The 72,089-nt window shown below is 32.1% G+C and overlaps 4 protein-coding genes and 1 long non-coding RNA gene across 13 annotated transcripts; 1 reads left to right on the forward strand and 4 right to left on the reverse strand.

The window, feature by feature from the left end:
• Positions 1–836: 836 nt before the first annotated feature.
• LOC100776131 (probable nicotinate-nucleotide pyrophosphorylase [carboxylating]-like) lies at positions 837–8,460 on the reverse strand. Of its 5 annotated transcripts, NM_001255737.3 has the most exons (11): positions 7,923–8,165; positions 7,742–7,783; positions 6,795–6,937; positions 6,433–6,566; positions 6,283–6,346; positions 6,112–6,194; positions 4,491–4,574; positions 4,240–4,392; positions 3,092–3,268; positions 2,323–2,390; positions 837–1,175 (listed from the first exon to the last, which is right to left on the reverse strand). In NM_001255737.3, the coding sequence occupies exons 1-11, from the start codon at positions 8,009–8,011 to the stop codon at positions 1,079–1,081; spliced, it is 1,134 nt and encodes a 377-aa protein (NP_001242666.2). In that variant the 5' UTR covers positions 8,012–8,165; the 3' UTR covers positions 837–1,078. The 5 variants fall into 5 exon arrangements, with proteins under 5 accessions (NP_001242666.2, XP_014618761.1, XP_006574383.1 ...); XM_014763275.3 differs by lacking the exon at positions 2,323–2,390 and having other exon boundaries at positions 852–1,175; positions 7,923–8,360; XM_006574320.4 differs by lacking the exon at positions 7,742–7,783 and having other exon boundaries at positions 852–1,175; positions 7,923–8,339.
• Positions 8,461–10,817: 2,357 nt separating this feature from the next.
• Positions 10,818–14,800, reverse strand: LOC100787339 (putative UDP-glucuronate:xylan alpha-glucuronosyltransferase 3). The gene is made up of 4 exons (XM_003518304.5): positions 14,518–14,800; positions 13,429–13,635; positions 12,437–13,074; positions 10,818–12,009 (listed from the first exon to the last, which is right to left on the reverse strand). Exons 1-4 carry the CDS (start codon positions 14,574–14,576, stop codon positions 10,979–10,981), a joined length of 1,935 nt encoding a protein of 644 aa, XP_003518352.1. The 5' UTR covers positions 14,577–14,800; the 3' UTR covers positions 10,818–10,978.
• LOC121173360 (uncharacterized) lies at positions 11,939–13,038 on the forward strand. The gene is made up of 2 exons (XR_005888068.1): positions 11,939–12,145; positions 12,339–13,038. It is a non-coding gene; the product is annotated as an uncharacterized lncRNA (long non-coding RNA).
• A 22,756-nt stretch (positions 14,801–37,556) lies between the features above and the next one.
• On the reverse strand, positions 37,557–54,995 carry LOC100787870 (ABC transporter B family member 25, mitochondrial). Of its 2 annotated transcripts, XM_003518305.5 has the most exons (21): positions 54,459–54,995; positions 53,860–54,099; positions 53,591–53,765; positions 51,628–51,689; positions 51,237–51,280; positions 50,890–50,992; positions 50,568–50,675; positions 49,828–49,911; positions 49,677–49,737; positions 48,365–48,510; positions 47,999–48,115; positions 47,493–47,578; positions 45,678–45,766; positions 43,514–43,569; positions 42,723–42,803; positions 42,566–42,631; positions 42,387–42,479; positions 41,783–41,847; positions 38,503–38,638; positions 38,013–38,189; positions 37,557–37,820 (listed from the first exon to the last, which is right to left on the reverse strand). In XM_003518305.5, the coding sequence occupies exons 1-20, from the start codon at positions 54,747–54,749 to the stop codon at positions 38,046–38,048; spliced, it is 2,247 nt and encodes a 748-aa protein (XP_003518353.1). In that variant the 5' UTR covers positions 54,750–54,995; the 3' UTR covers positions 37,557–37,820; positions 38,013–38,045. The 2 variants fall into 2 exon arrangements, with proteins under 2 accessions (XP_003518353.1, XP_014624919.1); XM_014769433.3 differs by having other exon boundaries at positions 37,557–38,189.
• Positions 54,996–58,029: 3,034 nt separating this feature from the next.
• On the reverse strand, positions 58,030–68,497 carry LOC100777199 (sister chromatid cohesion protein SCC4). 4 transcript variants are annotated; one of them, XM_041008592.1, is made up of 18 exons: positions 67,756–68,496; positions 67,515–67,666; positions 66,104–66,245; positions 65,732–65,848; positions 65,076–65,577; positions 64,309–64,347; positions 64,090–64,211; positions 63,713–63,859; positions 63,396–63,485; positions 63,157–63,281; positions 62,326–62,531; positions 61,638–61,762; positions 60,739–61,550; positions 60,036–60,464; positions 58,951–59,033; positions 58,766–58,857; positions 58,475–58,679; positions 58,094–58,280 (listed from the first exon to the last, which is right to left on the reverse strand). In XM_041008592.1, the coding sequence occupies exons 1-13, from the start codon at positions 67,966–67,968 to the stop codon at positions 61,362–61,364; spliced, it is 2,169 nt and encodes a 722-aa protein (XP_040864526.1). In that variant the 5' UTR covers positions 67,969–68,496; the 3' UTR covers positions 58,094–58,280; positions 58,475–58,679; positions 58,766–58,857; positions 58,951–59,033; positions 60,036–60,464; positions 60,739–61,361. The 4 variants fall into 4 exon arrangements, with proteins under 4 accessions (XP_040864521.1, XP_040864526.1, XP_003519302.1 ...); XM_041008587.1 differs by having other exon boundaries at positions 58,030–58,280; positions 58,766–59,033; positions 61,251–61,550; positions 67,756–68,497; XM_003519254.5 differs by having other exon boundaries at positions 58,766–59,033.
• Between the last annotated feature and the right edge of the window lie 3,592 nt (positions 68,498–72,089).

The following is a 72,089-nucleotide window of genomic DNA, read 5'->3' on the forward strand; positions in this document are numbered from 1 at the left end:
AGCATAAAGTCATCAAATATGTTTTATTTCTTAGTTTGCATATAAAATAAAATTAACATTACACTTTAATCCCTATAAAAAATTGGCATGTCTATGAAATTAAGATACTCTTTAGTTCGTATATAAAATCTTTTTTAAAAAGAATAATTGAATGTATTCTTTTTTAATAATTTTAATAATAGAATTATGATGTATATAATGATATTGATATTTAAAAAGTATAACGTAGAATTTTTTTATTTATATTTATTAAAGGTACATTTTAATATTTTTAATACACATAACTTAAATAAAAAAAAATATATCTCTTTAAAAAAATTAAATGATATGTGAACATTTTTTTAAATTTCAGAGTATTATTGAAAACTAATTACTACTGGAAATATATTCATTTCACATGTCATCAATTAATTTGACTTGATAATGAAAATATAAGATACTTTACCTAACGTTTATCATATACGGATTAATATCAACTTGTTCCATTTAATAACTTCAACATTAAATACTATCAACGTAACAATTAAATATAAATTCGTTTAAGAAAAAAAATATCTTAAAAAAATAACTTAAATCTCTCTTCCACGGCTCCTGATTCAATTACAAAATTAATAAATCTTCTTTGGAAACTTTAAGCACACACAAAATCGATATTCTCTTTCTAACGATTTATTTTATCCCAAAGACCAATCAAGATTCGAATACTTGATAAAGATCCCCAAATTATTATCCTGTTTGCATATTGTCACGCTTTTACGTCACTTACGTGTATAAACAAATGCTAAACTATGTAGTTCATTTCGCCAAATAAAAAAAAAAAGTATGTAGTTCATGTTCGGTAACCACTTATATATTATTTTATATGGTAGCAATATATTATTTCACGAATAACAAGATTCCTGTCTTGATCAGCATAGGGGTAACTCTGTTTGTGTATCATGGCACTTCTTGTGCTCCATAATATATATTTGTTTTATTTGCCTATGAAAAAAAAAAGTCACACAAAAGTGACAAAATAGGGGGAAAAAAACCCGATACAAAATATTGATAGATAATAGTAATATCTTAAGAAGGCCAATCAAGCTCGTCCAGTGCGCCTTCCAACTTTGAGTGCTAATTCGGTATCAATTTTGAGGGAGATGTCTAGTGCTTTCACAGAATGAGTCAACGAACCACTGCCAAAAAAGCCAAGTCAGTATGGTATTATGTCTGCATCCTCAGTTCATATGATAATTATCTTACAATTAATCCATAACGGACTAGGTTCGATCCTGATAAAAGAACATGCAATAAGCAAGAGTATGGTATTATTATCAGGAAATAGCACTATATGTGAGTTTTTTATACAATAACAACCATGCCATGCCAATTACCAAAATAGAAAAAAAAAATCATCGTAATCATTGACTTAGAAGAATCAAGAAAAGGATTCCTACCCTACATGTATGGTACAGAAGATTGTAATTTATAAAAACAGGATATTTGTTGACGCATGCATTGGCCAACATTGTTTAAGAGTTATACACCATGTTGGTTTTAATTATAGGTGAGCATGAGTCGGTGTATGCAAAAAGAATGTTGGTTTTAGTTATAGGTGGATGAGTCAGTCTAGTTCGTTTTGATCTGCATTTAGAAAGACAGCCAACCTAATCTACTTCTAAATGGACCACAATTATGCCTTGTCTGTGTCTATAACCCATTTGGCCCACGGGCTAACGGACTGGTCTTTAGGACCAATAATAAGAAGTCATAAAAAAAACTTTAAAAATTGTAAATATTACATATAAAATACGATTAATGAAAAATATAAGAAAATGTAAATGACTTAATGAAATAATAAATTTTAAAAGAGTTACATTTATGTAACTCAAACATCAGATAAACAATAAAACAACTCAACAACTCACTTTTTATATCAAGAAACTATAAATATTTGAATACTAAGTAATATATCAGAATACACTAAACACCAAGAAGTTTTATCCAAATACTTAATAATCTTATCCTAAATATATCAGAATATACTAAACACGAATAATTTGATTGATTTAATTCAAACTTAAAAATATAATGGACTATCCAAACCGAACCAATCAGACTAAAATCGGATTGATTTGGTTTGGGTCATCAAATTATGATTTATTTTTCAAGTTAATACCTCTAATTATTGTCTATTTTATATAATTTTTTAATTTCATATTAATGCAAGATAAAAATATTTCAAGATCTTCAACGACTAAATATTTATTTAAGTAGAAAAGGAAGCAAAATGTATAATAATACCAGATTCTATGAAGTGGAACAACCAAACTTAAAGTTTACCTAGAAATGTAGGTCACTCCGCTTTGCCCAATTTTATGTACAGTATCTAGTGTGACATTGCCTGATGCCTGACATCACAAAAATTACACTAGAAATTAGTACCTAAAGTCATCCTCGTCCAAATTTATGAGAAGAATGCTACTACCATTCCCTCTAGCACTCTCTGATTGGCTGAAATCTGTAGATAACCACCAGTTTTGATGATCTCATATTTAAATTAAGATAGAACCTTTAATGATAAGTGAGACCCATTAAAATTGTTCATCTTTAACAAATTTTGGTCAATCACAAAGCGTGTTGAAAAAAGTGTTAGAGAACGTCGCTAGCATTTCTCAATTTATGATATCCACATAATATCCGAGATTCTGAAATTAAGTGACCCAAGTTAATCAAGATCACGACAATGCAAGAAAAACCAACTAGTCCAAAGGAAAAAGAGAATATGACTTAGCAAACTGATGACAACCAAAACAATATCTTTCACCGCATGAGCCATGAACCCATAAAAATATGATCTCTAGGCATAAGGGCCAACATTAAAGAGTACCCATAATTTTGGACATCACATATCGCTGAGCGAATTTCCATCTATCTCTTTAGACGATTAAACAACTGAGTAGACATGCTAGTTTCTCAACAAATTGACAGACACAAGAATGATAGAAATAAAAATATAAAACCAGTACCAAAATATTCTGCATCGTTTATTCTAACAAATAATCAAAAATATTTTGTGAAGATTAAACTAAGCAAATTTAGTCGTGAATACCTCAGTCTCATATCTCCCATTTATCAACTGCACAGCTTCTTTTAGCATAGATATGTCCACATCCCCATTTGGTAGAGGTACAACCATATTGTCCAACATTATTCGAGTCAAAGAAGTCTTTGTTTGAGATGAATAATGTAAAACTTCTTCCACTTCCTCAAGAGTCCTGGTCTCCACCTGGAAAAAACACAAAAAAAACCTTGAAACACCAATGGCACCCCACTGAAGTTATGCCACTCAGCAGTTACATGGCATTTACCCAAATATTCATATTGAGGACAGGTGAAGTTTTAGATGAGTATCTGATAGGAAATTAGCTTCTAAATGGATAGGCCCTTTAAGGTATACTCTAGAACGCCCAAACATAGTAAGGCCTGAGAGTTGTAGTGAGCACTGTGGGTTAGTGAGTTAGTTAGAGGAGAGAGAAGGTGAGGAATATTTCTGTTATAATTGGGATTGTGGATTTGGCGGTGGGGTATGATGGATTTAGAATAAAAAGTGGAGCTCAGATAACCTTTCTCTGACTTAGGGGAGCATTGCTCTCATTTCATTCGTGCCTTTCTCTTTTCAACACACTCATTCTGATATTTTGTTGTTTCCATTGATAACTAAAAACATATCAGTATCATTACACCAGATACAGTTACTAGGGCAGTAGGGACGAGAATTTCAGTTGTCACCACTGCAAATGTGGCAGGCAGGAAAGGAAGGAGGGTACGGAGGTGTGAAATCTGGTAAAGGAAATGATAAGAGGGATGCAAGGGGGAGAAGGGCAACCAGTCAATCATTCAATTCAATAAGGAATTAGGACTCTACTGCAGGAAGGAGACCCTCAACAAACCACATGTATTTCTTTCTATCTGCTTTTTTTTGTTTTTCAGTGAAGAGGGATTTTCCCTATTGTAAGGAATTATTACTTGTCAGTAAAATCTATTCCTATCATCTTGTTGCTGCATCAACAAATCATTTGTTACACGAAATAGTTATTAGTTTATTGTGTGGCAAACAGCAGCAACTGCTAATAAGTCACAGTTGGAACCTGGCAAGTGTCACAATTTTCATGAACTTTCGAAGTTGAGAAAAGACCACAAAGACCTCAAAATGGAAAAAAGAAAAGAAATGTGTAGAACAATGAAAGAGAGCACCACCTCAACCTCCATTTGAAGATTGTTTTGCTCCAGATACAGGTCAACAGCTTTAAGAGCATCAGCAACACCTCCAGCTGCTGATATATGATTATCTTTTATCATCACCATATCAAACAAACCCATCCTATGGTTCCGACCTCCACCAATTAATACCTATCAAAGCACATGTACACTAGCTTATTGAGTAAACTTTATGTGCAAAAGTATAAATGGTTATTAATTACTGGAAGGAAGTGACCAAAAGTCCATACCGCCCACTTATCCACTAAACGAAGACCTGGAGCAGTTTTTCTAGTCTCCAACATATATGCAGGGTATGCTGCATTTGCCATTGCCTGTGGAAAAACATGAAATCTATAACACAGTCAAGAATTATACGATAATAAAGGTTTTACTAATTATTGGGTCAAGTGAGATGTAACACATTACCATCTTTTACATTCAATCTGACTACATACGTCAACTTATTTTCATATTTGTGACATTGATATGTTTCATTACATTTACAAACATCATTGTAAGAAGCCATATTATCATCAACAATTTGTGAAATTATCAGCCTTCATGAGCACTATGAGTAATGGGTAGATGGGGAATTTGGATGCAAAGGGCTGTAACAAGGCAAGTGTAGGAAGGAAGGACTGGAATGAGAAGATAAAACGGAAGTATGGGAGTGAAGAGTGGGTAGAAAATTAGTGCAAAGGGAGGTATTGAGTGAGATTGGCCGCCATTCCTAAGGCAGGAATTCTCACTCTAGGAGTCTCTATTCCCAAGGCTGGAACTCCAGAATCCAGCATTCTCTTATAGTGTAAAGAACACTTCATTTCTGTTATTATTAAAACTAGTTCCTATCAGAAAGTAATGGAGACCATATCACATTATAGATTTGCTTCAACTGTAAGCTATGGTTGCAAAGTGTCTATCAAACTCAAAAAGAAAAGTCTACCAAATGGCAAGACTAGCAATGCTAAATGGTAGTGAATATCAGGCAGCAAAGCCAACAAGATCACAAACCAAGCTTAGCATTGATGAGCATGTTGTCGTGATGACATACCAGGAAAACTAAGATTGGGAAGAATATATACAAAACAAAGTTGGGGTGCACACCAAATCTACCTGGTGGCACAATACTTGATTGTTGTTGCAAATTGCAAAGTTTTTCAAAAAAATTGGGTTAAGATATATGAGAAGCCTACACAGTATGGAAACTATCCTAGACCATAGTTCTCTCAAATATAGCACTTGCCATTGCCACAATAGGCAGTTCATAACACTAACTATAATGCATATAATTTAAAATAACATCTTTAAAAAAAAGAAAAGCAAAAGACAAACTGATATTTGTAATACCATTCAAAACTATAACTATGCACCAAAAACAGCTAATAGAATTTTTAAGTAATTATTCATTTGTGTTTATTATCCCAGACTGAAAAGAACTCATCTCCAACAAGTGAAAACCTTGTTTCGTCCCAAGATAGTTCTGGACTATTATGTTTAAAGTCAGCTGCTATACATGTAGCATAGTGCCATGCTATACATTTAGCATAGTGCAGCTGTGCAAGAACCTATGGCAAGCCATTGAACACTATAGCATGATATTAACAACTATGCTCTAGACAAAATAGCTAAAAACCCAAGTAAATCATCTTAAATCTAACCAATTCAGCCATTTTGCAATTGTGATCCAATATTCCCAACTTTGTCAATAATTGACATCAAATATTTTCAATAGCCTTACAGAGACCTTTAAAACAGCATATAATGTTAGCTAACTAAGTTCAATAATCACAAACTGTTAGGTAGTTGTTAGCATAAGCATATTACAAAAAATTCAACAAAAAGAAAATATTTTAGTAAACAACAGATTACCTTAGTTAAAGTTGCAGTGCCACTCATCCTCTGCATAAAGTTTAGCACTACTCTTTCAGCTACAACAATGTTATGAGCCCGTCCTGCACAATCAATAGAAGTCATTCATGAAATTAATTACAAATGAAGCCACTTGCTTTTGTAATTATGTTTTCCTAATAATGACCTTACCATGAACTCTTCCAAACTGTAGCCCTTTATGGACAAAATCTCCATCATTTTTACTCCACTCCACCTGATAGTTGAAAGTAATCCTACAATAATTCAGCCAAGCACCAACCACAAATATAATGATAGACCATCTGCATATTGCTTTCATACCTTCAGAGAAGGATCAACCTCATGAAATATCATCTCTGCAAGAGCTATTCCAGCAATGATGCCATCCTCCTTTGCCAAAAAATAAGCTTCCACTTCCATGTCAAATGGAATGGTGGCCAAGCATGTTACATCACCTACAATCAAAACAACATTGATACCCAATGTCATGATAACTACCAAATAACAGTATGTATCAGTATTAGCAATTTGCCAAAGCCCAATGGCATAAAAGAATTTACACTTGCTTATAATAAACAGTGAAGATAACATTAACAACTCAAGAGTGTGAATTATAAATTTAAAACTCAGGAAGAAACATGGCAGCTAGCGCAAGAAACTTAAGAAAACGTTCAGAAATAAACCTCGATCCCCAGCATCTTCTTCAAGAGCTAGCTTGATAATGCCCTTCAAATCATAAGTTGGGTGCTCAGGAGGCTTTATTGCAAAGGACTCGTATGATATCCTAGAGCTTGTGACTTCAGTTGCAGACATTTTAACAACCCTCCTGCCCTTGTACACAATTTAAAACAAATCAATCTGAAAATACATGAAGTCTATCAGGTGACACATGAAAATATTACCACTATGACCAGCAAAACACTCTTCAGTAAGTTTCTAAGCATATAGGGCCTGTTTGGATAAACAACTTAATTAAAGTATAGAATCACCTGTATTGTAAGTTATTTTTATCATCGAAAGGGGAATAGGATTAAACGACTTTTACATAAGCTGTAAGTTGTTTTCATAAGCTATCCTAAAGAGCTTATCAGAATAAGTAGAAAAAAAAAGTAAACAACTTAGGGACTTATCAAAAATTATTTTCATAAGTTATACCAAACACTTACACAAGTGCTCATGTATAAGATAAGTCCAAATAAGCAGTAAATAAGCTCTTTCAAACAGGGCCTTAATCAATTACATATGTAAATCTAGCAAGGCAATCTAGCTCAGTTGGTTAAAGAGGGTGCGTATGTTGTTGTAAAGTTCCCGGTAACTGTCTTTGATTCCTACGGATCAAAAATAAAATTACATGTTTAACTAATTATTTAATTCCAATTGCCAGGATTCATACACAAACAGTAACAAGAAATTCATATTAACTACGCATACACGTTGCCATTTACAAACAAAAATAGAAGTATTGGCATACATGTTTAATAAACATCACCATATATATCACCGACTAACACTAGCAAGAAAAATGCTTGATTTAATTTGACAATAACACTTGTTTAACCTTATTTTTCACTATACCCTATTCTAGAATTATAATAACAATCACAAGTTCTTTCTCAGAATAATATTTTACCTGACTTTTGAATGTGATTGCGGTGGGAGTTTAAGTGAGAGGCTGTAAGAAATGAACCAAATTACTGAAACGTAAGGCTTTTGGAGAGAGACGTGTTTGTGTTTGCTACGAACACTTAACAAAAGCAATGAAACGAAACGCCGCATTTTATTGCGGGGATAAGATAAAGAAGAACAAAGACCTTAGTGGAGGTAGAAACGCTGTGGTGGATTCTCTAGCGTGAAAAACGGGTCGTAGCAAGAATTCTTGTTTGTTGCAGCTTATAGCCATATTCAAACGCAATTTGAGAATATTTTCTCTTCAGTTTCAAAATTCGTGATTTCGAAGTTGGGGAAATTATTGACTGGTGTTTCTGGCACTATTAATTTGAAGATTTTATCAAGTTTGTTTTGGGACTTCAACCAGAGAGGAGGATAGGCAATGCAGATGGCATGAAAGTTGGGAGTGACCTTTATTCTGATTCTGAAATCAAAATAGTTCATTCCTAGTGTGACTCACTAAGTTATTCTGATTCTGAAATTACTTTTTTATTATTTTTAATATCTATGTAAGAATCTTATTCATTATTTTTAGTAGATTTTTTTCTTTTAATTACATTTTTTTATTAATAAAAAATTCAAACCAAGGTCTTGGTTTAAGAAGTTAAATCTAATATTACAAGCCATTGATGCTAGTAACGATAATAATATCAAACTTTATTTTTTTTATCTTCAATCATACACACGTATGATATCAAGTTATCCGCATTTGAGAAGTTTTTTTCTCCCTTTTTTTTTTAATTTTGTAATTTTTTTTTTCATTTTTTCCTTATCTTATTACTATATGACATGTAAAAATTATTTAATCAGTAAAATACAATTTCAATATTTCATTTACTAATAATTTAATTATATGCAAAAAAAATATTTATAAACTTCTATATTATTATAAAGTTATATTTTTACAAAATAATTTATTTATTTATGATATTCTCTAAACTTATGGCATGCTCTGATATTTCCAAATATAAAAGGTATGGTCAGCAGAAGAGCTGAATGAGCCAAACAGAAATATTATCCAGTGGTCCTAGGTAGTAAAAATTAAAGAAAAAACTAGTGGTATTTATGACGGGAGCTGCACTATCATTTTATAGAAATTATAAATTTGATCCATTCAATAAAAAAATTTAATTTTGAAGGTTGAATCATGATAATTTAATATATACAAAAAGAAAACTATTAAGTAGAGTAGTTTGCATACAATGAAAACAAATTTGTTTTGTGTTATCTTCAATATTAAATTTATATACAATGAAAAAAATTAACATAATATAATATAATTTTATTCATATATTATATCAAGTTTTATTCAATTGTTTTGTGCGTGAACTAGAAATGGAAGAGAACAGCACATACCTGTCCTAATGACTGTTACTAATTGTCCTATTTTTATTTTTGAAAAGGATTATAAATTGTCCAATAAGATACTTAAAACTTTGTCAAATCAAGGCAAATTAACCCAACATGAATCCTTTTATAAACATATTTCCAAAACAGATTTTTTTTGAAACTTTTTACGCAGGGTCTGTTTTTGATACGAGTTTCACCATTCTCTTTGGTGAAACAACGTATATCACCATTTGTGTTGATATAAAATGAGTAAAAAAAATCATGTGGTATGTTTCGCCATCAGCATTGATGAAACACATTGTTATCCCGTACAATGTCAGCACCATGCATTTTGCAAGACTGGCAAAACACCTCATGTGGTTCCGCAATCATTGTTGGCAAAATACGAAGCTCCATTGGGTTTCCCAAACCCCATTAGCTAAACATGTATAAGATGGGTTTTGCGCAGTGCACAGGAAGCTTTCTCAGAGCATTATTTCAAAAATAATTTGACTTAGTAATTGTATTTAAAATAAAATATATATGAATTTAGCATGTAAGTATAAAAATAAACTAATGTTATTTGTTATATATAACCGAATTCATCATATACCAAAATATAACTACAAAAAAATTGTTATAAATAATTAATCATAATAATAATAACTTCTAAAAAATTAATCTAATTATATAAATTACTACTTCAGTTAAATTTGAGATTAAAACTTAATTCTAAAAAAATTATAATTGTAAATGATACGTTAATTTAAAAATGAGAGATACAAGCAAATATTAACATGATAGAGATATGGGAAATAACAAACTTGGAGGAAATCTTGGGAGTGCAATGCACATTGTCTCCCAAGTTTTGCTTTCAGAAAACTAGAAAAATCTTGCACAGGTGTATTTATTTTGCAACTCATAAGGTGTTATATAAAGGGGAGGGAAGAGAGAATGGGGTAGCTGGCTCCCAAAAAAACAAATAATACTTCTGAAAGGCTAGCTTTTTTCGTATTGATAGCAGCAACTTTTTTTTTATAGTTGCAGCTTTTTGTGTGATGAAAAGACCAAACACAAATGGCTCCACGTAACACAAATGGCGACCTGACTGGAGCAACTCGTGCTGGACGTATTTCGCCAGCACCACTTGCAGAATTATGAGGTGTTTTTTTACTCATTTTAGGCCAATACGAATGGCGATATAAATGTTTTGTAAAAATAAAATGGCGTATAAAAAATAGACCCGCTGCGTAAAATGTTTCAAAAGGGACCTGTTTTGAGAATATGTTTGTTAAAGGATCCCTGTCAAATCAATATCTTTGGATTCTAAATGTTGTGATCAAAATTAAACAATTTTTATATTTTGCACGTGCATGCACACACTTACCTCACTATAGTTATAACATTTTAAAAAAATAGAATTGTAGGTCACATAAATGAGGTTGTACTCTCAAGAGAAAATATATTATTTTTTAAATAAAAAAAACTTAATATATTTATTTTATTTAATATTATTTTCATTAAAATATTCTTCAATTAATTGAGTGGTTAATTTTAATGTTTTTTTACTTGATATCAAGTTTTAGTTAATAATAAGTTGAAAAAAATGTTTTTTTAATTAAATGTGATTAATTAATTTTACAGCGAACACGGCATCGTTTTGAACTAAACATAAAAGTAATATGAAAGGTACTAAGATTCGCACATGCTTTGAAGTTATAAGGTCCTTTGAACTAAACAATACTTTTGGACCAAAAATAAACTTTAGCCATCATTTTCCTCCCAAACAATAGTAATATGAGAGAAACAGACTGCAAACATGTAGAACTTACAGTAATATATGGAAGTATAACCATAAAGAGAAGTAAATTCATAAGGAAGAGAGAGATTGGGTTTGGACAATAAGTGGTGAATTGTTAACAGTAGAATTATCTGTCCAATTCTTTTCACCCCAATGCCATAACATGCTCTCCCAGAAACAGAAATCCTCAAAGCAAGTGTTCAATCTTGGGTCTTTTATCTTAATTTTCCAGTGACCATCACTGTAGTTTCCCTTTTCAGCTTGTCGACGATCCCACTCTAATGCAGCCTTCTGCTTGGACCTAAGCAAACAGAACTTCTGCAAGTTTTCTGGCATTGCATCATGCACCTTCCACCATCTTGCATGAGCTACATTGCTTGCAAACTCCTGCAGGATGTCCACGTTCCAGTTGCAGTCATAGTCTCGGAAGCAAAGCCATGGCTTATTACCCAGATAATGGATGACATAAAGGATTGGTGGATCAGCTCTGAAGAGACGAGTTTTCATTGCTTTTTTCTCTTCCTCATCACCTTCCCAGAAGTGCTTCAAGAAGTTCATGTGTTTTGGAATCCGGTGCCACCATGTGAAGAGTTCATTCAGATACCCCTGGTCCCCACCATTGTAGGAGACAATCTCGTTGATGTGATCCATAAGAAGTTGAAATGTACAATTTGATGGTTCAACCACCATTACACCTGAGTTGAACAGCGTAGCATTGTTTCCTATGGCAGATATTTCTGGCATCTCAAAAAGGAAATCGATGTTTCTAAGTATAAGAAGGTCAGCATCAATGAAAATGATTTTATCATAATCTGTTAGCTGCCAGAGACGGAATTTGCTGTAGTTCCACTCGTTATATGCCTCTGGTTCTGCTTTTGGATTCCTGATTCTTTGGATTGTATGGATCTTCCATCCAGCAGCCTTCAAGCCCCCTCTATGATACTCACTAATTGTTTCATCAACAAGAATCACAAGATCTCGTGTTGAACCCGACATGCGAATACTCTGAGCTGCAGTAATGGCTCCACAAACATACATCTGTGCAGAGTGCAGGATGGTTGCATAAGCTTCTCGGTGTGGCCTTTCTGAATAAAAATTTTCTGTTAAAGGAATACAGTTAGTCTCTGATCAACATATCCAGTTAACTTTATAGATCATGAAACTTCAAAGGTGACAAAATTTTTAGAAGCCACATTAAGCAACAGACCAGGTGTGACACCTAGGCTTGTATCTTTGGTATGTATTTTAAGAATGACAAGAGTATTACTTGAATTAAACTAATCTTTAAAACAAAACAGTAAAAGCAAAACTAATTTCAAGTATGGTTAGAGCATTTTCCTTGGCTGACCTTTTATTTTCTTTTTTGTCTTCAATAGAAGAAAATGTGGTGCACTTACATTTTGAAACTAAAACTGAATGTTGCTTACAGAACAAGATGGAAACAAGATTTTGGGGGAAGGAGAAAGAACAAGGAGCAAGGACAAAATGAAAGCATAGCATAGAAACACGAGTTCATTTGAACCAGACCTTTAGCTTTCAAAGGAACTGTCAGTTCACATGAACCAATGGGCAGCTGCAGCTTCTCTCTAAGTGTATTCAGGTTGGGTTCATAAAGCCAGGTATTCCCTTCACGCTGTATAAGTTCCTTGCAAGTAAAGAGATTTGGGGTTGGGAAGCAATCAGTGACCAAAAGCAAACGCACAGGATGATATCCTTTGGATGAGGCAGCAAGTCTCGCAGCTTCAATCTGCAGGTGCAAACGAGCTACATCTCTTGACCAGCACCCTGACTTGTTGCAGGGAAGCTTGACAGCAATAAGATCAAGCCGAGGCTTTCCTGGTACCTGAATCCTAGGTAGTGTTGGACATGTAGGGAACTCGTATTCTTCTTCTTCGTCTATCCATTCTGGATACAGGACATCCCAAGTAATATTACTTGAAGTGTAGTTCAGGTGAAGGACTACATGCTCAGCTTCTGGTATCAGCTCCTTCCACTGGTCATTCTCACTGTCATTGAAGTTTAATAAGCCAACACCCTGGTATGTATCCTTATCCTTCAAATTTTCAAGAACATTAGATACTTGGTCCCACTCAATATTTAATAATGATGCATAACGTGAATCAATGCCATTGAACCCTCCTTTCCAGTTGTTTATAAAAGTTGGCCTGCAAAAAACAAGAAATTAACAAAATAAAGAAAGATGTAATTATATACAAATCACTGTTTATAATCTGCAAAAATAAATTGCCACAGCATTTCAAGAAGACAAGACATAATCTTTGAAGGGATGTATACATATTACATAGACAGATACAAATTAATAATTGTAAATTAATTCTCCATTCTAATAAGGCATTGATGCACATTGCTGTGTTGGGAATCCATGAGAAAACTTCATTTTCTAGAAAAGTACAATTTGTTGTACAATTATAATTTCTCTATATGATAACAGGAAACTACCAAAGCTAAAATACAATGATGCAACATGTGAAAGCATGGAAAAAGAAAAACAGACATACCGTGATAAAGAGTTTGATAGATGATCAGTATTATAAACAGCTGGAGGATGGAAAATTGTAACTAAGGTTCCCAATACAATAATAACCAAAACTAACTTCCAATTCGGCCTGCAAGTTATAATCCTGTCTTGGAATGGAATATGCAACGCCTTCTCAACATCTTTAAAATCTTTAATTCTTTGAGACCTTCTCTTGCCAGTATCCTCACTGCACCAAGAAAAGAACAAAAAAAAAAAAAAACAGTATCAGTATCAGTATTAGTATTTTATAAATATGAGAGAGTCCAAATAGCAAGAGCAAGCAGCAATATAGTTCAACAAGAAGCAACTAAGTATTTTATCACTTCCAATGTATGCATGAATCTCAAATCCAACTCTTAGTACATTGATAATACATTAAGATCCTATCAACATATCACACCGAAGGTTTTAAAAAACGATCTGCAACAGTGATTGTGGCTGCAACATCAAGGTTTTTTGAAAGTCCTCATTAATGTAATATACAGAACCACAGTTATTCAACTGCAGCTGTCTTAGTTAGATTTAACCATAGTGGTTAAATGTCTATTACACGTTAGTTAGACAGTTAGAAGTTAGTTAGAAATCTGAAATCTATCTATAAATACAGATCTGTAATCTCAGAATAACTAGCAAATGAAATCATTATTTATTCCCTTTTATCAGTTTTTCATTTTCTCTCAAATATATCTCTTCAGATTTCTTTTACCGAAACCGCAATGCGACCTCAATTGAGGCCGCATCCCGCAATGTCAAGAAATGCGATGAAACCACGATCGCAACCGCAATGTAAAACCTTAGGTCATACCAATTCGCATTTATGGCATCTGAAAATCGCCTCTCTGATGGGGCAGAAATAGTTTTCCGCTACACAAACTTCGCCGGCAGACCGTAGAAATAAAAGCAACACTCACAACAAAACATCAAATAGATGTGACATCTAATATGAAACTCAAGATCATTAAAACCAAACACGAAAATTGGGAAACGAAGATGAACTAGTTAAGTAGTAAATTACAAAAGTATCCCAGCCACAAGCAAGGAATTTCATTTCCAACTAAGATTAAGTAACCTGAAGGAAGAGGAGGAGCGGTGGCGCGGTTCCACGGAGCTCGGGGAGGGTCCCCTCATTGTCCGATTCAGCTCAAGGGAGCATCAGATTTCGCCAAACGATAGCAGAATGCAGGGACAAAAAGGTCAAAGTAGGAGAAAAAGTAAGTCTCACAATTCAAAAGAAAGAAAGATCAAGCAAAATAGAATTGAAGGAAAGAGCTATAATCAGAGCTGGGAATGGGATGACCGTGGTCGTGGAGGGGTTAAACCGGCATTTTATCAGTTTGTAAGAAGTTTAGAGACCTAGTCAGCTAGTACTACTTCCCTATATTTCATTTATTTTAATATTTTTATTTTTATTTTTCATTTGAACATTGTTTAGAATTTTACTGTTAAAGAAAATGTTAATGTCTGACTGAAGAAATTAAACATAACAGATATTTAATCCATTGCGTTAGAATCCTTGGTTTAAGAAATGTAATTAATAATGTTATTTACTAATAATTTGTGTTAAAATTATTTTCAACTTGCTAAAATGATTTTTAATTTTCCATTATTATTTTTTATGATAAATATATAATAATTAAGAGATAGATAAATATGAATTTATAGTTAAAAATATAATAAATACTTCTGTCTTAAAGTTTTTTAGATAATGAAATAGTTATAATTAAATATTCTTTAATAATGGATAAATATAAAGAAATTAATGCATCAAATAGATTTTTTTTCTTATTTTAATATTCACACACATTTCATTTTTAATATATTTTGATTTAATTATTGATGCTGCCTGCACCTGCCTATTTTTACATTTTTTGGGATTTGGAAGCTGTAACATTTAACAATCTTCTAAGGATTATTTTTCATTAATTGATACAATTTTATACTGTAGTTAGTAGGGTGCAGAAGTTGTAAGTATTGTTCAGCTAGTGTGATATTGTCAACATTTTAAAATTAAATTAATGATCTGAAAGTAGCTCTTTATTTTATTTTATAAGCTATACGACATCTTTTAAATCATTGGGATTTAACAAGTAAACTGATGTCCAATCAAGTAAAAAAAAAAAATTACTATGCTTATACACTTTTCATTTCTCTTTATTTTACTGGAGACTTGCATACTCTCCTCGGTCTCCGCTTTCTCTCTCTCTGATTTTTTCTTTCTTTCACATTCTCTTTTTTTCATTCTTGTTTTTTTTTTAGCTTCTCTCTTTTTTTTTCAAATCATACACACGTATGATATCAAGTTATCCCTTTTTTTTCAATTTTGGAATTTTTTTTCCTTATCTTATTACTATATGACATATAAAAATTATTTAATCAGTAAAATAGAATTTCAATATTTCATTTACTAATAATTTAATTATATGCAAAAAAATGTTTATAAACTTCTATATTGTTATAAAGTTATATTTTTACAAAATAATTTATTTATTTATGGTATTCTCTAAACTTATGGCATGCTCTGATATTTCCAAATATAAAAGGTATGGTTAGCAGAAGAGCTGAATGAGCGAAATAGAAATATTATCCAGTGGTCCTAGGTAGCAAAAATTAAAGAAAAAACTAGTGGTATTTATGACTGGAGTTTCACTATCATTTTATAAAAATTATAAATTTGATCCATTCAATAAAAAAAATTATTTTGAAGGTTGAATAATGATAATTTAATATATAAAAAAAAACTATTAAGTAGAGTAGTTTGCATACAATGAAAAAAAATTTGTTTTGTGTTATCTTCAATATTAAATTTATATACAATGAAAAAAATTAACATTATATAATATAATTTTATTCATATATTATATCAAGTTTTATTCAATTATTTTGTGCATGAACTAGAAATTGAAGGGAACTGCACCAAACTAGTGCATACTTGGGCAAAATAACGTAAGAGGGTGGTTTTATAAACTTTTTGTTTTAGAGGGTCTGTTTGTAAACTTTTTTCGAAGGGAGTCCTTTTTTTTAAGGTATCCCGCCAGCATGAGGGGTGGGTTAACGTATCTCACCAGCACGAGGAGCGGGTTCTTCATGCATGGGGTTCCGCCACTTCCATTGGCGAGATACCCCATGCCATCCCACCTCCATGCATTCATCCATCATTCATGTGTTTATTTTCGCCGTCAAAGTGGCGGTATTGGTGCAGGCTGGTTCCGCCAATGCCATTTGCGGTATTGGTGCAGGCTAAGCTATTCCACCAATGCCATGAGGGTAGGTTTCAGTTCATGCATGACTGTGTCTTTTTGCTAGGGTTCATAAGCTTTTCAGAAATAATGAAGAAAAAATTAAATAGGGTTTCAGAAATAACAAGCTTTAATTTATTTTTTTACGTTGTAAGGAAAGTTTTTCCTTTGCCTTTAAATACGAGTCTTTGCACCTACAATACCAAATACGCATTCTTCTCTTGTCTTGTCTTTTGATTGAGTGTTTTGAGTTTTTGGAGTTTAAGTTTGTGGTGTTTGAAACAAAATTTGACTGGTAGTGGTGTTATTCAAAGCTTCAATTAGGTATGATGTAAATTTTTATATTATTATTATTATTCAATTTTAGTTAGTAATAATTTTAGTTAGTAATTATATTACTTAAATTTTCAATCAGGTAATATAATTAGAATTGATATTTAATTATTTGTAATTATTTTAGTTAGTAATTATATTTAAAATAAAATATAAGTGAATTCAAGAAAATATTATATAGTATTAGATAGATGTATTTAATTTTTTGAAGTATTTTCTAGTATAAAAATAATCTAATCTAATATTAGATAGTATTAGATATATGTTATTTGTTATAGTCAGGAGTAGGTAGATTTGTTTAAAAAAAAGTAGATAATATTATATAGGTGTGTTTAATTTGTCGTAGTTATGGATAGTGTAAAAATAAATTAATTTTATTTGTTATAAAAAAATTGTAAATAATATTAGATAAGTGCGTTTATAAAATACTGTGTTTAAATTTTTATAAATATATCTAGTGTTAAAAAAATATTTCTTGTTTAAATTTCGTAATGTTATTTGTTATAAAATAAATGATAGATAGTATTAGGTAGGTGCGTTAAAAAAATATTTGTGTTTAAACTTTCGTAATTACTTCTAGTGTAAAAATAAATTAATGTAATTTGTTATAAAAAAATTATAGATAATATTAGGTTGTCCGTTTAAAAAATACAATCCATTTTTAATTTTTTTTACTTATTTGTAGTGTAAAAAAAAATTAATGTCATTTGTTATAAAAATAATTTTAGATAATATTAGGTTACTTTCGTTTAAAAAATATTATTTGTTTTTAATTTTTTGTACTTTTTAAAAATAAATTAATGTCATTTGTTTTAAAAAATAAATTATAAATAGCATTAGGTAGGTGCATTTAAAAAATATATGTGTATAATTTTTTTAGTTATTTCTAATATAAAAATAATTCAATGTTATTTGTCGTTTAAAAAAATTATAGATATTATTAGGTTGTGTCCGTTTAAAAAATACTATGTGTTTTTAAAAAATAATTCAATCTTAATTGTAGATTTAGAATATTTAATTTTTAAGTTATTAAAATTGCTCCGAGATGAAGTTTTATTATTTTTTGAATGAACTTTTAATCTGTAATATTTATTAGATATAGATAAATGTTTTTAATTGAAGTTTTGTTATTTTTTGGTATGTCTCCCATTTTAATACCAATTTTAATTGAAGATTATTTGATATGTAGTATTTATTAGATTTATATATATATTTTTTAGAATTAACTTATAATCTATAGTGTGTTATTTTTTAGATTTAGAGTATTTAATTTTGGAGTTAATAAAATTGTTTCGTAGTTGAATTTTTGTTAGTATGATTAATTATTTGATTAATTATTTATAAAAAAAATTTGTAGGTATATTTTGGTATAAGATGAATTTTGTTATAGTAGTCTTGTCTTTCAATGGAAGGGTATATGAAGAGAATACCGGTATAATATTTGAAGGCAGTAAAAAAGCAATTCAAATTAATCATGGAATGAGTTATAATGCGTTGGAAAAAAAAATAGGAAAAAGGTAAGGTTATCAAATAATGAAATTATTTCTTGTATAAGCTGCAGATTTTTAGTTTCAGGAAAATATATTGCATTACAAATTTGTGATGACGAAGATGTTGAAACTATGATCGAAAGTTTTCGATAACAAGAACAAATGTCAGTTTTAGAATTATACATAGAAAATGATGTTGTTGGTGGTTCTGTGTTTCATTCTGCAAATTCTGTTAGATCACGTGGACATAATTTATCTAATAATGAGACGAAATCGCCAAAAAATGTAAGCAATTTACATGAGGATGAAGATGATGATGATTATCTTGTGTCTAATTCATACGTTGAAGACTCTTTAGATGAAGATGATAGTGTTGATGGGTATATTTATTTCAATTTTAAAAAGAGTTGAATACATTAATCATTTTATAACATTTGTATTTAATGATAAATAAAAATTTTGTTGAAATTGACATGAATTTTATTTTGTTACATATTTGGTGTAGATGAGGATGACATTTGCGGTTTGGAGATGCCATCTACTCTTAATGTTGGGCAAGAATTATATGTTGGTATGGATTTTGATAGTAAAGATGCTTTAAAAAATGCACTCAAACAATATGTTATGAAGGTGCATCAAAGTTTTAAAGTTCTTGAAACCAAATCGCACAAATATATCGTTTGTTGTCCAAATAAAAGCACAGAGTGTCCATGCCTATTTCATATGAGGGCAATTTTATCTAAAAAAACCGATTCATGAAAAGTGACACAATGGGGTGGACCACACACATGTCTAAATATGACTATGACACAAGATCATGAGAAACTTGATTCAAATTTCATTGTCATTTGTGTAGTAGGTACATGTTTTATGTTCATATTATCCTACTTTTGCATTTTTTGGTTATTTAAATTTTTTTATTTTATTAATAGGTGTGATTAGAGAATATCCATCAATAAAAGTTTTTTTGATTCAAGAAAGGATAAACAGTGCATTTTCCTATAAGGTTTCATACAAAAAAGCATGGATGACAAAACAAAAAACAATTACAATTGAATATGACGATTGGGAAGAGTCATATGCGAAACTTTCGTCGTGGCTAAAACACATGCAAAATCACTCTCCTGGATCCTATTTTCAAATACTGCATGACGATATTATTGGCAACACGGTGAGTCGTGAACACCGTCAGTTTGATAGAGTATTTTGGATTTTCAGTTAATGTAAAAAGGCTTTTAATTATTGTAAGCCAATCATACAAGTTGACGACACACATTTATACGGGAAATACCGTGGGACCCTGTTGATGGCCACATCACAAGATGGAAATGGTGGTGTTTTTCCTCTAGCATTCGCCATAGTAGAAGGTGAAACGTTAACAACGTGGTCATGGTTTTTGGCACATTTGCGTGAACACGTGACAAATAAAAATGGTATTTGTCTCATATATGATCGTCACGCGAGTATAAAGTCTGTTGTTGCTAACGAACATCTTGGTTGGCAGCCTCCCCACGATTATCATGTTTACTGCATCCGACACATAACAAGTAATTTCAATTGGAAATTCAACAATGCCAAACAAAAATAAATGTTGAAGAAATTGGGTAAAATTTAATTTATAATATGATGTTAATTGATGTTTGACATATACTTCAAACTGTTGGTGCTAACAAAACCTTCTGATGCAGCCTACACTCTTTGTAAACATACATTTGATCATAATTTAGAAAAGTTTTGTCAGTTGAGTCCAGCCATATGTACATGGATTGATCGCATTTCAAAGAAAAAAATGGAGCATGACTTATGATCAAGAAGGACGTAGATATGGTCACATGACGACCAACCTCTCAGAATGTGTTAATAAGGTATTGAAGGATTGTCGCAACCTATCGATAACAGCTTTGGTGAAATCCACATATAGTAGGTGTCGAAAGTACTTTGTTGATCGTGGTCGCCAAATCCAAAGACAGTTAAATGAAGGACAAGTATGTTGTTCTAAGGTTGTTAAAGAACTTCAAAAAAATCAAGAAGAAGTTTGTTCGCACATCGTCCACGTCTATGATATCCACTTGACAAGGTTTGAAGTAGAGGAGACCTTCAATCCTAGAATGCAACGTGGCGGACAAAAGTGGGCAGTTAACTTGAATGACCATTATTGTCAATACGGAAAGTATTCTGCTTTTCACTATCCATGTTCACACATTATTGCTGCTTGTGGTTACGTGAGCATGAATTACTTTCAATATGTAGATGTTGTTCACACAAATGAGCACATCCTAAAAGCTTATTTCGCTCAATGGTGGCCTCTTGGGAATGAAGCAGCTATTCCTCCTTCTGATAAGCCATGGACACTTATCCTTGATCCAACTACAATTCGTGCGAAAGGTCGGCCAAAATCAACAAGGATAAGGAATAAGATGGATTGGCTGGAACCATTTGAGCACCGACAAAAATGTAGTAGATGTGAAAGACAAAGACACAATAGACGCCGATGTCCAATGCAATCTAAATGTGGAAGTTGTTAAATTAATTCATTTATGTATTTTATTTGTCTACTTGAATGAAATGGAACCTATCGATGATAAGTTTGTTTTTTAAATTAGTTACTTTTTTATTTCTGTGCGTGTCATAAACTTGATCAATTGGTTAACATTCATAACATAAATGATAATACAAGTCTAAAATTTAAATTAAAAACATAAAAAAAAATTTAAATGCTAAAAAGAAAATCAATCGTCTTGATGGCGGTGATGTCGTGAGGATGTGCCGCATGGACGATCCTATCTTCATGCCTGTCTGTCAGGATTTCTTCTGCCACGATGCCCCCCCTCTTCATGCTGCTCAGCCTCAAGAGAAAATTGGTGACGCAAATCAACACCTAATAATTAATCCATATTAGGTATTGCTCTAGGTACATTCCATTGAGAACCTAATGAGGCATTAGGTGTTTCAATTGGAACATCATGTTGTTGTGAAGGGGTCATAGTAGGCCATGGAAATATGTCTCCGCAATACCACCTAACGAATGCTCGCTTGTAGACGTATCACTTTGATGAGGATCGAATGGATACTGATACGTCTGTGTCAGATACTGAGAAAATGTTGGTGGTATGTAGTACATTCCATGGCCACGCTCTGCCATTTGTGGGTACAAATATGGTTCGGCTTCGACAGTCTCCCTTTGTCTGGCTATGCCTTTAGTTTCAACACTTGATTGAAGAATATTTAACTGTTGGGCTGGAAATTCACGTTCTGTTGTTGAACCATGTGACAAAGGTTCAATTATTTTGTCCCGCTCTTCAGATAAAATTGTTATTTTCTCCACATATGACACTAGATCGTCAACCGTCCATGTATTTCTCCCTTGTGGCGACATCATGTACTGTAACATCTCTGCAACTTCAGCCTACAATTATTACGTGTTCAAATTCGTGAACTCAAATTTTATAAATTATTTGAGGTTAAATATGACAGAAAAAATAAAAAATACCAGTGTCGCCATGTTTGCATTATTAGGATCAACAAACATCTTTGTTTTACGCCTATACCACACCATATAGTTGGAGTTAAAACTTAGTAGACCTTCTTGTCGTGGATAGGCGTCAACCCTAAAATCAACCCGATTGTTCCATTGATTAATCATTGGGGCTAACAGTTGCCCCTAATTTTCCTTATGTTTTCCTCTCAAAGATATGCCATGAATGTTAAATGGTTGCGAAGGAGAACTTGAAATTGGTTGTTGCATGCCAAACTGTCTCAAAACTCTATCGGGTTGGTGTCACTTAATGACTTGAAAACAAATTAGTGGCACCACCGTGCACCACGCAACACTTCCAACTAAACAAATTGGAGGCAACATCGACATAACATTTGTCGAGTAAGGCTCCCAGACAAACTGCTAATACTTCTAATTTTGATTAATTTCAATGAAATATGAAATGCCAAATTCTTATTTAACCAATAAATTTAAATGTTTTTAGCTCATGTCGTTTCATAATATCTAGTTTGCGACAAAAAACTATCAAATCATCATTACCAATATGTTGATTTCCCCGTCGCAGCCACCTAAAAAAAATCATAAATTAACATAACTTACATTATATTATTTTCAAATGAAATCTAATTTTTTAAGCAATTAACCTATGTCCAAGTGGTTTGTTTTCTATTATGGGAGGAGTCCTTCTTAGAGTCAGAGTTGTACATCGTTCCCATGCCCATATTTATATTAAGATGCACATACCTCTGATTGATTTAGTTTTATAATCGATGGTGTTGCACATCTCTCTATATAAATAACCAAGTACAGCAAATCCCTATGAATGCGTGTAAAGTCCCGTAAAAATTGGAGGTATCTTACCGAAACTTTGTTACTGCTTTTACAAATAAGACACCTCCAATGAATCGAAGGATCCATGCACTGGTAAACCTTTCTACCTGTTCTAAATTACTGCCATGGTTATTTACATCTGGAAAATGGTGAACCAACCAACTTGATTTAATCATACTGCCTTGAAGTTCACCTTCTTCTAGTCTGACTCCTAACAATTCTTCACATAAATCAGCTCAACTAAGGTTTGTTGGACCAATTAACGATGACTCATCCACACAGAGACCTAATAAAACAAAGACATCTTGAAGAGTAATAGTACACTCTCCGCATCATCTCATGTGAAAAGTATGTGTTTCCGGCCTCCATCTTTCTATCAAGACAGTGATTAATGCCCGCATTTATTTCTAAATATCCCATATTCATAATCCAGTAAAAACCAGATTGGCAAAGTAGAGGAATAATCTATTCTGTTATTTCTTCTTGACCTTGATATGTGGGAACAACTCTTCTAATATGTAGTTTTCTATCTTCTTCCTCATTTTAAATATGCTGTGAACTATGTTTATCTTGCATCCACAACAGGTCACCGTCAACGGGACCAGGATTAATTGAAATATTTGACGAACATGATGAAGAAGGCATCTCAATTAAAATTAGTATTAGTATTAATATTAAAAAATCTAAAAAATTATAACATGACAAATAATTTCATTCAAATTTCACACTAAAAATAATTACGAAAGATTACACAGATAATATTTTTTAAACGCACCTACCTAATACTATCAATACTTTTTTTTATAACAAATGACATTAATTTATTTTTACACTACAAATAAGTACAAAAAATTAGAAACACATAGTATTTTTTAAACGCATGTAACCTAATACTATCTATAATTTTTTTATGACAAATAACATTGAATTATTTTTATATTAGAAATAACTACGAAAAATTATACAAATATATTTTTTAAACGTACCTACCTAATACTATCTACAATTTATTTATAACAAATGACATTAATTTATTTTTACACTAAAAATAAGTCAAAAAATTAAAAACAGATAGTATTTTTTAAACGGACGTAACCTAATATTATCTATAATTTTTTTATAACAAATAACATTAATTTATTTTTACACTACAAATAATTACAAAAATTTAAACATAAATATTTTTTTAACGCATAATCCTAATACTATCTATAATTTCTTTTATAATAGATAACATTACGAAAATTTAAACACAAATGTTTTTTTAAAATTAAACATACCTACTTATCTAATATTATCTACTTTTTTTAAACACATCTACCTGCTACTATCTATAACAAATAACATTAGATTATTTTTACACTATAAAATACTTTGAAAAATTAAATACATCTACCTAATACTATCTAATATTTTTTTGAATTCAATTATTTTTTATTTTAAATATAATTACTAACTAAAATAATCACAAAAAATTAAATATAAATTCTAATTATATTAGCTAACTGAAAACTTAACTAAAATCGTTACTAACTAAAATAATTATTAGCTAAAATTCAATAATAATAATATGAAAATTTAAATCTTACCTGATTGAAGCTTTCAATAACACCACCAGCAAAGTTTTTTTTAACCACCAGAAACTAAAACTCAAACAGAATAGAAGAAGAGAATGCGTGTATTTGATGAATATTGTAGGTGCAACAACCCTATTTGAAGGGAAAGGGAAGAGGATGACTTCCCCTCTTACATTAAAAAAAAATTAAAGCCTTCTTCTGAAACCTGAAAATATGTCATGTTTGAATTTTTTCTTCTGCAAACCTATAACTGAACCCTAGCAAAACAGTAGAAAGCATGCATGAAGCCTAAACTGAAGTTACCTCTGCATGCACTGTTTGCAATACACAGTCACAGAATCATAGCAAGCCAAACTCGCCAGCAGTGTTGGTAGAATCAATAGCAAGCCAAACTCGCCAGTAGTGCGGGCGGAATCAATACAAAGCAAAACTCGCCAGAGGGTCTCGCAGAATCAGTACAAAAGCGAAGTCAAATTCGCCAGTCTGACTGGCAGAAAGATGGTGCATGGATGGCGCCATTATGATGGATGATGGATGGTTAATGGCATGGGGTATCTCGCCATTACCAATGGCGGAACCCTTTGGGTGCTTTACGCCATTCTCAATGGCGGAACCATGCATGAAGGAACCCGCCACTTGCAATGGCGGAACCCTTTAAAAAATAAATCCCTTCAAAATTTGTTTAAAAAAAGACCCTCTGGGATCAATAGTTTGTAAATATGACCTCATTAGGTCATTTTGCATGCATACTAGTCCTAATGAATATTACTAATTGTCCTATTTTTATTTTTGAAAATGATTACAAATTGTCCAATCAGATAGTTAAAACTTTGTCAAATTAATATCTTTGGGTTGTAAATGTTGCAGTCAAAATTAAACAATTTTTATATTTTGCACGTGCATGCACACAGTTGCACACACTTGCCTCACTATAGTTATACCATTTAAAAAAAATAGAATTGTTGGTCACATAAATGAGGTTGTGCTCTCAAGAGAAAATATATTATTTCTTAAATAAAAAAACTTAATATATTTATTTTATTTAATATTATTTTCATTAAAATATTCTTCAATTAATTGAGTGGTTAATTTTAATGTTTTTTTTTACTTGATATCAAGTTTTAGTTAATAATAAGTTGAAAAAAATGTTTTTTAATTAGATGTGATTAATTAATTTTTAAATTAATGTGTCATGTAATTATTTTTTTATCTCTTGAGTGTTCATATTGGTTGGCTTGTTGACTCTAAACTCAGAGTTTACCTTAAAAACATGCCACAAGATTGATTGTAGCGTGTAGTGGGAGTTGATCACTTTATCCCCAAATAATAAGAACAAAAACAAATATTGGTCACATAATACAAGAGTGGTTTCACCACATTGGTTTTGTTTTTCCATACTCTCTAGGGGCTGAATGATGTTTCTACATTTGTGTCATATTTTTTCTCATTTTCTTCTTGGGGGTAAAGTTTTTGTAATAGTAATTATTGCATAACTGATCAATCTTCTTGTATCTGACCAGTTTTGCAGTGGCTGGAATTAAAATAAATATTAACAACTCTACCTAGCTAGAGGTTGGAACTTGGAGCTATAAATGTTTAATACGACATTACTCAGATTAAGTTTTTTTACTATTTTTTCTTTCGGATTTCCTCTTAAAATCTCGTGCAGTGTTCAACTGTTACTTCCAACTTATTTTCTTTACCAATGTTATGCAATTGTGATTAAAAAGAAGAAACAAAGTCATTTTAAGCCCCAGCTTGAGAAATTCATGTTACAAAATAATAATTTTTATTTTTTTATAGATTATGGAGAAAGCACTTCTCTTTCCTATATACTTCCAAAAGCACATGATATTATTATATAAGTGTGTATGTGTGTAACCGAACTAAAACTAGGCTAATTACTTGAGGAGATCGAGATGCAAGTACAATTGAACTGTGGATCTATCTTACTTTTTACCTATTATTTAATACTAGATATTGTTTAATACTAAATATTTAATAAATGGGCATATGTTATTTTCTCTAATAGTAAAAGATTTTGTCTATGTCAATGAATCTAACATGGTCCCATGGATTCTCATTTTCCACAAAGAAATTACTTGAGGATGGTGACGGCAAATTTACTGTAGGGGGTTATTTTAAAAACAATTTACCAAATAGGGTCTGTTTTAAAACAAATTGTAAGGGGGGTCTCTTATTTACGTGGGTGTCGCCATTGTTACTGGCGTGAAGCTTGTAACGCCACTGGCAATGGCGGGAACAGCAATGCCGCCATTGGCAGCAGCGGGACGGGGGAGATGAAGAAGCGGAGAGAGACCCGCCATTGGCACTGGCGGGACATGCCAACGTGGGCAGTCCCGCCAATGGATCCTGCGGCACACTAACATGAGAGTTATATATTTTATTAAATTTTATTAAAATAATTGAGTTATTCGAGTTTTTTTTTAAATAAAATCACAGATGTTTATTAAACTAATTGGTCATTCATTTCCATAATCCAATAAAGGTTTTAAAAAATATTTTTATAATTATTGTTTAATTTTAAAAAAATTATATCTATAATTTATTTACATCTAGTAAAATAAAATAATATTAAAAATAAATATATTTCCTATTATATTTTATACTTCCTCAATAAGATGTTTAATTTCAATGTTATTTTATAACACTGAAATTTTTATTTATTTATAATTTTAAAATTTTATTAGTTTAAAAATGTCCGTATAATAAACGAAAGCTTACTAATATTATATAATTTAATTATCTCTTAAAATGTTTTCTAAGCTCAGGAGATCCTTCCTGAGATCTTCCAAACCCAGAGGAACATGCCCCATTTTGTTTAGTATTTCAACTTTATCTCATTTGGAAGGATCCCCCATTTTAAAATATCATAAATGATGTTTTTTTTAATGTAGGTTTGCTCCCTTCAAGTCTGTCTGCTTGGAAGCATAGGACTTGATGTCATGCACAATTATGTGTCTCTTTAAAAGCTTTTTTTAGTATTTTATTCCTTTAATTTACTTATTATTCCCAGTGTTTAGATTAAAAAATCTAGTATTGTGAGGCCAGAGAGGTTGAAAAGATGGCCATTGAGAATTTGGGATGCCAAAATAAAAATATCTGCCCGCATGTTTGTTTTCTCCTATATATAATCCGAATACGAAAATAGGAATTAAAAAATGCTAATAGAGAAAGCTGCTAAGCTAAAGACAAATAAAACTCAAAAACTTCTAGATAGAGAAATTATTTAACTTAAACGTTGTCCAGTTGCATTCCATTCCATGAAATTATTCCACTGAAATGTGCCGCAGGACTCATTGGCGGGACTGACCACGTTGGCATGTCCCGCCAGTGCCAATGGCGGGTCTCTCGCCTTCATCTCTCCTAGTCCCGCTAGTACGAATGGCGGTATGGACTTCTTCATCTCTCCTAGTCAGACTCAGACCCCGTCCCGCTGCTGCCAATGGCGGCATCGTCGTTCCCGCCATTGCCAGTGGCATTACAAGCTTCACGCGGCGGCACCCACATAAATAACAGACCCCCCTTGCAATTTGTTTTAAAATAGACCATATTTGGTAAATTGTTTTTAAAGCAACCCCCTACAGTAAATTTGTCGGATGGTGACACCACTTAGTTCAAGTGACAATACATTAAATACAACAAGTGTGTGGGGTTCACGGATGGAAATGAGACAATGAGCATGTGGTTTGACCTATTTAAGGTTTGGTTCTGATTGACTTATTTATTAGAAATGTCAAATTCAAATTTTTTAAAAGAGTTTTTTTAGATAAAAAAAATCAAATCCAAACAATAAAAAAAGTTTGTTAAACTTGACAAACCAATCGGTAATAATAATAATAATAATAACTATTATTATTATTAAATAAAAAACTTTTAAAATTCTTCATATTCTTATAAAATAATAAATAGAAAATAAAAGTATTTTTAAGTTGTATTAACTCTATATAAAGTGCTTAAAGAGTTCACTTGCATGTGATAATACAACCAGATTAATACTTCCAAGAAAAAGAATATTTTGTAAAGACATTTTTAGATAATTTAAATATTTTTGTTTGACTATATTAGTATAAATCATTTCTAATTCATACTTTTTTAAATATTATGCTCTTTCTTTTATTTTCTTTTGATATACTTTGTGTTTTAACGGTAGTTTAGCAATCAATAATGATGTATAAATATGGTAAAAAGATCTTACATATTAAACATTCAAATAGTGTTTTTTTATAGTAATGAGAACATTTCGGTCTCTAGTGAAATAGAAGTCATTTTTATAAGTTTTAGTATTCTGATTTAACTATGAAACAATTTTTTCTCCAAAATTTAATCATATGTAAATTTTTTTGTTTTTTTTAATGATGTATGATGTGAAAATTAAATTTAAATTTTTTCACAAACTTATCGTATGTTATCAACTAAGATATATTTATTGGATTTTACCGGTGTATTATGTATATGAGCTTCTTTTTTTTTTCATTGATGTTATATATACTATATAGTCTCTAAAATGTTTTATGCAATTAATGTATATAGTTTGCTAATTAAAATTCTACCAATTAAATAGTCCCTAACTAATGTTATTATCATTAATTAGAGAGGGGGTGTAGAATCAACTTCGGAGGGTGCTAGACAACAAAAGTAATTGTGATGGGGATGATGAATGAGACATGGGTTCTGATTTTATTCGAGGTGGAAGTCACTAGGTTTATACTTTCTGCCTTGTGTGCACCTTAACCTCTTAAGCACACTGGCGCCTTACCTTACTCCTAACATGTCATGGACTTTATTTATGGGAACTTGAATAATCAAAGGGGAGAATCTGGGTTTGGGTTGTTTTATTATTAGTAAGGGACAACTTGAATCTTTCAGTGATGATGTGTGTGCTTCCGTAAAATAGGAATTATTTTCTTTGCCACATTGAACATATATTCAAAACCCTGCATTGTTTCTATGTTACTAGCAATGTGTATTTCACCTTCCCCTTTTCAGGTTAAAATATAATACTAGTGTCTCAGATTCTTCTCCTAATTCTTTTGAACATTGTCACTGAATCAATATCATGTGTTTTCATTATATAATTAAATTTACTATGCAAGTTTAGGTCTTATTTGCTATCAAACATGGACATCCTAACCCCTTGTCGTGTCCGGTGTTTGACACGCGTTCGTGTCAATGTCTGATACCGACATGACACCCGTACTAAGTACTATATTTTGGACATTATAGGTATTCACGTGTCCGTGTCCGTGTCGTGTCCGTGTCGGTGCTTCATAACTTATTTGGGAATGTAAAAGTTAATTTTAATTTATTTAAATTTTTTCTTATATTCTATTTTTATAAGTATTTGTGAAAAAGTTTTTCTTACTATAAGGTCTTGATTTTGTTGTTTTAACGAATACTTAAAACTTTAAATTCAAAACTATCTATTAAACAAGAATAACTCTTCACAAGTTGATTTACAGACTAGTTGATAGCCTTGGCCTCTTTTAATAATATAATAACCAGCACATTTTTCCATATATATAATCATCCAAAGAGTTTCAAAATATACCTCCATTGAAACCAAATAAGATGGTGTAGTTCAGCATCAACAAAACACAAAACATTCACTACTTTTTGGCTAACCAAACAAGCAGAGTCCCAACTCAAACCATCTTAAGTCTACCAACAATTTAAGCAAGGCAAATTTGAAGAGTAAAAAAAACAAGTTTTTGGTAAAATCCACAAGTCTAGCTATCTGTTCATCATCATTAATCTCTTAGATAATGATTATCCACTTCATTTTGTGCCTCTTCCAGTTCCTCATCTTGTGGTGGTGGCTGGTTAAGATCGAGATTTCTCATCCACCTCCCCTCCATCCCAGAAGGCACCAACAACTCAGCAGAGAGTAGTAATGGCTGCTGCTTTGGAAATGGACCCATAGGGTTTTGCATTCCAACACCCCTTTGCAAGTCAGAGTAACTAAAAGAGAGTACTGCATTACTATGCTGTGGTTATTGTTGGTTCACATTTGGACTCATATCTGCATTGCCATCTGGGGCAAGGTTCAAATCCAAACCAGACAAAGAGTTGTTTGGTTTAGACCAACTTGAGAAGCTTGCACCTTCTAAGTGCAAAAAAGATGATGGACTTGAACTTAAAGAGAATGGGTTGATGATGCTGCTCTTCATGGCATCTGCTAGCAGTTTTGGTGGATTAGTCTGATGCACTTTGCCTTTTCCCTTTTGATCAATTTCACCATTTTTTTGGTGAAAACCGGTTTCGGCAGCAGCAACAGGAGCATCATCAGCCCAGCCATGTTCAGCATTTTGGCATTCTTCTTCTAAGACTATTATTGTTGGGAATTTTTTATGCACTTCCTTTCCCTTGTCATTGGTCTGATCATGTACATCACTTGCAAGGCATGGCGTTGAACTTTCTCCATTAAAAAGTTCCCTTAAGCTTTGATATTGGTTCCTTGCTTCTGTGGTTTTAGCTGCTGCTGCTGGTTGTTCCTGTTGGCCAAGCAAAGTTGGTTAATTAAAAACTTATGATTGAAATTTTAATAACTCCATATACACATACACATGCATTTTTTTAATTTTTGCATTATTTTAGAGAAGCTAGATGATCAATAGTAATATTCAATGAAAGTGTCATGGAGGTGTAAACTAGACATCTTTACAATACAAGTTTCTTTTATGTGTTTTTCAAATTTTGGGTTGCACAATGAGGATGGTTAATGATGTTCCATAAATTTGTCTCGTTCATATATCAATAAAATTGCAACAAAACTAGAAATGGGTTTACTAGGAGTTCTATTCTATGTAGGAGTATTGATTTTTGAGTAGTCCTATGAAATGCACATATCACAACACATTTAGGGCACTTACTTGAGTAGTGTTTTCTTCCACAAGAGCCGAAGAATGAGTACCAATGTCTTCACCTGTATCAAGGAAAAGGATGGAAAATAAATTTAGTTGCACTTTATTATCATTCAAACAAAAAGATAAAGTCTTAAGCAGGATTTTAGTTTGATGTATGTTCCTAAATACTTTAATAATAATAATAATAATAATAATAATAATAATAAAAACTACCAGAATTTAGCAAACACTTGTTAATAGCAAAATGAGTGCATTAAACATCACAAATCAAAGTGCAACAAACCCTTTTCCATTCAGAATCGAGTCAACGGTGGTGTAAAGTAAATTTAAACAGAATTTGTTTTACTTTAAAAAAAATTATATGTTAGGTCTTTTTGCTAATAAACGTAATCAATAATAAATATTAAAGTAAATTTTAAAAATCAAAAGACATGACACAACTATAATACATTGTATAATATTAATATAAAATTAATGTAAGACACGCACACGATGGTTTAAAAATGAGTATAGACATAATAAGCCCCTCTAATTTATCTAATCTGTGTGATATATTTCCATATCCATTGGAGTAAGAGTCTTAAAAATGAAAGTTATATATATATATATATATATAACACTTGGGAGAGAATTCATAATATCTTTAATGTTCAACATAAGCATATCTGACAGGAATATGAAACAACACAGTTACAATTTTGATATACCTTGCTTCTCAAGGTGAGACACCATAAGACATTTTTTTATTTATTTATTACAAGATAGAGCCTCATAACATAAAGATATAACTACATAAAGCAGAGGTTCCTTACCAACAAATTCAGGAGAAGAAATTGCATGCTCTGCTGTAGTTGTGTTCTGTCCTCATGTCGGAGGAAGGTACCATCTGAAAATGTTAAGGGTCAGCATGCAAGACTACGTATATAACTTCACCATGGAAGAAATTATGTTGAACAAAACTTGATTAAATCTGAAAAACAGTGAACTAATTAATGCTTGCTATTTCATTTGGTCATGCCATTTGGTGATGTTTTGTGTTTGTGTGATTAGCATTCATAGCATTTGTGCACAGTTCACACATCAAAATGTGCATCGTTGAAATGTATGAAAAATCAGCTGGAATAGTTTCACCAAATCAATATCAATTAAATAGGTGAAACAAGTTAAAAGAAATGTCCAAATAAATACTAGTATGAAATATGTATAAGAATGTTCAAATAAAAGAATGTATAAGAAATGTTCAAATAAAATAATTTTTCCATCTGGAAGCTGCATGTGACTTTATTTTAATTTCTTCTTAATTTTCACTATCTTTTCATTATTAACACACACACACATATTGATTAACTTTCTCAAGTTAAAGACTCGGATTATTTGTTATTCAATACAGGATAAAATTTGGAGTTTATTCCTGAGAAATATCAAGTCTCTAGGTGTTTAAAATGAACAATATATTTTTCCTAAAACATTCATACATATGAAGAACGAGGTGAAAAAAAAAATTGGAAGGTAGGAAAGGGAAGGAGATGATATTTGATTGAAACCTTGGTCAATTGTTCCAAGATTGCATAAGAAGCCTCGAGCTTTGAAATAAAAAAAATATCTAACATTAATAGCAACGCTCAATAATCAAATAAAGATAAGAAAGATACTATAGATCTTCAAAAGGCAAAAAGAAATTACTTCAGGATTATCTGGCTCGGCATGTGGCTCATTCGGGTGGTCCCTGCATAATTAAGCAACCACTTATTAATCATTTGGAAAGAAACCTTAGAGGTTTAATGTTGTTAAACCATAATCTAGCCATTAAAGAAAGAAATAATATATTAATATGATTTTCACCTTTGAGGGAGATCAGAGACATTTTGATTGTCATTGCTTTCTGGCACAATGTTCGGAGATAACACTGCACGGTACAATATATATAGTTATAGACATGCACCATATTGTTAATATGTGATACATCATATTCTTAGTGTAAATTCATAGTTGCACCGGTGCACCATATTGTTGATATGGTACCAACAAAAGCAAATGTTCAGTATATAATCTCTTTTCTAGTGATATTTAGTTATATGCATTAATTTATCACTACTCAGGAAAAATCACAAATAATGACATACCAATAAAATATACATGCATGTGTGAAATAATTAACAAGGCTTACCGTTTGCTCTTGAAGTACTGCTACTTCCACCGTTTCGTTTCCTCTGCACGATCAGTAAAATGAAAGAGAAAGTTATTAAATAAATTAATTAATTAATAAAATAAAAACAATGGTTGCTCCTCCTCTGTATGTAGTTTTGTCCACTCGCATTAATATTCTCTGGTAAAACTGCAGCATTGGTTATTCAACTTGAATACTTAAAAGTTCAATATTTTCATTTTTTTGTTTGGAAAATTGGAGAGTGAATAATAATGAACTAACATTTGCTAGGCAGACAACAGTGGATATGATTGATTCCAAAGAATTTAAGTGAGTTCTATATACATAGGGACATATCACCAAGATGACTGTTTTATCCTGAGAGGTGAAAGGATTAAATAGTGGTTCTTAGATCAAAATAGAATGACGAAATTTAATTGCTAATTAAAATCATAAGTATATCTAATTTTGATTCTCTCACACGCACTGCTTTTCTCACTCTTGTCTTATTACCTTTTCTTTCTTTGCTGTCCCGTTATCTTTCTGGTTGTCTACCATTACCAAACACTTCAGCTTTTAGTCAGCACAGGCCTCTTCCCGTCACATCTTCCTATTGGGTTTCTCAACTTAATTCAACTTAATACAAACATAGAAAATATAGAATATCCAATCCAATATTTTTTGTTTATATATTATTTTTTTGATATGTCAGCTTCAAGATATTTTATGGAATGGTTTATTTTTGCAAAATATAACAGTATGATTTATCAATGGTGTGGTGATAATGATAGCACTATTTTATTATTATTATTATTAAAAAATGGTGGAACAACAAATGGTTAAGGTGTCTTCTGCTCACCATATAGATTTTATTACAGTTTTATGTGGTGCAAAAATTCAACTCACTCCATATCCCATGCGCTATTTTATTTAATATGTACTATTCTAAAGGTCGTCCGATTGCCCTAACAATATTTAGTAACTTTTCGAGTTGCAATCTTTTGTGAGATCTTTTTCTTTAGAGGTAAGTTATTTATTCTATGATTTATATTTTTTTACTTAAATATTAATAAATATGAAATATATAATTGATAAGTTATTTTGATAAACTATAATATTTTTAATATATTTTATCTTATAATGATAACCAAACGAAACGGTAGTTGATGATATCACTCTCTTGGGAGTTTTGTGATTATTAGTTCTCTTTCCTCCCCTTGTTGTCGCATATGTCTCCTCATTTTTGTCATCATCGGATTCAGAATGAAATTCGATTAGGAATTTCAACTCATCATCTAAATGTATTCTTTTACTTTTCCCTTGTTTCTCTTTTCAGCAGGGTTGGCTGACTCCTTCTTCTCCTTTATTTTCCCTTCTCCTCTCTGAATTCTCTGATTCATTTACAAACACAATTATTTATTAATTCAGATCATATATAAAAACTAATTAGGGCATGTCGTAATACTATGTACACCATTCTCTTATCATACAATCTATATCTAGCATTAGATTTTAAAAAGACACATTTCTTATAGCTTTATGTGCATGTTTAAATTATATATATATATATATATATATATATCAGAGAGAGGAAACGCTTCAAACATTTATAAAAAATGTCATCATATACAGTTTTCAGACGACCTTATTAAGTAATAATAAATGACATAAAAAAATATTCTAAAAAGTTTTTTTTATAGCATGTTCTAAAAATTAATACAACATAATTAAATATATTTTTTATTTTCTTCCTTGCATCTCTTAATGGGGTGTCTTAATTCCATCCTACTAGTGGACCACCTGATAAGATATACAACCAAAAAAAAAAGTTTATGCATAAATTTAAAAATAAAATAATCTGTTGTACAAGAAACAACAGACAAGTCCGACCAAAATTTTAATGACAAAAAGTTTATTGTGAAACGATTTTAACAAGGGGGAGGAACGCCTAGGGGTTAATGTTTTCCAAAATACAACACACCCCAAATTTACAAAAAATAGTTTTTGTTGTGCATCTTGTCTAGATACACAAGCAAAACTAGTTTTCACTTCCCAATCATACACAACAAAAGCTAATTTCCATAAAGGGTATTTTTGTAAAAAAAAATTATGAGTGATGCAAAAAGCAAAAACAAAATGGTGAGAATAGCATCAATTGTTGCACAATAGATAACATATGAATCCAACCAAAATTTTAATGAGAAAAAAAGTTATTGTCAAATGTCATAAAAAATTGAATAATTTTGAGAGTAGATCTAGCGTTATAAAACAATCAAATCTTGTAAATAAAAGAATATTTTTTAAAAAAATTAAGAGTATTTGCACCGAGAAGATTATAAATAACATTTGAGTAAATCGAGCAATCACAAGTTACAATTTCACTCACAAAAAGATGTATAGAAAAAAAATAATGAAAAATACTGGTCAACCTCCACGCTCAATGGTGCCTTCATGGCAAAACCCTAAAGTGGACCTCTTTATTTTATCCGTGAATGAAATGAAATAAAAGAGAATAGAGAAGCAAACCAACTATTTAACAAAAGAGATGTCTAGAGCATCAGAGAGACAGCTAGAAGAGGCGGACAAGAAAACAAAAAAGTAAAACCTTGAACTTTTTTTATTAGTGAATGAAATAAAAGACAACAGAAAAGCAAAATATCGACTATCTAGCAAAAAGCATCAAAAAGACAATTGGAAGAAGGTTGAGATAGACAAGAAGAAGCAAAATCCTTAATTTTTCATTTTATCAGTGAATGAAATAAAAGACCATAGAGAATCAAATCTATCTAATAAAAGAGATGCCTAACGCATCAGCAAGACAATTAGAAGAAAGCTAAGACACACAAAACTCTTTAATATGACAAAGAAATGAAGACAACGCTCCATGCTTTTATAAAGTCTTTTTTTCCCTACTGAAAGAACAAGTCGCATCTACCTCTATTTAAACTTAAAATCTTCTATGGTGAAATTAATTAGGGTGATTCTTAGCATTTAAACACGTTCAAAGTAATGTGAATCATAAATTTTGACCAATATTTTAACAAAAAAATATTATTTTTCTCAACATTTCAAAAAAGTTCTGACTCATTAGACAAAAGACTTTATTTAATTCATTTAAAATGAGACGGGGCAATACAACAAAGTCATTATTCAAAATTATATTGCAATTAAGTGTACTAAACTAGGAAAATAGATAAATGTATTGAAAGTTTAAAGCCATTAAATAGCATTTTGTTCATAGATCTCAAAATATTGGTTAATGATGTTGTAAATTCTCATTAAGTTGGGAAGTTTGTCTTAGATTTTTTTATCTACAAAATATTCTCTTATAATGTGTTTGATTTAAAGGAGAGAAATAAAATTGATGAAAATAAAATATATATTTAAATTAAAGTAAAATATAAAAGGTATAAAACTCACATGAAACCCACACAATTACTTTTCTATTTCTCTTCTTCTCCTTCAACCAAACATAACATAAGAAATTGTTTTGAGATTAATTTCCGGGGTGTTAACTTGAATTTGACTTCTCTAAAAATGAAAGGGTAATAATATGTTAAGGATGGTGATTAGATTCAATTTAGCCAATATCGGTAAGAAAAATAACAATAAGACAAGAAATTACCCATTAAACGTGTCTAGGTCTAGATATGGATATTTACTCGAAAAACTATTGAGAATTATTACACGTATGGACGCTGTTACCCATCTCACCCGTACATACACTATTTAATGTATAAATTTAAAATATAAACTATATGACAACTCTTTCTAATAGCCTTATAGACAATTAGGTACTTGATAGTTGGGATTAAAAGTTATCAAAGTGAAAACAAAAATAAAAACTAACCCTACGAAGAATAAAGACCAAGATTATAAGTGAAAAATATCAAAATTTACAATGCCACATTTACAACACTAGACACTTTCTCTCATGAAGCTCAAGTCTCCCTTACACCAATCCTCACTCTCTAACAGACTATCACTAACACTTAGGTTTTCACAAGCATTGTTAAAAAAAATTATCCCATTGGACAAATCACTTGTGCAGAAAAGCATTATTAATTGCTTAAAAACACACTTCCATTAAGCATAATTACTAAAAAAGAAAAGAAAAACAAAGATCTAGTTCTAGAATTGGATTATTGAATTACACCTCTCTTTCATGATGAAAAAATCAACAACACCAAAAGCTGTTCCTGTTGCAGGTCAGGCAATAACTTCATCTACAAGAAAGCACTTCTAGTTAGTTAAAAGTGCCTTAGTTTATGCAACAATACATACCCCACAATCTATAATTGAATTCCAATAATACAAACGGTTGCTGTCTGCAGAAAGCTCATCAAGCCTCATTCTTCATGGCTTAGAACTTATATCTGTGGTTACAAAGAATGTATCAAACTGCATGACCCGGCATAGGATCTATGCATTAATTGGTCTTAGCTAACAATAAGAGATGTGTAATAATATACAGACTAAAGAAAGCTTACAACTAGCTAGGAATCACTAAACTTCAAAATTGTAATCATGGCTATTAACATTGTATTATGCATTTTTTTTTCTCTCACCAAGAGGAAGGGATAACAAGGTTTCTATCATTTTTATGCTCCCAGCTTGATGGCTGTATCAACTGCATCAACACTGTTATTTTGCTGTCCCCACAGCTGTGCATATCTTCCTGCTTTTGACAAGAGCACTTCATGGGGTCCTTGCTCAATCACCTTCCCATTTTCCAAAACAATGATCTGAACATTGGCAAAATAATCTTTAATGTAAATAATGTATTGTCAAAAGAGAATACATACCAAGTAAAACATACTGTTATTGTAAGGATGGATTTTCTTTTGGGGTTATCATAAATCTACTGTTATGAAATGTGCTTTTTTGATAGTGTCTTGGCTTACTGTAAAGATGTGTCTAACTCCAACATATAAATTACTATTAAAAACAAAAATAGAAACTGTGTTCTGGAGCTATCTATGTAAACTTACATAAAATTTATTATAACAGGTATACATAAAACTAGGAACTACATAAAACTAGATAGATATAATTTACCTCGTCACACTGCATTGCAGTGGTAAGCCTGTGAGCAATGAATATGGAAGTCCGATTATTTGCTACTGAATTTAACGCACTTAAAATTTCTGCTTCTGTTGTGCTGTCAAGAGCACTAGTAGCTTCATCGCACAATCTAAGGGCAACACAGGACAAGAGGGATCATCCATGATTGAAGAGTGGAAAAATACATCTTATTTAGAATTTAGAATAGATTGTTAGATTAGCAATGCAGCATGACCACAAAGGCTTAGAACAATATCTCAGCAGAACTATAGGTTATTTACCAAACTAATTTATAATTTTAATCAGATAACACATCACAATATTATTATAAACAGTAAAACTCAAGTAATAAGTTAAGTCGCAATTTCATATTTTCATCATCCCCTTGTACATGAAATTGGACAAGTGTCACTTCAAATTACTAGTGTCTCTTAAAAACCTGCGCATTCAAATATATTTGCTTAATTTAATGTAATTGAACATTATGAAAATTGTGTTTATCTTATTATTCGGTTGCTTTATTCTTTATGTTTATTTATTTTAATATGTAACATCCTGTTGTACCAGTACCATAGATTTTAGAAATTTTTCCATACCCTGTTTCAATACCAGACTTGTATCCGTATTCATATGCAACTCAGGTTACAGAATTTGAGCTCCTAAAATAACACAAGAGGCTAATAAGATTAAGATTATACCCTTTCTCTAATTTTTCTATTTTTTTAAGTGCATCCTTAGACCTGTTAGGATATCTCTTTTGGCCTCTTTGTATATCCACATGCAGTTTCCTTGAGGAAATTTCCTCAACAGTTATGAATTAGAGGTATAATTACCTCATTTTTTAGATGCACAATTTGTGGCAATTTTTTATCGCATGAGGGACTAAAAAGAACATCATTTTAAATTGAGCGACTAAAATAAGCAAATTTAAATTTAAGGGACCAAAAATATATTTAAGCCTTAAATATAATATATAAAAATGAATTAATAATGCACACACTATATCAATAGAGGAGGAATCAACTTATCCAAGAGTCCTCATCCTCACCATTCATTTTCTTGAAATCTAATGGTTAGGAAATGAACGGTGAGGATGGGGAGTAACTCTAAAAGAGTTACTCTTTGAGTAAGTTGATCTATCCTCGTATTAATATAGTATTTATATAAATATTAAATAATATATTATTATATTCATTAAATATGCTCCCTCTATCCCATAATAATTGTTGTGTAAGAAGAAAAAATTTATCCCAAAATAATTATCATTTTAGCTTTTCAATGTCCCAAAATAATTTGTATGCATTTAACACAATATTTAATGTATGCAACTATGCATTTATTATTCAAATTATCTTCAATAAGGTTTTTTGTTTTTCCTTTTTTACTTATTCAAATTTAAATTATTTTATGAATTTCACGAGTGTAATGGTTTTCCTTTATTTCATTTCTTTATTTACTTGATAAAAGAATAATAAATTACTAGGGGGGAAAGAACCACATTCGGTACATGAGATAGGACAAGGACAAAACACATAGGAAGATGGATATGAACAATATAATATGTAGACCTAGTAAGTACACCTTATGCAATTAGCAAGTATCTACTGTATAGCATTGATATTCTAAATTAAGATCGAATCTAAAAAAATATAAATTAGAAGAAAAATGTTTAAAAATTATAAGGAAGATATGCAAAATTAATTTAGTAGGATCATGTATATATATAAAGAGAGAGAGGAGGATCATGTCACTTCAAGAGTAACTCTAAAAAAATCTCTAATATCCTTCATTTTCTTTAAATCTAACGGTCAAAGATGAGTTACTCCTTAGAATTGTTACTTTTAAAAGGTGAAGATGGAAAGTAACTATTTTAAAGTTAATTTTAAAGTAACTTGATCCTTTCTCATGCATGTGTGTGTGTGAGAGAGAGAGAGAGTTATCTAGTGAGAATTTCTTTTATGTGAGAATGAGGAATAAATATTGACCATTAGATTTAATCAAGAATGGTCAAAAAATTAAGGAGATAAGCATAATTTAGTAAAAAAAATTTAAATTTAAAATAAGAGAATTTAAGAATGACATGTTAGTGGACACCCGATTTCTCAAAAACATGAGCACAGTAATAGGATAGAATACCTATACCTATCTAATAAATAATTAGAATTGAAAGAATGAGAAAATAAGAGACATAATTGAATCCGTGTCAGTTACACAATGAAGCATATTATTATATACTATGGGTAATAAATATAATAAATTATTATAAATATCCTAATTACCATAATGAAGCATATCCTAATTACTTTGGGTACATATTAACGTGCTAGAATAGGCCATGACAAAAAAACCCATGATATAGTATCTCTAAATATCCAACACTCAAGTTAGAGCATATAAATCATATGCACCATATGTAACTAATTTGAGGAGTGAGGACCCTTCAGACTTGGTAAAGATTGGTAAATCTACAACATGCAGCTTAATAGAGCCTTTTTGCATGTTTTAATGCATCATCATCTTGATGAAACATTATGAGAAATAACCCAATTTTTTATATTTTTATGAGATTTGTGTTTTGATATTGTTAAATGAAAAAGATTATGATTATACTAATTTTTTGGGTTTTTAATAAATGTTAAAGAATTGAAAATGAATTAAATGTGAGAAATTTAAAATCGAGACTAATTAGAAAGATAAATAAAGAAGCCTCCCTAATAAGTTAATCTACTCTTATTCTATATCCTCCTCAGTCCTTACGTGTACCAGATATGTAAAGGAATGGGAATCACCTTTAGCGCAGTGGCTGTTTGGTTATGTAGAAATTTTTAAAATTTTGTATGGGTCTTAAATTTTCATACACTACTTCAATTCAAATATTTATTCTCAATTTCATTCTCTTCCACTCAACCAAACCTACCCTAAAGGTGATCAGAAAATAAATGGATCTTGTGCCCTTAACCTCTATCTGACAAACCAAAATCTGATCCACTGAAAAAGATGAGGGTAGCTTTCTAATTTTTCAATAGAAAAGAAATAGGAAAAAAAATCCAATAGAAGAATAAATGATAAATACAACTAAGGTGGGGATAAGATCGTCCAAAACAGAAAACAAACCAAAAAAACAAGGCAAAACAGAATTATTAAATTCATTAAATTCTTTTATCAGTCCATAGAGACCCTCTTATTCATTTTCAGCCAGAACTTGGTAAATTTAAAAATACAATGCTACACACAACAAAAGGTTTCAAGGACATAATATGATTAGAATACTCACAGTATTGCAGGTGCTTTTAAGAATGCACGAGCCAGGGCAACACGTTGCTTCTCACCACCACTTAACTGTTAAAAAAGCCATTCACTTAAAATTTAATAGTTTGTCAGTGCAAACTTTTATTTTCATCATTACATTTGAAAAAAAAAAATAAACTCATTATGTAAGAGAACCCAGAATTGTATTTCCCAAGGTAGACATCACTTACCATGTATCTTTACAAAAATCTATTCTACTAAGGAAGAGGATTCCCCTATATACATCTTTATTTTAACAAAAATCCTAGTGTAGTGTTTTTGTTTTACTATAGTCAAAAAGAGGAGAAAATCATCATTTTAATTTAGCCACAAAGGCAACACCCTACACCCACTTTAAGGACTTCTTTTCTAATTTCTTTACACACTGCATTTAGGTCAGTTTTAAATTAATTTGTCGTGTCATTATATAAGTAAATAACATTGGATTTTCTCAATACATCTAAATTGCGGGTGTCTCATCCAGCGAGTTGAGATTTGCAATCCCATACCCCTTCTTACCCTGAACAAATAATCAGCTAAAAACATAATGCTGAGAAACATATTTAAAATGAATGGGGAATTTCTATCACCTTTAGCCCTCGCTCTCCCACAACAGTTGAATATTTATCGGGAAACTTCATGATAGTGTTATGAATTGCTGCTTGCTGAGCAGCTTCATAGACCTGTATGCATATAGTTACAAAAAACTTGGAACCTAACAATGGAAATTGCCAAGAAGCAAGCAGAGGTACAACATTACAGATGTTACCTCCTCTTCCGTTGCAGAAAGCCGACCATAGTGAATGTTATGAAATATTGTATCATTGAAAAGTACCTGTCCACAATCATTCAGGTTTTCACAAATTGCAAGATCTGGCACATGAAATGACATGAGATCATGGAGATAGGCGCTTTGTTCAACTTACAGTATCTTGTGGAACAACACCAATGGACTTCCGCAAACTCTCAAAGGTTACCTCCCGAATATCTTGATCATCTATCTTTATCTGTAAAGTACAAGTCACAAATGAGAATGTGAGAGAAAAGAAATAGCAAACTTATGATAAAAGACAACAACCAAGCTTTATACTAGTTACTTAGGGGGCACAGCTTTATAGATGATGGATCAAAAAATGCCATTGGCTCTATCGAAAGCCTTAATGATAAATACAATCTGCTTGCAAGAAGTGATCAGTAGTACCCACTATTACTGGCTACAAATTCATCAGAAAACAATGTTCCACAAAGGAAAAAAGTTTAAGATAAACAATGGCAAGAGTCTGATGAATTCACATTTCATGCATTAAGTCCCAGTAGATAGGTGCAACATCTGGTGTCCAGGTTATGCATTTTTTTTAACATAAATTCCATGCCAAGGATCATTGACTTGTAAACTGAACCATGCTAATCTTGGATTATGCTGCAATAGTGTTCTTTACATTATAATGGAATATAAGTTCATCAATCACAACCAACAGAACAGATAGCTTCAATTCATTACTTACCATGTACCCATAGATAAATAACCAAATTAATTTCAATTTATATAGTTTATTCATTATTGAAGTCTATAAAGACACCTGTAGGGCCGTATAGCACAGGTATTAAAAATCATGCATCTCAGTCTAAATGAGACATGATGACACCACGTGTCATATATATCATAGCAATATAGGTTAAACTCACTGCAGAGTAAATCAATTGATTCATATCTTACACTTCCAAAATGAGGATCGAAGAATCTGAACAGCAATCTAAGAATGGTTGATTTTCCTGTCAAGAAATACAAAATTGAAACATGTCAGAGATGAACATGTATTATTATAGAGCAGAGAATGTTCAAAAGCCAGAAAATACAACAGAAAACCGTATTTAAATTTGAATAGTGAAGCATTTCATGTTGTCGAAGTCGGTATACCATACAGGTACTAAATATTAACGAATATTAAACTTCAGGTACTAAAGTCGGTTTACCCAACTAGCTAGTGGCTATGGTTGTGATTAAGTAAAACTAACAGCCAAAAGTTAAAGACAAAAGGCACTGAACTGTCAATCATAAACAAATTGTGATCATATACTAGAACTAGAACAACTGGTGATTGTTGAAAAGGCCAGACGCAATGGCAGACTGCGGCAACTAGAGAGATCTTCCGCCGGAAACAAGCGGCGAGTGGAGGGCAAACCGGGGAAGCACATGGTTGGCCAAAAAAATTTGTCTCCAGGGACAGCGGGGGCAGTCACAGTTCTGGATTTCGAGGAATGCCCGCCAGGCTTTGAATACCAGGTTAAGAGAGAGAAAACAGAGACATGATTTCGCTGAATAACGTGTGTTTGAATACACAACAGATGCAAGTTTATAAGCTCATTACATTAATTATACATAAATAGAGGATATTTTGTTTCCTCTGAATCAGATATTACATGCCTATAAACCACTATTATTACAATAAATACAGAATATTATATTCTGATTTTGAACACACCACTAATGTTGGTTGGAAAGGAATAGCATACATGGACTAAATCCTAAGGATACTAAATGTAGGAAAGGAAATGGTAATTATAAATAGTTGGGATATTTAACACTGCAACTGGAAACTACATTGAAGTGAAAATAGAAGTACCAATGGTAGGATGTGTTTGAAAAATTAGTTGTATCACTAGCAATCCAAAAGCTTAATTATTAGGTGAAGACATACAAATTGTTTTATATTTCATCTCCAACACCCCCTCACACAAGAACCTTAGCGAGGATAATGCACAAGTCCACCTACCTTGTATAGTAATTCAATTTTTTTTATAAGAGTGTGGGCAGCAAGAATTGAACTCTAGACAAGTTGGCCATAGAGGCTCTGATATCCTCTCATGAACTACAACCCGAAAAGCTTAAGCTATAAAGTGAAGACACATAAATGGTTTTATATTAAGAAAGCATTTGGACGAGCTTATGGGGAGCCTATTTGAACTTATAAAAATAGCCTAGGACTCTCATAAGCTTCTACTTTTAGCTTCTTTTGATAAGCTTCTTTGTGTAACTTATCAAAATAAGCTCTTCTCAGCTTTTTCCGAAAAGTTTCACGGTTAAAATATGGCTCATGTGATATGGGCCGATTGAATAAATGCTTATTGAAGTAATTTAAAGAGAGAATTCTGAACTGAAACTTTATTGAAAATGTGAAAATGTACAAAACTGATGAGCCTCTGTTAGACTGTTACAACCCCTATATACAATGTAGAAGCTCTTCAAGGAGAGATGTCAATTATAACTGTCTAACTGACACTTGACTAACAACAGAAAGCTAAAAGCTTAGAGAGAAAAATGAGAGCATATATGATACAGTTATCAAGAAACTTATGCTCTTGCAATGCTTAATTAAACAAACACATCCTAAATCTCTATCTAGTTATGGTATGGAAGACATGCAGTGCTTTAATTCCAAATGGGCACTATGGTGTTTAGAGTAGGGCCAGCAATGGGAACTTCAGGATCTGATTCAATAAACAATTAGTTCCACAATCAATACAGACACCAGAAGGATCTCTGCAGCAGCCAGATGATCAATTGCTTTTGTCTGAATGTTGTAATAGCAACTGCTACTTGAGCTGCACCCTGGCACTGTGGTGCATTTCACATTGCAAAACATGAAACACTTTGCATTGTGTATTAAGGAGTGGAGCATGGCAGCATGATAGCTGCCACTCTCATCCATTCTCAATTGCCTTGGTGAAAACCAATTGCAAAATAGTGATGAAGAGAAAAAATCTATCATAGGAAATTCCATTATTCCTCTCCAGCAATAGGCAGCAGGAAAAATTTTCTAAGGACAACTTCGCATGTAAAACAATTTAAGAAAATAAAGAATTATCAAGCAGAACCTTACCACTTCCACTAGTCCCAACAATTGCAACACTTTTACCAGCTGGCACAACAAATGATATTCCATCTAGTATCTTTCTCTCTGTGAGGTAACTGAAGAGATAGCAAGCATAAACATACAATCACTTGAATATTAGCCAAAGTTCAAAAGATATATTTGATCAGCATGCTAACTTTCTAATAGAGGTGCAAATGTTATATTTTATTAAATACAAATTTCCATGCCACCTACTCTGTAACTTGTTAGCAAGCAAGATTTAACTAATTACTAAAGTTATTGATTATTATATGAACCAGCAGGTGCCAGTAGTTTTTCAATTATTTTGTATTCTAAAAAAAATGGATATGTAGGTATGAAGCATAAAATCCATAGTTACAAGTAAGAAAAAATGATTGTATGAGAAATTGATGTGGCACCTATCAAGGAGAACATGACAAAAAAATCAGTTAAAGAAGTTTGGACATATGCAAGGAAGGCCATTGGAGGCATTGATGAGAAGAGTATATTATATAGTTTTTAACCCTATAAAAAGAGGTAGGGTGAGACCAAAGGGGACATTGGAAGACATAATTAAAAAGATATCTCATGGTGAATAAAATCCCTAATAATGTAGTTTTTTATTGGGCCCAATGGCGTCGTCTAATCTATGTAGTCAACCTCACCTAGTGAGATAAAGTTATTGTTGTTATTGTTGTATAAAATTTAAATATAGAATAATATTATTTTATTATTTAATTTTTTAACATAAAACAACATCGCTTTGTTGGAATTTCTTTGAAAAGAATAAAAAAATGTCAGTCAAATCACTTGAATTGATAAAACCCAACTATAACTGGGTTAAGTTAGTCTAGGTTGATAAAAACAAACTCCCTCTGTCTAACCCAATCAACACAAACCAACTTAACCTATGATCACCTGTAAGGCAGGAAGTTATAGAACATTTGTTTAGGGTTGGGTAAAGGGTGTCCTTTTACACTAGAGCAGTTTATAATTAGCTATAATTGTTTTTTTTACACTATGCAGTTTATGTAGCCCTTTGGTATATCTGGTTGGAGTGAGCTAATAAAAAAAAATCTGTTGGAGTGGAATGCCATCTTTAAAGGTGTCTCTGCCCCTACACTCCTTAAATAATTGAATCATTTTTTTATGACTTAGGTGATCTTCTCGTGGCTTTATCTGTATACATGATTCTATCACATCCACTGCTATGACTTTTAAAGATTCTTTTCTCGTATGACCTTTTCTGTTTTAGAGGATTTCTTATCATCCTTAGATGTTTATGAGAATATCATTCATGTCTCTCACTCTCTCTACCTAAAAGAAAGTTGGTCCTTGATATTATAGTCTCTGGGATCAAGTAGGCAAGTGTTTGACCTTTGCTACCTGCATTTGTCATAATATAGTGGTGGCTTGTTCACTGCCAACACTTCAAGCCCATATGGGTTTGCATGAGGGTGTATGTTAGAGATATAACAGCTCCTGAGCTTAGCTTTTAGGTTAATTAGACTTGGACCATGAAAAAACAAACCAGGAAGATGGAAAATGTCAAACAACACGAGCAAGACAACACACAAATACTAAGAAAAGGAATGGTATAATATTTATAGATATCACTTAAAACTGTTCTTTAACTGGCTCATTAAGAACAAATATGGAGATAAATCAAAACACATGATGGTTGCAGGCCATCAGACATAAATTTGTGCCCTTAATTTTCTGCTGCATTAATCTATCTCTAATAATATCACCATATATTAGCCAAAAGTCCATCTATAGGAATGGTAATAACACATTATGTAGTAAAGAGGCATCACGCACCTAAAATGTACATTCTCAAATTGGATTCTTCCCCCGTTAAATCTCAGAGGCTTTGCATTTTCTTTATCCCTAATGTCTGCTCTTTCCTGTAATAATGATTATAGAAAAAGCAAAGAAACAGTATCACAGAATCAGGAAGGTAGAGAAAGTTACTGGTAAACATGACATACCTAGACAACATATCTATGAATAAATGAAGACAACAATACAGATGTTATGAACAAAGTAACACAGAACATGTTTGCAATTACTCCATGAAGCTCGCAAGAATGTAGAAAATTCATCAATAGAAAGAAATAAACAACCACCTAGCAATTAGGAATAAATTATATTAACTGAAATAAGAAGAAACTACAGAATTATCCATGCTGCCCAAAAATTCTAGCAATCCATATTTTGTATGGTACATACTGAAGTAAAAGAAAGAAAATTCATATTTCATAATCAACAATGCACATATAAAATTAACTGCAAGGTAATTCATTAAAATTCCACAGGGAAGATACCTCAAGTAGCTGAAACATGGACTTCATGTCAACTAGACTCTGAATAGTCTCACGATAAACACTACCAAGGAAATTGAGTGGAAGAGATAGTTGGAAGAGTAGTCCATTCACCATTACCTGCATATTGAATTTAGATTATAATCCAGGTAATAATTATTAAATATAGATTGAATAATTTTATTTAATTATTTTAAGAAAAAAAATCATTATGACAAAGAGAAGATAATTACAAAGAAATGGAAGGATAAGGAATGCTATTTATGTAAAAGCAAAACCCAAACATTGAGGACCAAATAAAAACTTTAAATTTCAATGAAGCAAAGCTACCTGACCCTAAAAATGGAATTAAATTTGACAAAACTTTACCAAATCACCAACAGTCATCGTGCCATCCATGATTCCATGAGAGCAAAGCACCATTGCTGATGAAAGAGCGGTACTAAATATAACATTTTGACCAAAGTTCAACAAAGCAAGACTGCGTTGGGTTTTCAGAGCAGCATCCTCATACCCTAAACAATGATATTACAAGCCACAGCAGAACAAGCAACATCAATTTTGAAAAAGAATTAAGAGAAAGCATAATAAATTAGAGAAGCTGCCAATATTTTCCGTTTTTCTGATAAGGCATTAAAGATAAGAATTAAGAAGAAATCGTAAAATGAATAAAAGGAATAAAAGAAATCCTCATTAACAGAGAAGCAAAGGAATAACACAGAAGCTGCTGCAATTCAGAACACCACCGCATAATATGTGGTTGCAACTAGCATATATTTAATATTTATCTTTAATTTCATAACCCATCAATGCATCTTGGTGTTTTGCATGAACAAGCCTACTTCTGTGATAGAAATAAGCAAAGCTAGTTAATCTCTCCACATGCCCAACAGCAAAAACCCTCCAAAATCCATTGGATGAGTACCATAAAAAGTGTTGCCCTTCCTTTCCTCCAATTCAATCAACAAATTTAAGTCTTAAATACATTATATGCTTCTTATCCAAAATTAAGTCCCAAATTTCATTAAAAGAAAATGTAACACACATGAAGCCATGAACACAGTGAATTCACCTATGCATGCCAAAAATGAGACCAGACAATAAGTAAAGCTTGGTTTCAGAATGTATTTTTTTAACTGACTAACTAATTTATCTTCACCAGAAGGAAAATTATTTGAAGGCAATGCATATATAGCAAATCTTATAATTTGGGTTAGGGCCTAACTCAACCCTACAAAACCGACTTATAAGGTGAGGGTTACCCCCTACTTATATACTCTATCTTGGCACTATCGCTAGCCAATGTAGGACTTGCATTTTTCCTAACAGTGAAATTCAACTTACTAACACAAGAAAATTGAAGACACAATAAAAAAAAACTAATACCTATTTCTCATAAGACAAAAATAGCCAACACAGCATTACTAAAATTTATTTTAGAAGATAAACCAAATTGTACAGAATCTACAGATACTAGTATCTAATTATTGCCTCTCTTTTTTTCGGAAAACATGAATTGTTAGTTTGTTAGTTTTTTTGTTAGCGGGAGAGATCTAATTATTGCTTGATAGCAAGATATTTTCATTCCTAGAACAATAAATGTGCAATTAGAACATACAAAATAACTAGTGTCATTTTGCAGTTTGCACACCCAATTTGAGAAGAATAATCAATAACTTACTCTTTAGGTACTTGTCATAGTTATCAGCTTCATAAACTTCATTATTAAAATATTTCACAGTCTGCAAATCAAGAAAAAAAAAACAGTGGTAACAAAAACACGAAAAGGAAGATAGCATTAAAAAACTGGCATTAATGACTAAAATGCTCACCTCATAATTAATAAGTGAATCAATAACCCTTGTACTAGCATCATTATCTGCCTTATTCATGGCTTTCCTGAATTTAGTCCTCCACTGAAAAAACCAGAAAACATGAGTAAATGAATACTATAATTGACTGATTTTTCAACAAATCCACTATATCACACAAAAATCTATTTATCCTACCAACTCATTAGTTGGCCAATAACAAAATATTTGTTACTGAGAAGTGAAAACTGAAACTTTATTTCATAAAATAAAAAATAATAAAAAATTACTAAATGTGGTTTATTAAGTCAACAAGTGATTTTGGTAGTAAGGGGGTTAAATTTTTATGGTAATCTGCAACCCAGGCTAGTATCAAGTACTATTTTTTGGATCATACGGTTCATAATTTTAAGAAGGCTTCTTTGGCTCAATAGCTGATTGAGGGAAAGATTTGGCAATTCACATTTTTTTGGTGTATAATGTTCCTTCTAGGTTTCCCTAATTTTAATTTGTAGAAACCAATCCCATTCCTCTTATCCAAAAAAAGGAGGAACAAAAGAAAAAAGAAAAGTGATAATTTTGCACACAAGGATCCTGACCATTTAACCTCCACAATTCAAATATATGAAAGTATAAGATGTGAAATGATGTACAAAGCTGCTACAATGTCATTAACATATATAGCAAGACCAAGAATTAATAGAAGGGAGTACCAAACTATTCCAAGCTTAACAATATTAGATCGGTTCAAGGCATGATACCTGTGTGATAGTCAGTGTAAAAGTAACATAGGCAGCAACAGATAAGGAAGTAATCAGCGCAAAGGGAGCTCCAAATTTGTAGGCCAATATACCTGCTACCATAGATATCTGGATGGATACATGTTAAATCTGCTGAAGTAGTTCAAAAAAAAAGGAAGCAAGAGTTGGGATGACAAAATAAATTTCAAAGATCATTAAAAAAAAAATCAAAGACAACAAGAATCCACAACCAAAAATGCAATTCCTGCTAAATATATTCCATGTTTAATAGTGAGCAACATTTGGGGAATACATAAGCAACAAGGGAGTAACTGAGACGTACCTCTAATATGGTGGGTACTACATTGAACACCATAGAGGAGAGAATGAAATTTATTCCACGACTACCACGATCAATTATTCTACTTAATGCACCAGTTTCTCGGCTGGAAAAAACAATAACTAGGTGATAGGGGTAAACAATTAAACAATAGACAAACACTCAAAATGAAGAAAAAGAGAAGCATAAATAGAGATGATTATCTTGTGACTTTGATGGTTTAGTTAATAACATTCACATTTAAATCACTTTTCAATAGTGAATGTTGGCGTTCTTAAGTGCAGGAAAAACACAATTCACACAAGCCTAATAGTAGGAATAAATCCTACTAATTATATTACAACACATACCTTAGATGATACCGAAGGTCAAGGTCATGCAAATGTGAGAAGACCTACAACAGTCAGATAGTATTGTAAATTGAGTATTTTAACATCATAAAGCCAACTAAAGTGTGATTTTGAAAAAAGACTGGGGATGAAGCTGTTTAAAAGAGGGATTTGACTCCCCTAGAGTGAAAAAATGTGAAGTAAGAGAGTATCTACCCTTGATTTAAATTAAAGTACCTCATAAAATTAACACACTTTAAAACAAGCAGGGATGCGCTATTACTTTCTCACTATCATTTTAGATAAACTAAATCCATAATAAATTCAATCTATTATTGCAAAATACAAATAGATGAACTAAAATTACTTATCATTATTAGATGTACCGAAACCATGAAAGCAGCATGCATACCTTCCTTGATACTAATCGAATTGTTCGCAGTGCAACCTTAGCAAATACAGCAGTCCGCAGTTCTGCCACAAGTAGTTGCATCCAATAAATAAAAATTATTGGAATGAATCATGAAAAAACAAGCCTTTTTTCAAAGAAACATGCTCAAACTGTTAAACCAGGTATATAAATATTATTTATATAATAATTATTGTGAATATAAAACAAAAATGAAAATTTTGAAAACTCACCAATAAATATTTTGCATTTCCTACAAAATTACTAATAATATAGCAAAAAAATGAATTTTGGCTTTTTGCTAAAGTTGGTCAATCCAACCCTCTTAAACACGTGAAAGGAGCTAGCATCTAGCACACATCTCTAATGAGCAATGACACACTACTAAAGGAAATTAAAAGTATAATATATTAAATATTAATTTTTGAAATTTGAACCACTTTCTTCCATTTTCTAGGCCCCCTTTTGTTGATTTTATTTGGTCAAAATCACACCTAAGATTTTATGAGCTTAACATCTTATCCCATGATGCTTATAATGGGTGCATCCCCTTTCGCTAGATATGGCTCTAAGAGTCATCCTTAAGGAAATAAAGTTGAACCCTTTCTATTAGCTATAGCATTTGGCCTAGTGATAAGCACTTCATACAACACCTACACCTCCCTTCACTTAGTGTTCAATTCTTCTACACCTCTAAATTCCTCCCGTTGTCTCATCTTAAATCACTACATCATTGTTGGAAAGTCACCTTAATTGTGGTCAATCACTCCTAGCCCGCCTTAATTGTGCCCTCTATGAGACTGCCTTAATTGCAACCTCAACGATGGTGTTTAGTCTCATCGATTAGAGAAGTAGAGATATGGCTTAAATAGAGTTTATAAACTTGGGAAATCCTCACCTTACAAGCTAGTTTTGTGGGGTTGAGTTAGACCCTAAAACCAAATTTTAAGAATCATGAAGGATGAACTTTGGCAGACAAAATATGAAAGGCAGCCAAGGTAAACTATGATAACAACAGAAAGAGCATGGATGGCTCTGCACCAGCAATGAACAAGCAAAAAGCCATGAATTGATCTAATCTGAAAGCAAGTAACAGTGGCACTAGGTTTTCACAGAAAAAGATTTGACTCATCCGGTCTGTACCACCTGACTGGTTCAACAGTTTTTTAGAAACTTGCTGAGTCCCAACAGTTTATACCAGGTTGTATGCATTTCCAATCTAATATGTCAACCAGACCAAATTACCTAGCTGGTCCATTGGTCAAACCAGTCAGTCCGATTTCAATTTCATAACTCTGGTTGGACATACTTAAAAATAGGAACCCTTATGGACAATCTTTTATTAATTAGTAGATATTTCAGTAATTTCTGTAGCATTTTTTTGTCTTTTGGGTAAGCCGTGCTTTCGCTATTATTGAGCTTGAAGTATGTTCTGAAGTATTTTAAACCCATATCTTGACATTTAAGTCATTCTTAATTAGTTAGGAAGCCCCAATTCTTATCAAATGAGAACTTTTAGTTCTTGTGAGATCATACTTAATAATAAGTTTGCTGACAAATCAGCATCTTTAAGAGGCATAAATAGATGTTCCATTTCCCTTCAATTTGCTTTGGGATAGGGATATGCTCCCAAGCTCTCTCTAATAATGGTGTTGCCTTGTCCAATATGCAGAGGGATAGGGCAGTCCTGCTCTACTCCTAGTTACCACTGTTTCTTTTGTTTTTGTGCTTTAGATCAGTTCATTTCAGCTCTTAAGGATATATCTTATCCTTGCTCCTAGCCTAATTACTTCTCTACAATTAACACTATAAATATAGGTCCAATCCAACGAGCATGAGTCACAACTTAAAGAGTGGCTTCGTTTGAGAAGCCTAAGAATTAGAATTTAGAATTGCAAAGCCTGCCAATGTCACTCTCATAGGTAAACCAGCTTTAGCAAGTAGACACAAAAAAGTATAAAAATACCATTGAAAGCAGAAGCTCCTGACCGAGCAATCCCATATCCAATCAAAACTGCCACAGGGGTTGCAAAAAAAGCCAACCCACTTGAATTCGAAGCAAGAGCACCCACACTCCCTGTGGCAGCCGTCAACGAATCAACTGCAAGCTTGAACAGGAAAGGCACCTGAACATTCAAAATCTGAAAAAACCATGTCCAACCACAAACAAGGGTCACTGATCAGCATCTGCAAGTTAACCACAAACCATGAACAATAACCAACCAGGCCACTAACCTTAGCCCCAACAAGCAAACCCAATGCAGCAACAATCCGAACCCGAAACTCGAGATTATCTTTCATCCACAAGTAACTGGCAAGCGTGCGAAGGATCTTCACATCAGCAGCTTGCCCACCAGGGGGCGGTGGTGGTGATGATTTACCAATGGTGGAAGAAGCAGCAGCCTTCTGGCTCTGACTTCCATCATCAGTTTTAGTTGAAGTGGAGAACAATGCTCGCCCATCCACAGTAGAACTCTGTTCCACACAATTCCACAACCACATTCAGCATCAAAAAAGCCATTGAATTTGAACCAATCATACGCATTCATTCATTCAAAAGAACCAAAAATAAAAAGGACAAAACTTATATACTATTTCTCGAGTTTGTTTCGGTATTGTTCTTCAATCAGAATGAGTTTCACCTTGGTAACCTATGTTATTTCACCTCAATAACCTATATTAATCTTTAATATGAACCTTCATTATACAGATTATTGAGACAAAACTTCAATTCTAATTAGAGAACATCACCAAAAGCACCTAAGAAACAGCATTTCAGTTGTCTGAAATATATATATATATATATATATAAAAAGTTAGGCAATTGAACTAACAGTAACAGGGTTTGGTAAGTAAGGTCTGGTAACCCTGCCATGTGGGGAATTAGAATTTGATGAATCAGAGAGGAACCCCTTTACAGCTAAAAACAAACTTGGGCACGTTCTGTGCTTTGGATTATTGAAACTGATTCCATAACATTTTCTAAAGCGAATTGGGTAGGTTGTGGTGATGGCAGAAGCAGTCAAAAGAGAACGAACTCTATTGCCACTGCCACTGCAAGCACCGATGCTGGTGGCATCACGCTGAAGAAGGTGCCGAGAAGCTGAAGCAGCAGCAGCGAGCATTTTTTTTTTCTGCACAAGTTTGAAGCTTTTTTGTGTTTTGATTTCGCTTCTGCAAATGGGTCTGAGGCAGAGCAGAGAACTTTAACGAGCTTGACGGATTGGGGAAGCTTAGAAGAAACAAACCCTGGTGGGATTGGAATTGAAGAATGTTAGATGGAAGTGAGAGAGGGGAAACATTGCAATAAGATTTAGAGAGAAAAAAAAAAAAAGCAATACAAAGTTGATGATTTTTGGTACGAAGTTAATGCACACATCATTCGTGGAATATAAGGAAAAATGAAACAGACAATTCGATTATGTTTAAATTCTGAGAACGATGGAGAGAATTTTTAAAATATGGTTTTAGTTTACCTAAATTTGATTTAGATTAAAAAAATGTTTTTACTCTCTCATATTTAAGATAGATTTTTTTCTATAGATAATTTAAGATATGTTTCAAGTTTGTTTTTGGGGATTTTGAAAAATATATTCAAAATGTTTTAAATATATATATATATATATATATATATATATATATATATATATATATATATATATATATCAATTTTGATCTTCATACATTTATATTTTTAGAAGAGATTAAATTAAGTATCGAAGAAAAAGATATTAAATTAAACCTTGTTAGTTGTTAACTAATATTTAATGGAATGACTTTTGTTTAAATATATGTTATTATTTGTTATGTTAGAATGTTTGTTATTGTTGATGTGCTATGGATAGAAGTATGTTATGGAATAATAATTTTTTTACATAATTATGAATTTGGTTTTTTTATTTATTTAAAATTTACAATTAAGTTTTTTATTTTTGAAAGTTATAATAAGGTTTTTATTTTTGAAAGTTATAATAAGGTCTTTTATTATAAGTGTCCCAATGTAGTCTTTTATTTTTAAATATCCCAATGTAGTTTTTTATTTTTTTAAAAATACTTTAATGTAATCATTTCTGTTCAATTGAGATTTGACGACAGTTAAATTATAAATTAATAAATAAATTGTGAAACAATGGAAGTTGAATGAGAGGACAAATTAAGTCAACACTTTGTTAACATAAATTAATCAATGTTGCACTGAAGGTAAAAAATAAAATAAAGACGTCATGAAACATTTTAAAATAATAAAAAAGTGTCATGTCCTTATTTAATAAAGATATTTGACAGTAAACACAAAAATCCAAATAAAAATTAAATGATGGACCAATCAAATATAGAGGGATTTTTTCAAATTGTTGATCAAATATTGTTAAAAAAATGTTGGTCAAATAAATTAAATTAAATTGCAACTTAATCAAGTGTATACTATTAAGAATAAATATGTCAAGCATAATAGACCGCAATAAATATTGATTCCAAATCAAGTCAAATTTGGTGAGATTTTTTAACAAAACTAAAATATCACATTTTTTGACAGAGAGAATAGCATTAGATAATACTATACAAGACATTATTTTATATTAACCAAATTTTTGGTCAAATAAATTAAATTAGATTACAAATTATTAAAGTGTATACTATTAAGAATAAAACTGTCAAGCATAATATACTACAAGAAAAAATCAAATTCGCCAGCAATATTTTTCTGTGTTGTTTGCAAAGAGACATATGATACTGACATTTGATTTTGTTTGGGATAAGATTTTTCTTTTGTCAACAAGGTCAATGTCAATCTTTGGGGGAAATTATATTTATCCCAACAGTCCTTGTTGCTTTTCTATGCCAACATATCAATTGTCGTTGCAAAACTTTTTGCAGTGATAATTTTGGCTGATGACGATGCCAAAGGGAGTAATATTAAGAAATTAAAACATTTAAATAATTTTATTTTAAAGATTAAAAAATTGTTATTTGTTAAGTATGTCTCTTTGTACATTATCAGTGTCAATTTTTTTAATACTCATTTTAAAAATAATTAAACATATATTAAATAAAATAAGAGTCAAATTTAAATTTAATACTAGATTATATAGTAATGCATAAATAAATAAAATTGACTGCTTAAAAAATTTAAATTAATTATATTTTTGTCTTTCAACTTTTTCAGATTTTCACTTTTAGTTTTGACTGATCTTAATTCCTAAACTTTTGTGCCAGTTGAAAACAGCCAAAAATTGATTCACAGACATTTAATAAATAAATCATTGACGGGTTATTCGCAAAAGAGGAATGAATCTAAAAAAATCAAGAACGCTACAGAGTTTCCTACTACCCAGAATACATTGAAAAATCATTGGACTTTATGCAAATTGCAAAAGCCTTACATCAATTGAATAAATTTTTTTATCAGAAGCCATCAATATTCAATGGTCCGACTTTTGATCAAAGGGCCCAAGAACGATGTTTTGGGTCGGTGGTCCTTAGGCATGGTTTCTACGCAAGTAAAGACCAGAGTGGGGTGTCTTTGACGCAAGTCGTTGTCAGTGGAACGATGAATCCTCGGCAGCCACCAAGACAACACGCAACCAAACTCACTCGGGAAACAATGGAATTGCACGACACCCTTTGCTCGACAACCAAAAAAAAAAAGACAAAAATTAAACAAAATCAATATCTCAAAAACCAAAAAATCCATTCCAATGGAGGGAATTGCTTGGGACACCAGCAATTTCTGAAAATTCCAAAAATTCTTTTATGGTATTTTCAGTCTTAGATAGCAGGTTTATTTTTTCATTTCTGGAGCGTCATTTTTTTTTTCATGACTTAGTGTAAGTTGTTTTGGTTAAGGGTGATTTTGAAGCATGATGTACATGTGTTTGTGAAGAATATACTATCAATTTCCGTCATCGAAAAAGGACATGAGTGCAAAAAAAAAATTAACGTATGTACAAATTGAGAATATGTATGGTTATACAGATTTCCACTCCATATGGTGAAATTGTTTTATGTTTTTTATTTTAAATTTTACAATGATAAATTAAATCAATTAGAAAAAAATAATTCAGTTATGGCCATACGGATTACAAAATTTTGCAATGATAAAAGAAAATAATTTAAAAAATATTTTAATGATTAATTTACTAATTGGTTAAATTTAATAATAATAAAATAATCTCATTTAGTCATTAATTAAAAATAATTTATTTCAAAAACATGTCCAAATTTTTTCAAAAACAATGGATAATATTATACATGACAAAACAACTATTATATATAAGAACATTGTTGCAACAAATTTAAAATCAACACATGATAGAACAATTATTATAAAACAACTAATATATAATTAAAATGTTGATAAGAATTAAAATGTACATAATAATATTAAAATGTTAAAAGTAATTAAAATGTTCAAAATTCTAAATTGTTCATAAACACGACCAATAGAGCACACGGTTAACATTGGGAGCAATGAATTCAAAAATAATTTTCATGTCAGCGATCAACGGCAAGGTCTCACAGAAATGTTTCCATCTAGCTCCAATTTTAAGTGTCTTCCTATAATGATTGAACACGAGCCGACATTCTGCAACGTCCTCCAAATGCAAATGCGTCCAACCTTTGTCTTTAACAAAATAATACATGCGATTTGGAACGTCCTGACAAATAAAGAAATGTTATGTCAACAATTTATGTTATCAAATTTAAAACTTAAAAAATAAAGAAATGAAATTAGGAAGTTGCTTACGAGACTGCTATAGGAAACTTTATGCTCAGTCAAATAACCCTTGAAGGTAACATAATCTAGACAGGCAACTAGTCTTGAATATAGTAAGAAAAAATACATTCTTACCATAATGATGCAAGGATACTAGATGATCTCCGGTCAACGGGTAAAAATCTCGTAGTATTGTTCACCCTACTACAATGACTGGTTGATCCAAATCTTTGTTGTACACAACGTTATGATAATTTCCGTCTTTGTCAACCAAATGTCATATAACATCCAGTACGTCCTTCCACTTGGCAGCATATACCTTACCAACTTCACCGAAAATCTACATGTCATATTACAAAATAAGGTTGGTTAGTTACACGAAATAACACAAAAATCAAATGTTAATTAAATCAAAATGAACATGACCTGGTCCCTGGCGTGAACGGTCTGGAAAAAAGCCTCTGTTGGAGCCGCGACATTCTGCATCCTGTTTGTCATTTTCCTCCACTCTCCGTGTTCTTCAATGGTTAATTTTGACATAATCAATCAATTAACAGGCATTCAAGCACAAAACAGAATTAACATTTAAGTAACTAAATGTTAATTCTTACTAGGCACATTCGCAACAAGCTCTTCCAGTTCCTCATTGAGGCTGGTCCAACGTGATGACGACGCACGAGAGCGTGGTGACATTCTAAAATATATTTGATAAAATAATATTTTAATATTTTTGTTCTACTTTTCATGTTTCTAATCTAATGTTTGTGTTAAAAAACTAATATAATCTAATGTAAATTGTAATCTAATCCTACTAATATTTTCCTATTTTTAATCTAATGTTTGTGTTAAAAAACTAATCTAATCTAATATAAATTGTAATTTAATCCTACACACATTTCTTAGATAAACTGAATAATAAATAAATCATTCATAAAATCAATAATAAACAAACTAAAATCAATATAAATATCCTTCATTTTTTCTTATTTTTTTCTAATAAAAGAGCATTTTAAAAATTAAAAAACCTTTTTTTAAAAAAAATCATACGGATTGACAATCCGTATGACATAAAAACTTTTATTTAAAAAAAGCCACCAATCCATATGGCATAAAAACATTTTTTTTAAAAAAAGGCCATGATTGCCAATCCGTATGGCATAAAAACATTTTTTTTTTAAAAAGTCATACGGATTATCAATATTGTTTTCCTTAAAATATTTTTTTTAAAAAAAAAAAACCATGACAATCCATATGGCTTAAAACAGTTTTTTTTTTTAAAAAAACATATAAATTGTCAATCTTTATAACTGTTTTCCTTAAAATAAACTTTTTTTAAAAAAAGTCATATGGTTGACAATCCATATGACTTATAACAGTTTTTTAAAAAAACCATACGGATTCAATCCGTATGGTTATTTCAGTAAAATAAAAATTAAAAAAAGTCATACAGATTTGCATTCCGTATGGCTTAAAACATTTTTTAAAAAAACTCATACAGATTGTCAATCCATATGAGTATTTCAGTAAAAAAAAAAAAAAAGTCATACGAGCTTAAAACAGTTTAAGAAAAAAACCCATACGGATTGGGTATTTCAATAAAATAAAAAACCAAGCAGATAGAGAGAAAGCAGGCAAGAAGATACACATAGAGGAAGCAACAATAATGCAAATCAAAGAAAGAAGAAAATTCACTTACCTTGACGGGAGAACAACTCGAGGAAGTGAAGAGGAGGCAACGAAGAAGAGGTCGCCGGAGAGGAGAAGAGGAGGCAGATTTTGGAAGAAGAAGAAGAAGAAGGCTTCTCGAGGAGGGACGAAGGAGAAATTTTTTTGGAAATGTACAGTGATTTGTACGGACGAGTCACTGTGCTGCTTTTATATTAAAGGTGAAGGGCATTTTTACCCTTTCACCCACGTTGCTGGATGCCCCAAAAAAATGCTCGGTGCCCCAAGCGACACCCTCCAATGGAAGCAAGCAAGCAACGAAAGAATTTGGTCTCCAAAAGGTTTTGACTTTGCCGCAAAGTGTTGAGAGTGCGCCACGGATCTGGTCTTGATGCTCACTTGGTGTTCGACATACGCACATCGTCAAAATCTGAGGAAGAGATGCGAGTGCACTACGGATCTGGTCAAAAATTGACATGTGTCACTCATAAAATTGCTACATCATCAATTACCAGAGATTTAACAGCAAAGCCTAAAAATGTTAACGGACACAAACATGAGACCAAGACTAATCAACTTTTTTATTAGGGACTAAGTAAAAATTAAAGAGGTTCGAGAACCAAAAACAAAGTTAACCCAAAAAACTATTACACAAACGGACAGATATAATTTTAAAGTATCTCTTTGAATCTCTACTGAAGCCAATGTGTGGTAGCTTTGACAATACTACTAACCAAATACCAAACCCGGTTTTTCCAACCTTGGAACAATCATGCATACATAAGGTTTTGACATTCCACACTGCATGGCCATGAAAAGGGACCGCAATTGGGCATAGGGAAAATGAAGTTCCTTCGTAAAGTAGATCTGCCACAGCCATGAATGATTCATCTCAAGGTTTAATTTTGACAGAGAACAAAACATATCCAGATTTGGTGTACACAAAATTCTAATATTCTATATCACTAAAACTTTTGCAATTAATTTACAGTATGACATCTTTATAAGAAAGCATACTGACTTCCGTGAATTGAAAAATGCTATAAACAGCTGGAACACAGTAAAAGAAATCCTAAGAAACTTCCCTAAAAACCTAATCTACATTTTTCCCTCTTTTTGATACAAAAAAGAACCCAATTCAAATGTTAACTGGTGACTTCTAATATCTATTCCATCTAAAACTTATGGATAACATCCTAATTAACTGTACAGAATATTGTAAAAGTGATGCGTGTGATAAAAGAACCTTGCTAGGAAGCTGGAAACCCTATCTGCTAAACTCTTCATCCCACTTGGACCTTGGAGCAATAGATAGCAAGTAATTCACAATAATGGATTTGCCTGCACAAGGAAAACACTAAATTCTCCGTTTTCCCCGTCTTCTGGTGTCTATATCAACTAGCCTAGATGATGATGGAGCAGGTAAGGGTGCTGACAGACCAATTGATTCTGGAATATCAAGATTGACTCCCATAGTTGGGCCTGCCACTGCACGCTTGATGTCCAAATCATTTAATTGGTGAACTTCAAGTCTTACTTTGTCGATCTGTTAATCAAAATGGTGAAATAAACAATAAATAACTGTAAACCCAAAGGCATACTACATATTGATTCTTTGTCGAGATGAACTTACTATTTCAATATGATAAATGGATGCATGTGCATTAGTAAGTCTCCTCTGCAAATCTTCTAATTTTTTGTTTTGATACTCAGCATTCTCCATTTCATTCCCCCTTTCACCTAATTCTTTATATAAGGCTGCAAGAGCCAGGAAGTATAGTTGAAAATGTTTTCAATAAAAACAAATCTTACAAGATACATCAAGAATACAGATAAGGGTGATAACTAAAAACGGAACATCTGAGCAGAAGATACAAGTAATATATATATATATATATAGAGAGAGAGAGAGAGACAGAGAGAGAGAGAGAGAGAGAGAGAGAGAGAGAGGCAGCCCAGTGCACAAGGCTCCCACTTGATGGGGTTTGGGGGAAAGTTAGATGTGCACAACCTTACTCCCAGAAAAGGAGAGGGTGTTTCTATGATTTGAACTCGTAACCTCCAATTAAATACACCAAGTAGATGCCAGGACACCATTTCGGAAATTATACTATTTAATCATTACCCCACTTACATAGGAACCACTCTTACACAAGGTTTATCTTCCGAGTTCAAACCAGAAATTAGCTCATCAATTAGCAAGCAAGGCAAGACACTCTGGTGGCTATCCAAGTACGCATCAACAAAGTGTGTAACTAGGGAGCACTTAAAGTCATAATAGATTTGTTGCATTCACAAACTAGGTAGTCTTAGGTAAGTACCTGTCAAAACAGATAGCACCCAAATCTGAGTAGGAATATCATAAAGTTTCTTTGCTAAGGTCAAAGAAGATCTCAATATCTCTCTGGCTTGTACAGTGTCACGTAATGCCAGGGCCAAACTACCAAGGATCGTCAAATATTGTGAAACAAGTTGAAGGTTCCCCAAATACGTATGTGTCAGCTGCAATCCCCTTGCCAGGCGATTCCTGCAACAAATTTGCAACTTAAAGGAAGGTAGAAGAATATGTGGATGGAGCCGATGGAGGTAAGTGTTCAGTAGCAAGTGAGGTTCTATTGTGGAGGTTACTTAATTTTAAGGTCCATAATCCATATAAGTATAACGATCAAATCTATTATATGACAAACATTTAAAGAAACATTCACCAACTAAGGCATAGCTCTGGTTTTTTTATAAGAATGAAACCGTCCAAATTTTTGTCTCTAGATTTATGTTTAGAACCAACAGAAGGCACAGCAACTGTTCCTATTGTTTGTATCCATGTTTTAGAAATTGACACAATGAAGAAAAAGGGTCAAGAGTCAAGGATCAATCTTTCAACAGGGGATCTTAAATAATATACAACAAAAGTATAATAATGAATAACTACAGGTAAAGTACATTTTTTTCATGTGGATGCATAATTAAAATAGGATTAATTAAATATTTATTCATACTTATTTTTTTATTGTAGTCTACATGTTTTTGTAAATACTTAGTATACAAATATCTACCAACATATATTTTTTGTAAAATTAAAAAAAAAATAAAACTGTCATATACATTAAAAAATTGTAGACTGTAAACTTAACACAGGTTATCGAAAAACTTACCTTGCTTCTTGTAGATCCTGTTGCTTCATCAATAAAAGACCATAAGCAAAAAGAACACCTGTTTTCTCTCTAACTCCTACGAAAGAATCCATTACTCCATAAACTGGCCCAATCAAATCAAGTGCCTGTGGGAAAACTATCATTCAATTAAAAAATATTCTCCATGGAATTAAATTACTTAAAAAGAAAGTATGTGGAAGTGGAACCAATTTAATTTGCAATTAGAGATATTTCTCCACCTGTGAAGAAGATTCAGCATCACCAATGCAGATGTAAGAGACAGCTGCATAAACTTGGCACATAGCTTGCATTGATTTGCTGTCTGTAAGCTACACATAAATATGTAGTCATTACTTCAATATCTGGAAGTTATCCCCATCAACAATTTATAACCAAGCTCTATACAGAAAAACATAAATATAGTCTCCAGTATCCCTAATCAGTTTATAGATGTGTCAAAATTACCAAAACTATAGAGACTACATCTTGTTCACTACTAAAATATTCCATTTAAGTCATAGACATATCATATATATATATATATATATATATATACCTTCACTGCTTCAATAAAATGAAAAGCAGCTTCGTGATAACAGCCAACTGAATGAGCATATTGGCCTCTAAGCATCTCAATGATGCATTCACATGCCTGTAATATGGTTGGAAACCGCATGAACCAATTTTTCATCTGTACCAAAGCCTGAAAAATTGCAGTGATTATCATTAATGATTTCAATTCTGGAACATAAAGGGATTCACATTAACTACCAACTTTTAAAGTCTACAGGTATAAGAAAAATATCACCAGAAGCAACCCAGCTAATAAGGTGGATTATGAAGAGGGATTTGAAATTTTATGGAATAAAATGCAACTTATCATGTCTTTTCATCCTTAGAGCTGACAAAATATACAATAGAATGATATCCAACCTCTTGTGCTTCAACAAATTCTGCTCGTGTGAGCTCTATAGCCACTTTGTTTTCAAGAAACTGAATTAGTAGCATTAAGTACACACCAGCCATCCAAATAGAAGAGTGTTGTAAATCCACTTCTGGTAAAAAAGAAGGTTCAACAAGGTTGCGTAAGGAATCCTTGTTTGCATGGCAGCATAAGCATCTTATAGACAAGATAAGAATAACCAATCTCACCTCTAACACCATCAGTAATTCCAAGCTTCACTAACTCATCTGCAGGGAAGAACTTGAAAATATGAAAAACTGAATATTATTGGTTGAATTTACATATATAGCCCTTTTATAACATATAAACCTAAATACTTTAATACCGGCCCAAAATAAAATCTCATTTGTATGGAAACTGATAATCATTATAATTGAGAAATTTGTAAAAATACATTATTAACAATATTTACAATGTGGGACACAATTACCACAAAACAAATATTATTCATAGGTAAGATACATTCAAAGTAGCTACAATTTTTCAGTCTCCAAAGCAGTGTATAACAGCAATGACTAACATGGAAATCCATTTGAATACAGAAACAACTCAACTCACCAATCATGCTTTCAGAAAAATAATTCAGAGGAGTAATGCTTCTAAATTCTAATCAGTTGATTCTTCCTAATACATTTCACATTAAAGCCTAGAAACCAACAGAAAAGACATTTTATGAATGTGATTGGACATATAGAATAGCTGCTGACTGATAGACAGTTGAAGTGCAGGTGAAAAGGTATAATTCAGACAACATTAAAAATTATCACAGGGCTATTTGGACAGCCAATTCATACAAATTGATTTCACATACCATAATAAGTAATTATTATTCTGTACTTAAAATAAGAAGTAGTGCTGTCAAGTGATTTTGGCTTTATATGCCAAGCAAAAAATTGGGATCAAACCCAAAAGAAGAAAAAATTACACAAACTCACAAAAAAGGTTGGTGAACAACCTTGAATTATATTCATCCCAGACTGTATGCGTTTTGCACACTCCTTAAAAAGTCCTTTTGGGCGCCCAAATACAACTACTATTAGATCAACTAATGCATAGACAGCACTTTTAGGAAGCCATTCGCCATCAATAGGAGGAGGTGCTAACTGAAGCTTATCTCCTATTATCCTTCTGACATTCCCAAAATATACTGGTTGCAGTGATTCCTGCCCAATTGAACACAATCCAGTCATGCTTTTCAGTTGCTCCTGAATCATTGTTTGCTTTTTAGATAATGCTGTCCTATCCCTGTAGTGAAGGTCAGATCGGGAGAGACTTTGGTCTAAAGCATTGAGCTCATTCACTAGCTCTTGTATACGTTGTGTTTGCTGCATATCAATCTTCATGGCAGCATCCAGATTGTCTACATGGGGTGCAGCATTCTTGTAATCACATAGCCGCAGTCGATAGAATATGTGCAGTAATTCATTATAAAATAGTAAGCCAGGGCATTGTCGTCTCTGAGTAGTGTGTGGAAGCAGGAGAAAATAAATTAGATCAAAGGTAAAAAAAAGAATCATGGTGCATCTCAGTTAAAAACATACAGTGTCTATAACTGTGCATTGTCTGCAAAAGAAAATGGGAAAGCAATAAGCTAAAGAACATTTCACTCACTTTATCTGGATCAATTGACTCCCAAATCTGGTTGCATCTATTAACAGCTTGCTCAACCAAATTATCATCATCCCATTGCATGAGGCGGACATGCAATATTGAAGTGGCAAAAAACAACTGATCCATTATTGTAAAACAAGAAATTACAGACAGCTGAAGCGAAATATCATATTAAACTCAGCACAAATGGAGTGTCCTTTAAGCATAGTAGAGAGTTGACAGTTGACACACACAATAGATGTGACAAACAACAAGCTTTTTGAAAATTCTATTTATTGATGGTAGAAATTCACTATCGAATCAGTGGCAAAGAGCAGACAAAGAAGCAAAGGACATGTCTTTTCGTGTAATTTGTAACCTTTGACAACATACCTGCAACTCCGGGAAGCATACTTCAGTAGCACAGGCATATCCACACTCTAAGGCAGAGATTGAACCCTGGTAGTCTCCTTCAATTGATAAAGCATTTGCAAGCTGTGAATTGAAGTTGCAAAACCACAACTTCATGGAAATCCTTCAAGAAAATAAACTAGAAACTATGAATATGTAGTAGTAGCAGTGTTAGTCAGAATAAGTAGCATGCAATATGAACAACTTGACAACACACTATAAACATAAATGATAAATAACTGACTGTTCCACTTATCCAGTGGTTCATTAATATCAAATATCAAACATCTTTGACAATTATTAGACATGCATACTCATGTGAAAAGGGAAAGGTAATTTTGATGTTGAAAATATACAGAATATGTATGTATACTACATACCATGGTTACTAATTACTATTTACTATCTACGGGATTGTAGGCTACAGCTACTATTGTTATACTCCACCTCTAGCTGAAACGTATAAATCATATGCACCAAGCTTGTTACAACTTACAAATGGTGCATACAACTGCATTATTTACAGCTACCAGATTAGCAAACCCCCAATTAAAAGGTGGAAGAGTCTCAGTTATTTATAAGTTAGAGTGGGAGAGATGACATGGTATGATAGTGTACAAATAATAGGAGTGAAACAGAAATAATAGTGATCAGTTTTTTAGACTTGGAGTAGATATTCTGCATCCCTATTGTTCTTATACAGCTTCTCGGTCTCTTCTACAGTATCATTTTGAAACAAATTCAGAAATTGTCTGTTCCATCAATAAACACTACATTCTTCACCTCAATTCTGATTATACTACTTCTACACTTTCCATCTAAGACAAAAATTATTGGCAATGGTAGAACCATGCCACAATAATACAAAAAAGGGAATCCATATGCAAGAGAATCATTCATTCAAAAAACTAAAGACTAAAAAGCCATTTCTATGTTCCACCCAATCTAAGAATCCCATAAAAAAAAGATAAGCATACAAAAACAAAAATCCTAAAAAGACCAAAGCTAGACCAGACATTAGTAACAACACAAGTGCTGTTAAATGGCAGCGCTATCATGGCTTTTTTTTTTGCCAACCGCCATAGGCAATTTGTGAAGGGAGACCCACTATATGGTGGCACTATAGGCAGCAATGGCGTGTTTATATGGCGGAATTTTGGCCTTCCGCCGTGTTCCGCCATTGATTACTTACCACTGCAACACATATGCCTCGTCAAAATTGTGAAGCATAACATTCACGAGAATAAAGTGAAGTGCAGTAACAACAACCATTGATTTTAATATGCAAGCACGCGAATAACAAAATCTGAAGCTATGACTACATTTTATCGGAGCTAAACTAAAACCTAAAACTGAAAATTCCAAAGTAAGATCTAAAAAATACAACGCATACTCGTATCCAACGGACGCAGTGAGCTCGAGTCCCTTGTGCAAGACCTGTTTCTGCGGCGGAATAGCTCCGACGAGATGGTAACACTGGCTGAGCAAGCTGTACGCTCTGCACTTCAATTCGAAGCAAGACGGAATAGACTTCAGAAGCAATTGCTGCAAAAAAGAGAGAAAGAGAAAACGATAAGCGAGAATTTTGAATTTGAATTTGAGAAAGTAGAACCGAAGAATTGAGAGGAACTAACGGAACGTTCGAGGTGTGACTTGGCGTGGTTGACGTTGTGAGAATGCTGGAGGAGAAGCGTGGCGATGCGAAGACGAGTCTTGACCTCGACGATAGGGAAAAACGACGCGTCGCTTTGGCATATGGCTTCGAGGCACTTCACTGCTTTCCCTATTTCCCCTCTCTTCTCGTGGTACTCCGCGAGTCCCCATAGCCCCTCCGCCACCGCTTCCATCCAAACGCGATTCTGCTTCTGCTTTTGTGCTAATAATCCTCTTCTCTTCTCCCTCCAATTCCAACGCGACAATTCCACAACCAAAAATTCAACTACCGCTTTTGCGTTTTTGCTCGCTACTTTGCTTAGCTTAGTTGTGGAGTCAAAAGTCAGCCACGGAAAAGAAAAAGAAGCGAAAATTGAAGAAAACAAAACAAACAGGAGCTTCCTCCGCTATTTTGCCTTAACGGGCCCTTCTTGGGCTACTGGATCGTTCTTCGCCTTTTACGATGGGAATTGATATTTATACCTCCCAATTCCATTATTATTAGACTTATCACATTACACCCTCCATTCTAAAAAACTTTACCGTTCCTACTATTCATCCTTCTTCGGCAAACCCTTTACTGTTTTTTTCCACCCTTCCACTGCCTCCGGAGGCTCCGTCCAGACTCACACACCTCCGCCCCAAAGGCTGCAGGAAGTGCTCCTCCCCCAAAATCAGATCCAAAATTGTTTCAGATAACACATAATAACAAATCAGGTCCCAAAAAAGCAATCTTAGAACTCATATGAAGCCATACTCACAAATCCAGAGTTAATAACAAAGGTCATTCAAACCCACAAAATCAATATTCAACCCAAATCAAAATTGTTAGATAGAGGAATCAAAAATTGCTATTGTTCTGAAAAAATTGCAGTTAAAAAAAGTCACTTGTCTTTCTGATCCATGCTAGACATAGTCTTATTATTATTATTTTCAGTACACTCAACTGTCAAGTAAATCCTTAAACTTAACTACTTAATGTTATTTTTGTCCTTAAACATGTGTATTATCACTTAAGTATGATGGTTTTTTATTTTATTTTTGAACTTATTATATTGTTGATTTGCATTTTCAGGAACTTTTTTTTGTATAAAAGGCATCCCTTTCTCGAGTAATTGATTTGAAATTTAGCGTATTGTTGTTATGTAAGTCTGTTTTGGAATTTGTCTAGTAAAGGGTTTTGCATATAGGCAATTATTATTTGTCTTAGCTACAAATTCAAAGTTAAATGTCTAAAATGAATTGGTGAATTATATAGGACTATGCCCACTTTTAACATTGATGGTAGTCTTCATCTACACTTTCACACTCTACTTGAATTCAAAATTTCATCTCAATTCACTTTCATTTCATCCTACCAAACACTATAAATTTTGTGTGTGGAAGATGATAATCTCATGCAGTGAAAATTTTATGTCTAATGGAGGTTGCGATGGGATGAAAATAGATATAAGGATGAATATGGGTGTAAAAATAAAGTTTAAAGAAGGACAAAGATGGAGGGTTAGAATAGAGTTTAAAGAATAATGAAGATAGGGATGAAAAATAGAGTTTAAGGAATAAGAAAGATGGGTGTAAAAATAGGATTTATATTATTTTTATATGAAATGTTGTATCTAATGAGTGATGTTAAATGTTTATGGTATGATTGTACATCCCCTATAGTATAGTTAAATACCTAGTTGTTGGATGAAAGGTATAAAATATACTTATGCATTAGGTGAAGACATGACTTTTATGCCACCCTAAGGGTATGCAAGGGGTAATATCCCATAAGATGTCTATGTAAGCCCTACATAGACGAGTAAAGTTGAGGTTAAGAAAGAAAAAAGCAAATTCCCACTTGTAATACGAAAGTATGAGTTAAGAGAAATATAATGGTTTATGATAATGTAAATGTTATAAGTTGAGGTCCAAGTACCTTAGAGCCTTAGTGGTCTTAGAACTGACCACAAAGATCAACTCTAAGTGTCAAGGATAAATAAAAAAGAGAAACTCAAAGTGATAATATATTCTATGTAGTGAGTTGTAAGGACTAAATAAGAATTTGTATGTTAATAGTAAGCACAAGTTAGTATAATAGTTGTGAAAAATAAGTAATAAATAGGATAGTGTAGGTCCAACCGTAGGTGAGGAAGGTTCCTAAAAGCCCCTTAAAGGTTAAGACGTAAGATCATGAGAGTTAAGAAATGACATGTTAGGATAGAAGCGCTCTCATGTTTGCAAAGTCACTAGAGCATTCACTGAGACTTACGTTTCATTGTTTAAAGTTTCATGTTTTTTAGGTTGAACAAGAGAAAATCCTAAAGGATGGAGCTTAGTACTGCCCACAATAAAGGATGTTTTAGTTTGGGTATCTCCCATTGTATGGGAGTTTGTTTTTAGTTTAATGTGCCTTTGCTTGGAAGTTTTGATGACACCTAAATTCTAAGTTATATATATTAGTCAGATTAGCGTATTCTCTATGTTTTATCTTTTGTAAGAATCTTATAAAATGTATGATTTCTGCTTAATGATGCATGATGTCTTTATATTAAATGTTTCCATGTACAAGAAATCTAGGCATAGTTTTGGTAATACCTTTAGGGTGTTACACCCAAGGTACTACACAAATCTTTTATTAAAAAAGTAACATAAACCATAAAGGAACTAAGCTCAATATAGAAATCCTTAATTAAAAAAAAATAGTTACCAGATGCCTAAGGTATAAATCTAGGAAATTGGAACATCAAAACAAAACATCCTCTTATTAGTTGCTAAAGGTCTCCATTACTTACTCATTTTGAAACATGAAATTTAAACTGGTGAAACAAAGTTTTAGTGAGTGTCTTGCAAACAATACATTATTGCGAGTACTTCATAAACATAGAGTACATGAGTCATAACTTCTTACACATAATAAATGAGTCATAACTTCTTAACACATAAGGTGCATGGGGCATCACTTCTTTAACACATAGAGTATATGAATCATAACTTATTTTCTATATATAACATTGAATCAAAGAACATTTATACATGGTCTAAAGCTTAGCATGCATTAAATTCAACTTTTTTTTCTCCATCCTACATGATTGATTTGAGTACATAATCTTTTTTTTCTTTGTCACACAATTATCCTTTACCAAAGGATGTTTATTTTACCATCCTTTGGCTACCAAAGGAGATGAAAACCCTTCACTTGCCAGTAGGGTATAATATAATCCCTTAGTGAACAAATGACCCAATACAACATGTGCGTGCTTAGCATGAAAAACAACAAACAACGCGAGAAATCCAACTTTGTGATTTTGGGAACCTACGATCCTCTAACACATCGCACACTCGCACACCAAACATACATTTCAATGATAATGCCCACTGGACCTTGTCGTTCAAGAGTGTTTGCAAATTACAATAAAGAAATTCCAAGAAGTAAAAAAAGGGTCAATATGAATAAATGAAACACATAACACAGCAACGTGAAATAAGTCCCTCCAAATATATTCGATGTGACGCTCTCCTCCCTATCCCCAACATACGAATTACAAAGTCCTACCTATCTTATAAAAAAATAAGTTGAATACATATCGTTGTATACAATGGTCTAAATTAAAGTTAAAAGAGCATTCAATGTTTTCTTTACATGTTATATTAATTTGTTCAATTTAAAAGTTTTATTATTATTTGTCCTTAATATAAATTTTATTCTAGACTCAGTTTGTGATTTTTTTTCTTCCTTCCTTTAGTTTTTCATCCTTGTAATAAATTAGTATTATTATTTATCCTACATAAATCTAATAAATTAGTATAACTATTTATCCTACATAAATCTAATAAATAAATTAGTAAATTTATAGCTACCTTTCTCAAGTACTTAAAAATCAGAACATACAAGTTGACATTAAACACATCAAATATATTCTCACAATTTTTTCATTATATATATAATACTCTTGTATGTATTGCACACGTGTACAAGCAAAAGAATAAAAGATGTATTTTTGTACTTATAAATAATGGACTTAAATATATTTTTAGTATGCTCTTAGCATCTAGCAAATTGTACTTCTACAAGATATGACGTAGAGAGTGTTGAAGTGTTTAAGTATTTGTGATCCCCATACTCACTCTCTTCCTACACGGCACCTCGTGTAAAGCGCTCAAGCTATTATACAATGGCTAACTGAGATTTATTAATGGATCAAAGCTTTGAAGTTTATATAAAATTTGAAGATGTTCATGTTAATGTTGTCAATAAAAAAAGATAATAATTTGAGTCAAAAAGATAATAATTTGAATGTAGACATGACAACAGGCGGGTCAGAACCGGGTT

This window comes from Glycine max, chromosome 2 (genome assembly GCF_000004515.6).
Source record: "Glycine max cultivar Williams 82 chromosome 2, Glycine_max_v4.0, whole genome shotgun sequence".
In the NCBI taxonomy this organism is placed as follows: domain Eukaryota; kingdom Viridiplantae; phylum Streptophyta; class Magnoliopsida; order Fabales; family Fabaceae; genus Glycine; species Glycine max.

Coding starts and splice junctions, on each gene's coding strand:
- LOC100776131 (NM_001255737.3), bottom strand. CDS start 8,011: ATGGCTATAAGCTGCAACAAACAAGAATTCTTGCTACGACCCGTTTTT. Junction 7,784..7,922: donor GCGTTTCTACCTCCACTAAG/GTCTTTGTTCTT, acceptor CATTTCTTACAG/CCTCTCACTTAAACTCCCAC. Junction 1,176..2,322: donor GGAGTGACCTACATTTCTAG/GTAAACTTTAAG, acceptor CTTTTTTGGCAG/TGGTTCGTTGACTCATTCTG.
- LOC100787339 (XM_003518304.5), bottom strand. CDS start 14,576: ATGAGGGGACCCTCCCCGAGCTCCGTGGAACCGCGCCACCGCTCCTCC. Junction 13,636..14,517: donor CGCTCCTCCTCTTCCTTCAG/GTTACTTAATCT, acceptor TTCTTGGTGCAG/TGAGGATACTGGCAAGAGAA. Junction 12,010..12,436: donor AGTTCCTTTGAAAGCTAAAG/GTCTGGTTCAAA, acceptor TTCCTTTAACAG/AAAATTTTTATTCAGAAAGG.
- LOC100787870 (XM_003518305.5), bottom strand. CDS start 54,749: ATGCTCGCTGCTGCTGCTTCAGCTTCTCGGCACCTTCTTCAGCGTGAT. Junction 51,281..51,627: donor TTCGATTAGTATCAAGGAAG/GTATGCATGCTG, acceptor TGACTGTTGTAG/GTCTTCTCACATTTGCATGA. Junction 48,511..49,676: donor CTATGACAAGTACCTAAAGA/GTAAGTTATTGA, acceptor ATCATTGTTTAG/GGTATGAGGATGCTGCTCTG.
- LOC100777199 (XM_041008587.1), bottom strand. CDS start 67,968: ATGGAAGCGGTGGCGGAGGGGCTATGGGGACTCGCGGAGTACCACGAG. Junction 63,282..63,395: donor ATGCTGAATCTTCTTCACAG/GTGGAGAAATAT, acceptor GTTTTCCCACAG/GCACTTGATTTGATTGGGCC. Junction 61,551..61,637: donor CCATTTATCATATTGAAATA/GTAAGTTCATCT, acceptor TTTGATTAACAG/ATCGACAAAGTAAGACTTGA.